At 35.2% G+C, this 60,948-nt stretch overlaps 4 protein-coding genes and 1 non-coding gene across 5 annotated transcripts; 2 read left to right on the top strand and 3 right to left on the bottom strand.

Moving 5' to 3' along the window:
• Nucleotides 1-202: 202 nt before the first annotated feature.
• On the bottom strand, nt 203-9,122 carry LOC140013553 (uncharacterized). The gene is made up of 5 exons (XM_072062868.1): nt 8,691-9,122; nt 1,291-1,732; nt 687-912; nt 253-568; nt 203-211 (listed from the first exon to the last, which is right to left on the bottom strand). The coding sequence occupies exons 1-5, from the start codon at nt 9,120-9,122 to the stop codon at nt 203-205; spliced, it is 1,425 nt and encodes a 474-aa protein (XP_071918969.1).
• Nucleotides 9,123-14,513: 5,391 nt separating this feature from the next.
• LOC140013221 (isoleucine N-monooxygenase 1-like) lies at nt 14,514-16,603 on the top strand. The gene is made up of 2 exons (XM_072062390.1): nt 14,514-15,512; nt 15,980-16,603. The coding sequence occupies exons 1-2, from the start codon at nt 14,514-14,516 to the stop codon at nt 16,601-16,603; spliced, it is 1,623 nt and encodes a 540-aa protein (XP_071918491.1).
• Nucleotides 16,604-21,604: 5,001 nt separating this feature from the next.
• LOC140013954 (small nucleolar RNA R71) lies at nt 21,605-21,711 on the bottom strand. Its single transcript, XR_011820806.1, has one exon. It is a non-coding gene; the product is annotated as a small nucleolar RNA R71 (small nucleolar RNA).
• A 21,822-nt stretch (nt 21,712-43,533) lies between these two features.
• Nucleotides 43,534-45,737, top strand: LOC140013162 (tryptophan N-monooxygenase CYP79A68-like). Its single transcript, XM_072062261.1, has 2 exons — nt 43,534-44,529; nt 44,975-45,737. Exons 1-2 carry the CDS (start codon nt 43,534-43,536, stop codon nt 45,596-45,598), a joined length of 1,620 nt encoding a protein of 539 aa, XP_071918362.1. The 3' UTR covers nt 45,599-45,737.
• A 4,840-nt stretch (nt 45,738-50,577) lies between these two features.
• On the bottom strand, nt 50,578-59,641 carry LOC140013552 (uncharacterized). Its single transcript, XM_072062867.1, has 5 exons — nt 59,066-59,641; nt 51,666-52,107; nt 51,062-51,287; nt 50,628-50,943; nt 50,578-50,586 (listed from the first exon to the last, which is right to left on the bottom strand). The coding sequence occupies exons 1-5, from the start codon at nt 59,639-59,641 to the stop codon at nt 50,578-50,580; spliced, it is 1,569 nt and encodes a 522-aa protein (XP_071918968.1).
• Nucleotides 59,642-60,948: the final 1,307 nt, after the last annotated feature.

Genomic DNA, 60,948 nt, shown 5'->3' with positions numbered 1-60,948 from the left:
GCAGGTTAGGCTGTGTCAGAATCCTCCACAGCATCTTAGCCAACATGGCACTGTTGAAATCCTGCAAATCTCTGAAACCTAAACCCTCTTTCCCTTTAACTGCAGCCAACTTCCCCATTCCACCCAGTGAGTCTTCCTCCTCCCTTCACTCTCCCCCCACCAAAATCTTGCCATTTCTCTACACATTTCTTGACATAAGCTCTTAGGCAACCTACAATAGTTCATAGCATATGCAGGCATAGCTACTATTACAGACTTCAACAGGACCTCCTTCCCAGCTTGGCTCAACAATTTTTCTTTCCAGCCTTTAAGTTTCTCTAACACCTTGACCTTAATATAGTTGAAAACCTGTCTTTTGGATTTGCCAATAACCATAGGTAGCCCCAGATGCCTGCTCTGATCCACATGTTTCATCCCCCCCAATAAGCCTAAAATCGCTGCCTTCTTACTCTCATCTGTATTCTTACTAAAGAATACAGAAGATTTATCAGTATTGATCTTCTGCCTAGATGCTATTTCATAAATCTCCAAGATTCTCATCACCTGTCTTGCCTCTTTCAAACTGGCTCTACAAAATAAGAGAGTGTCATATGCAAAAAAATAAGTGTGAAATAGCAGGGCTATCTTTGGCAATCTTTAAGCTTGACAAGCAATGATTGTTAACTGCCTGCTTTAACAGGCAGGACAGTCCTTCAGACACAAGCACAAATAGGTATGGGGATAATGGATCCCCTTGCCTAATTCCTCTAGATGGCCTAACCATACCCTTTTTTTCACCGTTTACATTAAAAGAGTACACAACAGATGACATGCATTTAAAAATCCAGTTTATCCAAAGTTGGCAAAATCCCATTTTCTCCAGCATTTTGACCACAAAAGGCCATTCTACGCTGTCATAGGCTTTCACCATATCTAGTTTCAGAGCCATAAACTCATTAGATCCTGTTCTTCTTTGTTTTAAACAATGAATACTTTCATGCGCAATTACAATATTATCAATTATTTGCCTGCCAGGAATAAAAGCTGACTGATTACTACTAATGCAATGCTTAAGGAAAGGTTTTAACCTATTCACAAGAACCTTAGAAATGATTCTATATACTACATTGCAAAGGCTAATAGGTCTATATTGGGACATAGAAATGGGAGAGCCAACTTTAGGGATCAAAGTGATGATAGTCTTATTAATAGCTTTCAGTAAATGACTAGAATAAAAGAAGCTAGAGATGGCAGCTATCAGATCTGTTTTAATGATATCCCAAAAATGCTAAAAAAAGAAAGGTGTCATACCATCAGATCCAGGGGCTTTATTGGGATGTAAAGAAAACATTGCTTTCCTGACTTCCATCTCAGAGACTGGTCTGGTGAGCTTGTTGTTCATCTGTCCTGTGATCACCTGGGGAATGCCATTGAGTATTGCATCAAATTGCCTTGGATTAGTAGAAGTGAAAAGTTTCCTAAAATACCCATTGATCTCCCCTTCAACCTCTCCCTCAGACTTGCACCAAGTACCATCCTCTCTTTGCAGGGTAGATATATTGTTCCTCCTCCTTCTCCCCGCAACCACAGTATGAAAATACTTGGTGTTTCTATCTCTCTCTTTCAACCATTGCACTCTAGCCTTTTGCCCCCAGTAAGCTTCCTCCTTCTTGTAAGCCTCAGTAAGCTGTCTCTTAAGAGCACTCAATCTCCCTTTTTTATCTGCCTGCTGTCTGTAAGGCTCAAAGACAACCTAAGAGGGGGGTGAATTAGGTTGATTAAAAATACTTTATTGAGTTTATGCACTTTTTCTTTAATAAAAATTTACCTTATTGTCTAGTAGTGATCAGCCAAGTTAATTTAAAGAAGAGGGCAATGTTGATCAGAAATAAGAGTGTATATAAGCAATGAGAATTTTATTAAACAAAAAGAATAAGATGGAGTATCAAACCGATTGTCTACCAAGCTTTTCTCAAACTTGAAAACCAACCACAAAGATGAGCACCTTCTCTTTGATGAAAAATAATCAATTCAATGTACAATGGAGGGATCACTTCCTCCTTGCCCCAAGCCTCACTTAGTCAAACTAAGAAGTTTTACTATCACTCAAATAACCCTCAACAAAGCTACACTATTGAAAATTTCAAACACAAGAGAAGTGCTTACAAGAATTTCACACTACTTGGAGAACAAATCTTGCTTAGGAGACTATTTTCTAGCTAAAATATCTCTTGAGATCTTGTAAACAAAGTGTGCTTGAGTCCCTCCCTGGTTCAGAATTGTTTGTATTTAAAGGGGACCAAAAATGGGATTCATTTATGCTTCCAACGGATAGAAGGCAGATGAAGAGTCAGCTAGCCGTTGGGGCTGTCGGACGTCCGACAGCTTGTTCATCGTCCGAACACATCGTCCGAAAATCAGCCAAGTTGTTGTTCGGATGTCTAAAGGGATTTTATCGTCCGACAGCTTCTGCGTCCGAACGCCGTCAGAGAGTCATCAAAACTTTGTGAAATTTTCCGGACGTCCGACGTGATCGATGTGCGTCTGAAAAGTGCGTCCGATCCTCCCGAACGTTCGATGCTTCCTCATGAGTGTCTGACAGAGTTTCCTCTTTGATGTTCTTCATCCTTTCGGACGTCCGACATGAGTGCCCTGTTTTTGTTTCTTTTTTTGTTTGATTTTCTTTCCTTGACACCTTTGTACCTGATTCTCTAAAAAGCAAAATACTCATATTTGAAGAGAATTAGATAAATATTTCAAAGTGCTTTGTGATCATCAAAATCAAGAATAACATTCTCCCCCTTTTTTATGATGATAAAACAATGGTTTGAAATGAAATTTGATTATTACAAATAGGCTCCCCCTTTCTCAATTGACAAAAGCTCCCCCTTACTTAGTCAATCGAAGAACCAAAATTGAAAAACTCCCTCTCACTTGGCTACTTCACAGATTTATTCAATCATCCAAAAACAGTTAAGCAACCGACACACATATCCAAATTCATATCTTCATATCTCTCCCCCTTTTTGTTATCACAAAAGTCAAAAGGTAAAGAGACATTACACGAACTAGTAACATGAAAAAGAACTAAACATTCATAACAAAACATCACAAACATTACAAACATATCCAGTTTTGAACAAGATCGCGAATAAAGTGGTGCTTTATATCTATATGTTTTGTCCTAGAATGCTGAATTAGATTTTTTATCAAATTGATAGCACTAGTATTATCACAGAATATAGGAATGCAGTCATATAACAATCCAAAATCATTCAAGATATGCTTCATCCATAAAAGTTGAGCACAACATGCACTAGCGGCAATATATTCCGCTTCGGTTGTAGACAAAGAGATTGTATTTTATTTTTTGCTAAGCCAAGAAACTAAACAATTACCAAGAAAGTGACAAGTTCCACTAGTACTTTTTCTGTTCACACGACAACCACCAAAATCTGCATCAGAATATCCATATAGAGCAAATTCACAAGATCTAGCATACCAAAGACCATAGTCTAATGTACCTTTCAAATACCTAAAAATCCTTTTAACAGCGTTCAAATGTGATTCTTTTAGACAAGATTGAAATCTAGCACACAATCAAACAGCAAACATAATATCGGGTTTACTTGCGGTTAAATAGAGTAGGTTTTCAATCATACCTCTATAGTACTTTTATCCACATGTTTACCTTCTTCATCTTTGTCAAGTTTTGTAGAAGTGCACATTGGAGTTCCAACTTGCTTTGAGTCCTTCATGCCAAATCTTTTCAGCAATTCCTTGGTGTATTTTGCTTGATTTATAAAAATTCCCTCCAAGGCTTGATGTATTTGAAGTCCAAGGAAGAAATTTAATTCTCCCATCATACTCATTTCAAATTCACTTTACTTAATGGTGGAAAAATCCTTGCATAGATACTCATTAGTAGTATAAAAAATAATATCATCTACATATATTTGCACAATAAGAAGATCATTTAACACATGCTTAGTAAAAAGTGTGGTGTCCACAATTCCTCTTTTGAAACCATTTTCAATCAAGAAATCACTCAATCTTTCATACCAAGCTCTTGGAGCTTGTTTTAGTCCATATAATGCTTTTGAGAGTTTAAACATATGACTTGAAAATTTTGTATTTTTAAAATCGGGTGGTTGATCCACATATACTTCATGATCAATAAAACAATTTAAGAAGGCACTTTTAACATCCATTTGAAACAATTTGAAACCTTTGAAGCAAGCAAAAGCAAGAAGCATTCTAATCGATTCTAATCTGGCTACGGGAGCAAATGTTTCATCAAAATCAATTCTTTCTTCTTGTGCATATCCTTTAGCAACTAATCTAGCTTTATTTCTTACAACTACACCTTTATCATCCAACTTATTTCTGAATATCCACTTCGTGCCAATGATAGGTTGATTTTTAGGTCTATCAACTAGTGTTTAAACCTTATTTCTCTCAAATTGATTAAGTTTCTCTTGTATTGCCAAAATTCAGTTTTCATCATTTAAAGTATCATTGATATTTTTAGATTCAAAAAGAGAGACTAAAGCAAAATTATCTATCAATTTCTTAGATGAGGAACGAGTCTTTACCTTCTCGGATGGATCACCAATTATAATCTCTCTTGGATGATTTTGGCTAAATTTCCAAGCTTTGGAAAGGTCTTTGAATGAATCATCATTCTTGTCTTCATCTTTCTTTTCTTGATCTTCATGAACTTCATCCTCCATTTCCTTTGCTTCCGATTTAGAGTTTCCTTCATCACCAATTGTTAGCTTTTTCATTCCTTCACGAACACCTACATCATCATCCTCACACGAACTTTTGGAATTATCATCATTAGTTTCATCAAATGTTATGTGTATAGCTTCTTCTATCACAAGAGTTCTTCTATTAAAGACTCTATATCCTCTTTTGTTCTCATAATACCCCAAAAATATTCCTTCATCAGATTTTTTTTCAAACTTACCAAGATGTTCCTTTAAATTCAAAATAAAATATTTACAACCAAAAACTTTGAAATATCCAACCGTAGGTTTCTTATCAAAAATTAGTTCATAAGATGTTTTATTCAAAATAGGTCTTAAGAAAATTCTATTCATCACATAACATGCGGTGTTTACCGTTTCAACCCAAAGATATTTTGGCAAATTACATTCACTCAACATAGTTCTAGCAGCCTCTTGGAGTGTCCTATTTTTCCTTTCTACAACACCATTTTACTGTGGAGTCCTTGCAATAGAAAACTCATGTGTTATGCCATTATGATCACAAAATTCTGAAAAATCACAAAACTTGAATTCCGTCCCATTATCACTTCTAATCCTAACAATTTTTAAACCAAGCAGATTTTGCACTTTAGCAAACAATGAAGTAAAATTTTTAAAAGCATCATCTTTATGAGCAAGGAATATCACCAAAGTATAGAATAATCATCAACAATCACAAAACAATATCTCTTACCTCCCAAGTTAGTAATTTGAGTAGGACCAAATAAATCAAGATGCAAGAGTTCCAAAGGTTTAGAAATTGATACACACTTCTTTGGTTTAAAGGAAATTTTTGTTTGCTTCCCAAATTGACATGCATCACAAATTTTGTCCTTTTCAAAACTGATTTTTAGCAAGTCTCTAACCAACTCCTTTTTCGAAATTTCCTTTAGTAATTCCATGTTAAAATGACAAAGTCTCCTATGCCACAACCAAGGATCTTCATTTGAAGTTTTAAGATATTGGAAGCTAGATGAATCAAGTTTATCAAGAACAACAATATAAATATCGTTAAACCTCTTACCTTTGAATACAACATTATATTTAGAGTCAAGCACAATGCATCCCTGCTTTTTGAACAACACATTCAAGTTTTTATCACATAATTGACTAACACTAAGCAAGTTATAACCTAAGTTATCAACTAAGAGCACATTATGAACAAAAGTTTCACCATCCTTACCAACATCACCTATTCCAATTGTCTTAGCTTTCACGTCATCACCAAATGTCACATTTTCACTTGATTTTGATTTTAACTTTATGAACAACGAAGGATCACCGGTCATATGCCTTGAACAGCCACTGTCAATGAACCATTTGGACTTATTTGAGCTTTTTCCCTCATTATCTCCAATAGCCATGAAGGCCATTTGAGCTGATTCTTCTTTTTCTTCAATTTCGCCTTCGGAGTTACATTCATTCCATGTAATTTGGAAGTTGTTGAATCTTGGCTTTCGATCAGCTTTTTCATTTTTCTTTTTCTTCAGGGAGCATTCGTTTGCGTAGTGTCCAGACTGTCCACATTCATAGCATTTATCCAATTGTTTCTTGTTGAATTCTTGTTTTCCTTTGTTCCTTGCGTTTGAAGACTGATTCTGGAATTGATTGTTAGGTCCTCCCCTTCTAAACTTCCTTTTATTCAAGATTCTCTTGAAACTTTTTGTGATGAGAGCAAGATCGTTGTCATCACCATCCGAGTCTTCATCATTCAATTGAGCTGGATCATTTTCACCTTGAGCTACCTTTAGAGCAATGTTTCTCTTTGCTCTCGCGTCCTCTTCCTCCTGCACTTTAGTTTTCAACTTCAACTCATAGGAGATTAGTGAGTTAATGAGAGATTCAATAGGCACAGAATTCAAATCCTTAGCCTCCTCTATTGCAGTCACTTTACTTTCCCATTCTTTGCCCAATGCATTGAGAATTTTCCTGTTTTTCTCTCCCAAGGTGTACTCTTTGCCCAACACCTCGAGATCTTTGATCAAGTCATTGAACCTGCAATACATTTTGTCAATATTCTCAAGGGGTTCTATTTTAAATGATTCATACTTTGTGACCAAGATAGACTTTTTCTATTCTCTCACGTTGTCATTATCCTCATGAATTTCTCTTAACTTATCCCACATTTCTTTGGCAGATTTACATCCTTTTACTCTAATTGATTCATTTGAGTTTAAGGTACCATAAAGAACATTCATGGATTTGGCATTCAATGTGAGATTGGTTCTATTTTGAGCATTCAAATCAGCTCTTGTTTTTGGCCAAAACAAACCTGTATCTGCATCAAGAACGTTAGCATCATGCGGTCCTTCATTCACAATAAACCATAGCTCAATATCAATGAATTGCAAAAAGATAATCATTCTTTCTTTCCAACTAACATAATTGGAACCAGTAAACATGGGAGGTCTAGTGACAGATTGCCCCTCAACAAACATGGCATGATTGGTTGTCATCTTTACTCCAAGCCGCTTGAGCTTAATCTCTAAGAGACCAAACTCTGATACTAATTGTAAGGCCCAAAGACAACCTAAGAGGGGGGTGAATTAGGTTGATTAAAAATACTTTATTGAGTTTATGTACTTTTTCTTTAATAAAAATTTACCTTCTTGTCTAGTAGTGATCAGCCAAGTTAATTTAAAGAAGAGAGCAATGTTGATCAGAAATAAGAGTGTATATAAGTAATGAGAATTTTATTAAACAAAAAGAATAAGATGGAGTATCAAAGCGATTGTCTGCCAAGCTTTCCTCAAACTTGAATACCAACTACAAAGATGAGCACCTTCTCTTTGATGAAAAATAATCAACTTAATGTACAATGGAGGGATCACTTCCGTCTTGCCCCAAGCCTCACTTAGTCAAGTTAAGAAGTTTTACTATCACTCAGATAACCCTTAACAAATCTACACTATTGAAAATTTCAAACACAAGAGAAGTGCTTACAAGAATTTCATACTACTTGGAGAACAAATCTTGTTTAGGAGACTATTTTCTAACTAAAATATCTATTGAGATCTTGTAAACAAAGTGTGTTTGAGTCCTTCCCTGGTTTAGAATCGTTTGTATTTAAAGGGGACCAAAAATGGGTTTCATTTATGCTTCCAACGGATAGAAAGCAGATGAAGAGTCAGCTAGCCGTTGGGACTATCGGACGTCCGACAGCTTGTTCATCGTCCAAACACATCGTCCGAAAATCAGCCAAGTTGTTGTTCGGACGTCCAATGGGATTTTATCATCCGACAACTTCTGCGTCCGAACGTCGTCAGAGAGTCATCAAAACTTTGCGAAATTTTTCGGACGTCCGACGCGATCGATGTGCGTCCGAAGCGTGCGTCCGATTCTCCCGAACGTCCGATGCTTTCTCATGAGCGTCCGACAGAGTTTCCTCTTTGATGTTCTTCATCCTTTCGGACGTCCGACATGAGTGCTCTGTTTTTGCTTCTTCTTTTGGTTGATTTTCTTTTCTTGACACCTTTGTACCTGATTCTCTAAAAAGCAAAACACTCATATTTGAATAGAATTAGTTAAACATTTCAAAATTCTTTGTGATCATCAAAATCAAGAATAACACTGTCCTATATGAACCTCTGCTATTTCCTTCTTGATCCTGCTGATCTATGTTTTAGCATTGGCTTTACACTGCTTGTTCCATTGTAGCAAAGCCATTCTACACTCTTTAATTCTCTATTTTAACCTGAACCCCCTGGACCCCATCTGTTGTTTATCTCAAGCTGTTGAGATAATATTCTTTACTTCCCTATGCTGCACCCAATTCTTATCAAAGTAGAATCTCTTTTTCCATTTCTTATTCTTTGGCTCAGTATCCAGTAACAACATACAATGGTCAGAGGCCTCATTTTGAATGTGCACACACTTAGCTCTACCATGATCTCTACTCTAGTCCCTACTACACAGGATCCTATCAAATCTTTCCCTAACCTCACCCTCCTCATCCCAATTGTTACACCAAGTCCAGGGAATCCCTTCAAATTCAATATCTATCAGTTGATTATTATTGACAAAATTCCTAAAGATTCTAAAACTTCTATCACTCCTCTGCTTCCCTTCCCATTTTTCCCCACTGGACAGCAGATCATTCATGTCACTAGCTAAAATCCAATTCCTACCCCATATATTAGTTCTATGTTCTATGGTTTTCCACTGTTGCTCTCTGAGCTGATCACTACTACTAGCATATATCCCAACAAACCACCAATCCTCCTCAGTACCCTTCCCTTCCACATTCAATTCTATTGTAAAATCAATGAAAAGAACTCTTTTAACTACTAAGTCCTTCCTCCATATTATAGCCAGACCTCCAGCTCTACCTATAGGGTCAACAACAAACAGACTATCATATCTCAGTCTCATCCTAATTTTATTCATAACAAATTTTTTGTTTTTAGTTTCAGCTAAAAAGACTAACTTAGGGGAGTGGAGTCTCACAACCTCCTCAAGTTGAGAAACTGTCAAGGGGCTCCCAGCACCTCGACAGTTCCACACCACAGCTCTCATTGAGGGCTGGGAGCCCCATTAAGGTTGGGCTCCACCATCTTCAGAAAACACTCCCTGTCAACCTCCCCTTCCATCCCCTTCAATTTTTTCTGATCTCCTCCCATTGGCTCCTCACAGTTCTCTTTTCCAAGAGCATCACCCTGCTTCCTCTTACCAGACTCCTCTATCTCCATACCAGAATTTTTCTCTCCCAATGGCACTCTCCTCCCAACTTCCTGAACCAATCTTCTCCACCCCCTACTACCCTTGTATTTCCCAGAAGGCTTACTCTTACCCATGCTTCCAGCTGCCTGACTTTTTCCCTTCTCTCTCCCCCTACCCCTACCCAACTTTTCCTCTTCTTGACCCCCATCAAGCCACATGTTATCATCCTCCACCTTCTCAGTCTGGTCTAGACTCCCCTCCCCAAAACTCTGTTCCCCTTTCTTTTCTATCTTGGGTCCAGCTATCTCCCCACCCAAGCTTAGTTGGGTTTCAGCCCCCTTAGTCTTCTCAGCTAGCCCTACCTCCTCTTTACTACCACTACTTATTATATTGCCAGTATTTCCTACACCCTCCTTCCCATTCCAGCTGGTTTCACTACCCCCCCATGGCAAGAGTAGATTATTACCCTCATTCTCCTTGCCAAAATCCCTCTGAGACTCCCCAGCCCTCTCTCCATAATTTGAATAGCTTTTATTCTGATTTTTTGGGCTTCTAGAATTACTAGCTCGCATCCAAGCTCCAAATTGTGTTTCTTTGTCTAGGTAGTTTCCTTTAATCCTACAATTTTTCTCATTATGTCCCAATAGTCCACAACAATAACAGAAATCAGGACACTTCTCATACCTAAACTCAATCCATTTCGTATTACCATTCATCCTAACCGTAGTTCCCCTCAATAGTGGTTTCTCAATATCAACTTTCACTAAAATCTTAATATGTTTCCCTTCTTTTCCCCCGCCATTAGGAAGAATAACCTCTTTAACTGAGTCAAAAACTCCTCCAATCTTACGACCTATCTCTTTAGTTATCCAATGGATTGGAAGGTTCCAGATCTGCACCCAAATCCAAGTTTTACTAAAAGCCATACCATCTATCTCTATTCCCTCCCTCCACGGAATCACAACCAATGGTGAATTATCATAAACCCATGGCCTCCCATTCAGAACTCTGTCCATATCATTTTGGTTCATGAAAAGAAATTGAAACAGATTCACACCAATTTCTACCACCTTCACATTCTTAGCAAAAATTCATATATTACTGGTAAAACTCTTAATACCAGCGATATTTGCCACCTTCTCACCAATCACTTTGCCAATGATGTTCATTCTGCATTCCGCCACTCCCTGGAGAATATCATCCCCCTCAATTTGAATTCCTACCTCCTCCTTCTCCGAGAGATCAAATTTCCTTATTACTTCCTCAAGCTCCTCAGCCATTGCTGCAATACTCAGGAACTCCTCACTGATGACCACAGGATGATAAGCTACTGCACACCAGTTCCAAGAGGAAATCTGGAGAGCACAAAGAGAGCAGTTAACAGCCAAGTTTAGCAGATTATGAAAAGGAATACTACCGCTAGATCCTAACAACAAAGACAGCAGCAAGGAACACAGCTGGAATAACGATGAAAGTAAGGAAAACAACTAAAAAAAACTATGAATCTGGATCTAACACCAGCTCTATTAAGATTGGGTAGCTAGCTCTATTCATCAGTTGAACAGATCCAGCTGACCAAATCTTCACGAAGAAAGTACACAAAAGATGCAGACCAAATCCTAATTCTATGTGTTAACTTCAGAAATGCATTCATTGTTTATCAAAGCTAGACGATCAAATGAATCTATGGCTCAGAATGTGGGGAAAACGAAATGTAAAAGTACGGGAAATTGAACTTGAAGGCGGCAAAGTTCAAACCACCCACTAGGGGAGAGATCTCTACTAGAGAGAGAAAGGAACTCTCATAGAGGGAGAAAAAAATGTGAAATGGAGATTCACTTCGAAAATTTTCTAAAAAGTTGGATAACTAAAGTTCTCCTTTTATTTGACATGAACCATATGTAGTTTAAAGGTGAGCTAATTATATTTCAGTTCTATTTTATTAAGTTACAAATTAAATGGGTTTGCTTAATCTCCTTTATTTATTACAAAAAATGTAGTCTATTTGGGTTTTATCAGTGGATCTAAAAAAAATGATATAGATCTAAGAACTGGCATAGACATCTAATTTTTGCATTTGTTTTTTTATGTATATAGCAATAAAAAGAATGGTTTTCCTTACACTCAATGTCTAGATTAATTAAGTGAAAAAATAGATCTGAAAATGGATATGGGTATAATAATTTATGTATTAGTTTTTTAAGTGTATGGTTCATAGATTATGTTTTAAGTTAAGTTCATTTTCATATTTTCTTTTAACGTGGACAGGGCATTTTATTTTTCTTCCTAATCATTTTAATTTGTATAAGTTAGGTTAAAAGAGGTACTAAAGTTATGCTGATTTGATATAAATCATATTTTCTTCAATTGTGAGCCATTCATATATTGCTTTCATTCTATTTGGCAACTGATTGAATGGCTTTTTTTAATGTCCTTTGTTCATTTTTAAAAGTATGACCCATTTGGATTTAATTGGTGAATCTTTCCTCGTTTGCTTTTCAAAATTTTCAATTTTAAGCAGTCTGTTAGGTTATTGAATCAACTCATTTTAGATAAATTGTAAGAAGTAGTGAATGCTAAGTATTTAGTATCCATTTAAAATGGTTATAGAGATTTATTGTACATAAAATAATTCAAATTTATAAGAAAAATGATGGAGGGTAGGAAAGATTTGCCAAAAGTGAAAACACCTCTTAGAATAGCTGCATTGGATCACCCTCCCGTAAAGGGTAGCATTTGGTTAGAAGTCTCCTATCATTTGAATATGTGATTCGTGAATGAATTAGAAGTTATCCTCCTACTCTTAATATGGAAGCCATTGTATGGTTTGCTTATGCATGACTTATTAGTGAACCTTTCTGTGCGAGCACTAAACTAGTACATATTTCTCAAAATGCAGGTTGATTAAGATGGCTTGCCCTGAATTTGATTTTACTCTTCCGCTGTTCGTATTATCAACCCAACATTATATGTGAATACAACAAATCTACGACCATCAGTATAGAAATATAAAATAACATCAAACTAAATATCTCGAATTTATCTTAAAATTCTCTTGGATGCTTGCAAGTAGGATGGGTGTAGAAACTCTACGAATATGCTAATCAAACAAATTTTCATAAGTGATGCCAGGCATTCTAAAATTCTGTTGGGAAAAGGGTATCGGTACAGGCACACAATATCAGAGTTAGTTCAGGACAAATTTCTCTTTCCTCACGTACCAGTTAAAATAGAAATAAATCAAATCACCAAATAATAATACTAATAGTGATAATAAAAAAACAAGAAAAATAAAGGCACAGGACACCAAGATTTTTACGTGGAAAGCCCAAATTGGGAAAAATCACGGGACCTAATCCAGTTAAAATCTCCACTATCACAATAATGGGAATACACAGGTCTATTCGAAAATATTCGGATGATAATAATATTACTACTACCAACTAAGCAAAACTGCTACAAAATCACCCCAAAAAATTACAACTGTCAAAAAAGTGGGTTTGAAAAGATATTACCAAATGAAGAAGAAATTCAAAATGTAAACCGGTAGATAAGTAAAGCCTCACGAAAGGATATCGCATGGATAAAATTTTGTTTCAATTAGATTTCGAATCACCCTCCAATCAATCCAGACCTTGAAATTTTTCGCTCCCTATCTTATTTACTCTTTCTCTCTCTTCGTCTTTCTCTCAACAAGGAAGAACATGACGGCTGACACTTTTTCTCACAGGAAGACCAATTGCTTCTTGCGGCTGCTACTCCTTTTTGGTTTTTGTCCAAGTCAAATTTTGACGTAAACCTAAAAGTATTTGGTTTTGTGGTTTGGCCCACAAATAGGCTGGCCACAAATCCAACAAATTCGAATATCGAACACTTCCTTAACAAACATTGTCTTGTCTTTCTCATTACATATTGTCTTGCATTATTCAACTATAATAGCTACGATTTTCCGTTTACTCTGAAGCACCAATGATGAGGAGCGTGAACCAGGATGAACAACTGAAAGACATCCTCTGCGTGCAACAACTTTCTTCATTTTCTTATTGTACTATATTCTGCGTAACCAATTAAAATTTGTTTTCATCCTAAGTAAGATCCAAAGGATAAAATTTTTAAAACAATTTTTTTTTCAGTCTTTAAGATAAAGAACTTATCATAGTAATGATATCTTAAAAGCATTTCTTGTCGAACAAATTGAAATGATTGAAAATTTTCTATTTGAAGGTACGACAATTTACTTTAACCAAAAGAGTGCCTTTTTAACTAAATTAGATTTTAATTATATACTAATACACAGACAATAAACAAAAAATAAATGGAAAAACAGAAAATTTCTAATTTTAATATAACTTAGTGTAACCAATTCTACACATATTCTGATTGCAATAACTAGAGATGGTAAATTTCAATATGAAGAGTTTCTTAGGAAATTTTACGAAATTCCTTTTATTATATCGTGTCTTTCCTTTCTATTAAAATATAACAATCCTACAACAAAATGTAGGGTGGATTTCAGAATATCACCTAATAAATAAAGTTTTTCTCTAAGAGTTAAGCTTGGAACTACTACAAGTTGTCATGTATTTGTAAAATAATCTGTTTGGCAATTGATTTCTTCAGACCATTTTGCTCTGAGAATAAGATTTTTACAATTGTTGCAAGGAAATAGCATGATCTAAAACTTGGTATAATGTACGTTTCTCCTATTTCAGCACAAACACCCTCGAAAAGAAATTAGGTATTGCTTTTAAAATAGATATATATATATATATATATCCAAAAAAAAAACTAAGGCTAATCTTTACAAACCACAAAAAAAGAAAATGTGCATTTTTGAACAAGACTCTACACAATTTTAGGGGATTAGTCTATCCAAAAAGTTGGAATAACCCTAAGTGGAAAAAAAAAAAATAATGGTATCCAAAAGTCCGTGGGAGCTACTCAAAATCATAGATACCTAATGCTACCAACAAATTTCTCCTATAAAAGCTCGCATAATTGCACTCTTTACAAACCATCAACGGGAATTGCAGACACTCAATACCTCTCACATATACCAAAAGCTCAAAGCAATTCTTAAGAACTTTCATACGGTCTCAAGTCATGAATTACACTTCCAGTCTTCGTGTTGATTCAAGCTTGGGATTTACCTCAATGTCATGGATCCCATATTTCTCAGGATTCACGGCTTTGGTTTTGTTGGTGATCTTTAAGATGGACAAATGGTTAACTATTTGTCTAAAGAATAACAAAACTCGTCGATTCCCTCTCCCTCCTGGCCCAAAACCCTTGCCTTTCATTGGTTGCATTTTCCAAATGCTGAGAAACAGACCAACAAATCGATGGATATGTAAATTCATGGATGATTTGAATACCGAAATCGCATGTATCCGCATTTTCGGTGTTCATGTCATTCCAGTCACTTCTCCTGAGCTCGCTCGCCAGTTCTGTAAGAAACAAGACTCGATTTTCTCCAGCAGACCTGTTTGTATGTCTGCAGAGCTTTGTAGTGGAGGATTCTTGACAACCGGCCTTTCACCTTTGGGCGATCAATACAAGAAAATGAAGAGGATGGTCGTTTCCAGTGTGCTCTCACCTGCTAAACACCAATGGCTTCATAGCAAGCGAGCAGAGGAAGCAGATCATTTGGTTAATTACGTTTACAATCAGTGCAAGGACAATGCCACCGGTGGGCTAGTGGACATAAGATTGGTTACGCAACACTACTGCGGAAATGTGATTAGAAAGATGATTTTCAACAAGAGATTCTTCGGGAAAGGAATGGAAGATGGAGGACCAGGTGCTGAGGAAGTTGAACATATCAATGCACTCTTCAAAATCCTTGCTTATTTGTATGCATTCAGCTTATCAGATTACATGCCCTGGGTGAAGATTTTTGATTTTGATGGCCACCGAAAGATTCTTACTGAGGCCGTTGCATGTGTACGAAAGCACCAAGATCCCGAAATTGAAAAAAGGATTAAAATGTGGGAGAGTGGCTTGAAAAATGAGGAAGAAGACCTTCTTGATGTCCTAATCAGGCTCAAAGATAGCAACGGCAGACCCCTCTTAACAACTGAGGAGATGAGAGCACAAATTACTGTAAGGAATCCTCTATCCTGCTGCATGGTTACATAAACAATTTCTTAAACAAATGGGGTAAATCAAACTTTAGCTCCTTATCAGCTAGTGCCCTTTCACATAAGTACAAAATCAATCGTAGGGGCCACACTCCAAAACTTAAAATCTTGCTTGCAGACTCAATGCTGTGAAACATTCAGGTAAACCATGCCCACATCAAATGACGTACAAAAGGTGACATAAGACGACATCATCTTGTTCGCTCACGTTTTAATGATGTGGTTTATGTGTGCTCAAGCCCATCAGCCACGCTCTGACCATATATGTTGATTAGCAGAAATTAGAAAAGGATGGAATCTCAATAAGCCCTAATCACCAACAAAATGCAACTTGCAATATGGTGTTGTTCGGTCAGAGTCGATTATTGGACTTGGAAAAGAAGGATTATTAGTTTCACTTTTAACTTTACTATGATGCATGCTCGACAGGAATTAATGTTTGCAACAGTCGATAATCCATCAAATGCTGTGGAGTGGGCATTAGCAGAGATGCTAAATCAACCTGAAATGCTTCAAAAAGCCACAGAAGAGCTAGACGCCGTGGTTGGAAAGGATAGACTTGTTCAAGAATCTGACCTTCCGAGGCTGAAATATGTGAAGGCCTGCGTAAGAGAGTCCTTTCGGCTGCATCCATTAGCACCCTTTAATGTTCCTCATGTATCTACTCAGGACACCGTCGTTGGTGGCTACTTCATCCCGAAAGGTAGCCATGTTATCCTCAGCCGTCCAGGACTTGGCCGTAATCCTCGAATCTGGGAGGATCCGCTGAAGTACAAGCCTGAGCGCCACATGAAGGACATGGAGGATGCTAGAATGGATCTCAACGATCCAGAATTAAATATGTTTTCCTTCAGCACCGGAAGGCGTGGATGTCCAGGAGTCCTTTTGGGTTCCACACTCACTGTGATGTTGCTGGCCAGACTTCTTCAATGCTTTAGCTGGAAGATTCCATCAGGTCATTCGCAAATCGATTTAGCAGAGTGCGAGGATGCTGGCTTCCTTGCCAAACCTCTCGTTGCAGTTGCTGAACCACGATTCCCACAATTCAACTAGGATGATACCTTTTCATGATTTACCTTCTTATGTATCATCCTCTCGTGTCTACTCTCCCTATCCTGTTATTAGTGTCATCTTTTCACTTTTACGGTTCCTAATGAACTTCTACTAAGTGTAGCCAATTCTGCACAAATTCTTGATTGACTTGTGATAAGATATAAAATCCAAAGGGAAAATTGTCCAAAACGTCCCTCACATTTTGTAAAATAACTTTTTTCGTCCCTCACTTTTAAAAGTGTAATTTTATATCCCTTACATATTCACATCGGACAAATTTAGTCCCTAACTAGGTTTCCGATCATTTTTTGGCCGGAATCCATCATGTGCAAGGCACATGATCATTTTTTAAGGGTAAATTATATTTTACATAATCTCATCTATAGTCCTCCACATTTTATAAAATAAATTTTTTCGTCCCTCACATTTTATCAAATGATTTTTTTCATCCCTCACATTTCACAAAATGAATTTCTTCATCCCTCACATTTCACAAAATAAATTTTTCATTTCTCACTAATTATGTGTGTGACTACATTTTTTTTAAACACACATATATGTCTATTTGATTTTGCTTAATAATAATAGTATAAATACATGTATGTAATTGGGCTCAACTTGTGGGCTATTTTCTTTTTTTGTATGATTATGACTAATATTTACCAATAGAATCTTAATTTGCATATTCTTATTGTATTTTGATCGAAAATAGCTTTATTGGCTAACTTGACAATGAATGCAAGATTATTTACTAGCTAATATCAGATGAAATCAAATGATCACGTATAATATATGGCATTCGTATTGTTAAGTGAAATCAAATAAACACATACATATATTTATACTATTCAGATTATTAAACAAAATCAAATAGACATATACTTGTGTTTAAATAAAATGTATTCACACACATTTGTTTTAGGGTTTCCCTCACATACATAATTAGTGAGGGATGAAAATATTCATTTTTTGAAATGTGAGGGATGGAGAAATTCATTTTGTGAAATGTGAGGGATGAAAAAATCATTTTATAAAATGTGAGGGACGAAAAAATTTGTTTTATAAAATGTGGAGGACTATAGATCAGATTATGTAAAATATAATTTGACAAATTTACCCTTAAAAAATGATCACGTGCAAGGCACGTGATGGATTCCGACCAAAAAATAATCGGAAACCTAGTTAGGGACTAAATTTTACCGATGTGAATATGTAAGGGACATAAAATTGCACTTTTAAAAGTAAGGGATGAAAAAAGTTATTTTACAAAATGTGAGGGACGTTTTGGACGATTTTCCCAAATCCAAATATTCGTAATCGAGGTTTCGGAATTAAGTTTTTGTCGATTAGTTTAGCTCAGAACTATTACAAGTTGTTATGTATTTCTAAAATAGTCTGGTTGGCATATCGATTCCTTCAGGCCATTTTGCTCTGAAAATAAGATTTTACCATTGTTACAAGGAAATAATATGCTCGAAAACTTGTTATAAAATACGTTTCTCCTTTTTCAGCACAAACATCCTTGAAAAGAAATTAGTTACTGCTTTTAAAATAAATATATATCCGACAAGTTATCTGGTACCAAAAACATGTGCATAAATGTCCTTCCCCCCAAATGTAGGCCCTTTCTTGGTCCATATATCCGATTGCTTGGTTCAATGCACCCACTTAAAGTGAGCCATAAAGACAATACACCTTTATCTGTGACCTTGCGAGGCTTAATAATTAATTTTGCTGTACTACTTTCTATGTTGTGGACAACCATCAAAATTCGGTTAACTGGTGAATTTCAATCACCACTTTTTAATATAGTCCGAAAAACATCAATTACGATACTGTGTAATAAGTTGTTTAAAACTGCAATAATCAAACCGTGTGGGGTACTGTATATATAATTGCCATGCATATATGCCTCTATTAATATAGTAAATCAAGTGTAAGTAAAATATTGTAATTGGTTGTTATCAAAGACTCTTTGTAACAGCCCTTCAAGAAAGCAAGGGAATAATTCATGTTGAAAATAGTTTTTAAACTAACATTAGGCAAGTAGTTCATTTGGCAAGTGTTTATGTCACATGTAATATAACATAATCTAGTACTAGTCATCTAGAAGGTAAGTAATATCTTTGGATGTGCATTTTGATGACTCTTCCTTTGTAAGGAGATAGTGTGAGATATTACAAGTTCTCTGTTTATGTTAATTAATTAATTAGGATTAATTTTAGGGTCTGTCTAACAGGTGCCCTGTGGGTACTCAACTTCATTAAGACATATTTTAGATGTCATATTTTTGGAAATGTAAAATTAATTAGAGAAAGAAAAGAAATATAACGAAAGGTAGGTAAGATTAAATAAGAAAAGTATATAAATGTAAGGTAGGGTAATAATTGTTAGTATGCACATCCATTAGAAAATCCCTTAATTTTATATACATTATAATAATGTATAGTAGTGGTACCGATAAATGTGCATATTCTCAATTTAGTTGAATTTAATCTTTCATTTTGGCACATGTAATATGCATCCATGCTTGTTGGTGTAGACACTATTAGATATTCAAGATTAATCCCATTAACAATTACATTACCAGTATTCATTGAATTGATAGATACAAATTAGTATAGAATATGAAACTTATATTAGTAATTAGTGATAAGAGAATATTTAACGTATATTTTGTACAAGTTTGGCACGAACTTTTGGTATGTTTTGAGAAGATTAAAGTCATATTTGAAATCTTTTGGTGATAATTGTTTAAATATTGTTTAAGTGTTCAAAACTTGATAAATGAGTGGATTAATGCATTAATTTTATGAAATTGTGAAGGATATTGATATATGAAATTCATGCACCAGATGAAGGAAATGTAAGGATCGTCCAGAGAATAAAGTACAAAAGAAACTAGGAGCAAAAATGAAGAAAAAGGAAAGAAGTGAAAATCTGGAAATTGACAAGTACGGATCCGAGCTCGGATCCGAGTAAACAAAGGGCGATCCGAACCCTCGTTTGTACTTCTGGAGCAATGGATCTGAGGTAAGGCGATCTGAGCTCGGATTTATATAGAAAGGCCTTGGATCCTCCATGATCCGAGCTCGGAACTTTCTCCACCCCTCGGATCCGAGATTCGGATTTGCCTCTCTCTACTGCAAGTGACACAACCGTTTTTCCTCACTTTTCACACAACTTTCCAGCTATTTTGGGTGAGAGAATTCGGTAGCACATGCTTCTGCAATAAAAGAGAAGACAAAATGAGTTATTAACAAGTCAAAACAATATTTCTTTTGACTTTCTTTACAAAATTTGAGTTGTTGGAATCATGAAGGAGAAGAAAGTGCCTTTCTACCACTTTTTATGCAGAAAATGAAGGAGAAGCCAGAGGAGGACCATACGTAGCTAGTTTTTCTTCTTACATGTTTCTCTCTAGCTAGAGGTTCTTGGGGAAGCACTTGGAGATTTCACTTGTAATCATCTTGCACAAAACATAGCAGAAATTTGAGGGTTTCACCATTACTTGGCTAAGTCTTCCTTTATCTTTCTTGTACTTGTAATTTATGATGTTTTGCATTGATAAACTTATGAGTTTGATTGTTATATCATTCATGGGCAACTAAACTTCTTTATCTAGGGAGTAGATGAAACTTATAGTTAAATGATATGAATTGAATGTGATTTATATTTGTTGTATCTTGTATTGACTTGTCTATTTGTGTAGTTGTAATTACTTGTTATTGTTTGATCACCAATAGCATACTTATAGTTGTTATTATTCAATGAGAATTGGTAGTAACAATGGAAACGCATGAGTAGAACTTAAGTTGTATGTTCATGAAAATAGAGGTACATTTAAGTGGATTACTTAGCATTTCATGAAGAAAAACAGAGTAGAACTAGTATTTCACCATGAAGATAGGAAAAGCTGAACTACTTTAGGCCATTTTACCATGAGAATGAGATTTGGTAATATTGGAAATGAATCCCTAGTTTAACAAGAATAATAACAAGAGGTAAATTTATTCATTTGTGTCGTTTATGCCATAAGTGGAATCTATATCCCTAGATTTAAGTCTTTAGTAAAGAAATCTCCATTTATATCTTTCAATTTATTAATCCAAATTTGTAGACAATAGCATTATAATCTTCTTGTTCAAATTTATCGTAAATGTAAATAATAGAGAAAATAAGAGCCTAGTACTTGTTTAAATTGCTCCTTGTGGGATCGACCTGATATTTGCCCAAAACTATTAAGTGATCTGTATACTTGCAGTTCAACAAGTAAAATTCGGAAATAAACTTGCATTGATATAAAAATCCTGTCAAGTTTTTGGCGCCGTTGCCGGGGAGCGGCAATATTAGGGTCTAATCATCTCTATTAATTTAGATATTTTCATTATTTTTATTCAAGTTGTTTATAGTTGATTTTAACAATTAAAACTGTAAAATTTCTCTTGTTTTTATTTATAGTGTATGCACCGATCAAAACGAGAAATTGCACCTTTCGATCCTGAAATTGAGAGGACACTTTGGAGACAAAGGAGGCATATACCACATCAAGAGGAACAAGAGATTTGGCAGCCGATAGAAGAAATCTTGATAGGGTTATCATTTGAGAAAGAAATGACAAAAAATTAACCAAATAGGTGAATTTTACGAGATTTTGCTTTACCGGGTACACAAGGATCTCAAATTAGCATCGCAAGGCCAACGATAAATGCTAATAATTTTGAAATTAAACCATCACTAATTCAAATGGTACAACAATCTCAATATGGAGGTAATGCTACCGAAAATCCAAATTCTCATTTGTCAACATTTCTTGAAATTTGTGCTACAATTAAGTTTAATGGTGTTAGTGATGATGTAATTAAATTTCGATTATTTCCATTTTCACTAAGGGACAAGGCCAAGGTTTGGCTACAATCTCATCCTCCGAATACTTTTACTACTTGAGCTGAATTAACTAAGGCTTTTCTCAATACATTCTTTCCACCTGGAAAAACTGCTAGACTAAGAATAGATATAACTAGTTTCTCTCAACAGAAAGGAGAGACATTGTACGAAACTTGGGAGCGCTATAAGGAATTGCAACGAAAATGTCCTCATCATGGTTTACCAGATTGGCTAGTGGTCCAAACATTTTACAATGGTCTCACCTATCTAACAAAGACGCATGTAGATGCGGCAGTGGGAGGAGCATTGATGGGAAAGACAGCCGAGGAAACTCAACAATTGATTGAAAAAATGGCTGCTAACAACTACCAATGGGCCAACGAACGAGGTAATACGAGGAGAACCGCAAGTATGCTGGAAGTAGATACCTTGAATATGTTAACTGCAAAGATAGATAATGTGGTTAGGATATTTAATAGGTATATTGGTTCTAACTCTAATCAAGGAGTAGTTGTTGCATGTTGTACTACTTGCGGCGGAGATCATGATGATTCTATGTGTTCTAGCAGCGAACATGTTCAATATTTCAACAATAACAACTGTCCACCCCAAAATAATCCATACTCTAATACCTACAATCCAGGATGGCGTAATCATCCGAATTTTGGATAGAATGATCAAGATAACCAAGAAAGATTAATTAATCCACCGGATTTTCAACCGAAGCAACCACTTCCGGAGTCTAAACCAGCTTGGAAATTGGCAATTGAGAAGCTGGCAAATGTATCAAATGATAAAATTGCAAAATTAGTCAGTGCCACTACTCAACGGTTTGAGAGAATTGAGGGAAGGATGGACCAGCTCACCAATATGTACAGGAATGTTGAAATCCAATTGGGACAAATAGCTAATGCGGTCAACAATCGCAACCAAGGGGACTTACCTGGTAAGACTGAGGTGAATCCAAGGGAATATGTGAAGGTCATAACCCTCCGTAGTAGTAAGGAAGTGGGGGAGAAACTTGTAACTGAAAGTGAAAGAGAATTTGAAAGAAGAGAATATAAGCAATTGAGTGAATTAGGAGAAGATGGCAAGAAAATCAAAGGGAAAGAAAAGATGAAAGAAAATGAACCACAAATTGGAGATACAACATCAATTCCTCCACCGGTGTCATTTCCACAAAGATTGAAGCATTCGAGAAATGACAAAGAATTTGAGAAGTTTGTCAATATTTTCAAATAATTACATATTAACATTTCTTTTGTTGATGCTATTTTACAGATTCCTTCATACACAAAGTTTCTCAAGGAGATAATGACTAAGAAAAGGAAGTTAGTAGATAGTGAGACAATTGCATTAACGGAAGAATGTAGTGCCATTATACAAAACAAATTGCCACCAAAATTGAAAGATCCAGGGAGTTTCACAATTCCTTGCATTATTGGCTGTAGAATTCTCTAAAGCACTTTGTGACCTTGGTGCTAGTGTTTCATTGATCCCTTTAACTGTGGTTAGGCAATTGAGGTTGAAAGATTTAAAGCGTACTAACATTTTTCTTTCAATTGGCTGACAGGTCTTTTAGACATTCAATGAGTATATTGGAGAATGTACTCATTAAACTACAGAAATTCATTATTCATGTTAATTTTGTTGTTTTAGATATGGAGGAAGATGTCAATGTACCTATTATACTTGGTAGACCATTTCTAACCACTGCAAGTACAATAATAGATGTTGAACGTGGTAAGTTCAAGTTTCAAATTGGTGAAGAGGAAGTGGAGTTTGATTTGAATAAAGTGAAAAAGTATCCCTCTTTTACTGACCATGTTTATTCTGTTGACATATGTGATGAATTGGCGTTAGAGATAAGTCAAGTTAATCTTGATGATGATTTCCTTGAACTTTGTCTTAATGGTGTAGACTTACAAGAGGAACAAGTTAAAAAAATGACTCAATTTTTGCAGGCACAGGTTCCTTACAAAAGGAGCAATGCATATGAGGAGTTAGGGATGAGCAAAGAGTTACCTCCACCATCGTGTGAGCAAGCTCCACAGCTTGAGGTTAAACCACTGCCTAAACACTTCAAATATGCATTTCTTGGAGAAAAAGAAACATTGTCGGTGATTGTAAATTCTGCACTAGATGAGGAATAACTAGGCAAGCTCTTATGTGTTTTGAGGAAGCATTTAAAGACTATAGGATGGATGATTTCTGATATCAAGGAAATCAGTCAAACTATTTATATACACCGAATTTTGTTAAAAGAAAATTCTAAGCCGGTGGTTGAAATTCAAAGGAGGTTAAATTCAAACATGAAAGAAGTGGTAAGAATAGAGATTCTTAAATGGCTGGATGTAGATATAATTTTTTTTAATTTTTTATAGTGTTTGGATTTCTCCTATTCATGTAGTGCCAAAGAAAAGGGGGATAACCATAGTACATGGTAAAAATGATGAAATGATTCCCTCTAGAGTTGTGATTGGGTGACGAGTTTGTATAGGTTATAGAAAACTGAATACAGCCACTAGAAAGAATCATTTCCCTCTTCCTTTTCTTGATCAAATGGTAGAAAAATTGGCTGGATATGAATTTTATTGTTTCTTGGATGATTTTTCAGGATACAATCAAATAATCATTTCACCGAAAGATCAAGAGAAGACCACATTCACTTATCCTTACGGCACTTTTGCATTTAAAAAAATGCTTTTTGGACTGTGCAATGCACCGGTCACCTTCTAACATTGCATGATAGCAATTTTCTCTGATTTTAATGAGAAAATCATGGAAATCTTCATGGATGACTTTTCTGTATTTGGATCCACTTATGATCATTGTCTTAACAATTTAAATCTAATTTTGCAGAGATGTGAAGAAACAAACATTGTACTCAATTGAAAAAAATGTCATTTCATGGTTTGTGAGGGTATTGTTCTAGGTCAAAAATTTCTTCACAAGGTATTGATGTAGATCAAGCTAAAATAGAGGTTATAGAGAGAATGCCTCCACCTACCAATGTGAAAGGCATTCGGAACTTTCTTGGACACGTGGGATTATATCGGTGGTTTATTAAAAATTTCTCCAAAATTGCTAAACCTTTATGTGAGTTGCTTGCAAAAGATGTTTTTTTTCACTTTAATGATGAGTGCTTAATTGCTTTCAATAGGTTGAAAAAGTAACTTGTCTCCGTACCTATAATAGAATCACCGGATTGGAGCTTACCATTCAAATTGATGTGTAATGCGAGTGATTTTGCAGTTGGAGCTGTTCTTGGGCAAAAACATGATAAGCGACTTCATGTCATTTATTATGCAAGTAAAAAGCTAAATGAACCCCAAGTCAACTATGCAACAACAGAGAAGGAGTTGCTAACAGTGATATTTGCATTGAATAAGTTTAGATCGTATTTAGTAGAATCTAAAGTTATCATTTATACCGACCCATACAGCACTCAAATATCTCTTAAATAAAAAAGATGCAAAATCTCGACTAATTCGATGGATTTTATTATTGCAGGAATTTGATTTGGAGATCAAAGATGAAAAAGAACTTAGTCGCTAATTATCTTTCTAGACTGGAGAACATGCCTCAAGAAGACCATTCATCCATTAAAGAAGAATTTTCAGATGAGTTTTTAATGGCAATTTATAAGTCACCATGGTATGCTGATCTAGTTAACTTTGTAGTTAGTGGAGTGATACCAAGTGATTTGAATTCTCACCAAAGAAAAATGTTCTTAAATGATGCTAAATATTATTTTTGGAACGAACCGTTCTTTTACAAACATTGAGCAAATGGAATAATTAGAAAATGTGTTCCGGAAGAAGAGGTACATAGTATTTTAATGCATTATCATACTCTTGAAACGAGAGGTCATTTTAGTACAACTAAAACAGTAGCAAAGGTATGGCAATCAGGATTTTATTGGTCTACTATGTACCAAGATGCTAGAAATTGGGTTAAAAATTGTGATCAATACCAAGAACTGGCAATATCTCAAGGAAGAATGAAATGCCTCTGACTACATATTTGGAAGTTGAGCTATTTGATGTTTGATACATTGATTTTATGGGATCATTTCCTAACTCATATAATAATAAGTACATCCTTTTAGCAATTGATTATGTCTCTAAATGGGTGAAGGCCATTTCTTCACAAACTAATGATGCTAAAGGTGTGCTTAAATTTCTTAAACAGAACATATTTTATAGGTTTGGAGTTCCAAAGGCAATAATAAGCGATGAAGGTAAGCATTTTTGCAACAAAACTATTGACACTTTGGTACTTAAATATGGATGCAGGCATAAAAAGTCACTTCCCTATCATCCTTAAGCCAATGGTCAAACGGAGTTGGCCAACCCGAAAATCAAAATCATTTTGGAGAAAACTATCAACCGATCGAGAAAGGATTGGTCAAACAAGCATGAAGATGCTTTGTAGGCGTATAGAACGGCATTTACAACGCCGTTGGGAATGTCTTCATATAAGCTTGTTTATGGGAAAGCGTGTCATTTACCTGTAGAAATAGAACATAGAGCTTATTGGGCTATTAAGGCTATTAATTTTGATTTTAAATCTGCAGGTGAAAAGAGAATGTTCGAGTTGAATGAATTGGAAGAATTGCGATTGATCTCGTATAAGAATGCTAAGATTTACAAAGAAAAAGTAAAATTCTGACATGACAAACATATTCTTCCTAAGCATTTTGAAGAAGGGCAAAAGGTGTTATTGTTTAATTCAAGACTTAAATTATTCCAGGAAAATCTTAAGTCTCGATGGTCCGGACCATTTGAAATAGTTCGCACATTTCCTTATGGGGCAGTGGAAATAAAAGGAGAAAATGGTGTCCCATTCAAAGTGAATGGTCAAAGATTGAAGCCCTATTTGGCCAGAGAAAAGGTTCCTAAAGGAGTGATTTACTTCTTAGGAAACACAATGGAGAGTTAAACAAACTATAGGAGAGTCGAGCTGAACGACTATAAATAAAGCGCTTGTTGGGAGGCAACCCAATAATAATATTATAGTTGTGTGTTTTATGTGTTTCTTAAATTTTGGTATGATTTAACTGACTAATTATATATATTTCATTTGTTTGTAGGAGGTACCGAAGTTCCAACATCCATCTTGGAGGTGCATTTGAAGAACAAGTGTAAAAAGGGAGGTTTTCTTACCAAATTGTGCTTTAAGTGTTTAGAATTCTCATTCATATATGTAATGTGCATTTCAAGTATATTCAAGTGAATTTCGGTGATAACATGTTTATAAAATGCTCATGGACTCATTTGTTGTGTATTTCATGCTCAAAGGTGCCATTTTGGTGTAAAAATACAAAAATGATCAAAGAATCTCACCCCTCGATTTGCAATGTAGATATGTTTGATGTGTTTTAAGAGATTGAATATTGTGTTTATGGTATATTACACTTGCCTGGGAGGTTGAATTTGATACAAATTTTGTCCTTTGTGTAATTTGAAATTGGCCGAAAAATGGAGGAAAAGTCTAAAAAATTGCAGTTTCTGCAATTAGTGCAGAAATGTGCTGATCTGAGCTCGGATCCGACAAAATCCAGATAGATCCGACCTCGGATCAATTGAGGATCAAAAGTGAAAATAGGGGATCCGAGCTCGGATCCAACAAAACCCAGTTGGATCCGAGGGCTCGACTGATCATCTAGAAGGCCCAATCCAAGCCCATCGGATCCGAGCCCTGATCAAATCGATCCGAGCTTGGATTGGTTCGCGATAAGAAAGAAATCGAGGGCTCAGTTTCTCATTTTTCCAGCTCTCCCTTTCCTATTCTGCCGAAACCCTAGCCCCTATTCACCAATCTTCCTTTTCATCCAATAATCATTCAATTTTTCACCATAAAAACATTCCCCAACCTATTGTGATCATAAACCCTCAACAATTCCGTTTTAAAAACATCAATTTGGAGGGTTTTGATCTTCCAAACTGAAATTCGGGCTGCATTGAAATTTCGCAATTTGTGGTCAAAATTGGGGTTGTTTCTTCATCATCTTTGCATCATTATCATCCTCCACCATCACTTTACACATTTGAGGTAACAATTTACAATTTTCTTTGACATTTTATAATTCCTAATTTTACATTTTTCGAGTTTTTTGAGCATATTTTGATAATTGTTTATTTGTTGAAATGTCTTGTTATAATTGTGGTACATTGTGTTAAAATAAGTTGTTGCAACTATTTTCTTGCTTAGTATTGAGAGAATTGTGGCTTTGGTAATATTTTTGAATAATTTTTCTTCTCAATTATGAGGTTAAAGCACATTGTACTTTTTGGTCTAAAATTCCTTGTTTCTCTGGATTAGTTTGAATTGTTTTTAAAAAATGGAGATTACTTTTATGCTAATTAAAGGACAACATATGATTATTTGTCTAAATTGGTATGAATTCCTTGGGTAACAATGCTAAATGGTTGATGTTGAACATAATATTAGCATAAGCGTTGAAATGTTACTTTAGGTGGTTTTCCAAGATTGATTGTGTATCCAATAACTTTGCAAACATATTGTATTTCTAGTTTTTACCTTTTTCTTGCTTATTGTTTGAAATTTCAAGAGATGGAGTGGTGAGTGGATTTTTTTTTTGAGCCATGTGATATGATTTTGGATTGAAATTCATATCATACACGTGCATTTGTGTTTGAAATAATTTAAGTAGGACCTTTGATTGTATTTGGATATATGTTGGCAAGGAGTTTAGTCCTTGTTCAAGGGGAAATTCTGCCGAAATTTTTCCAAATTACTTTTTAACATTGTGGGTTGTGTATTTTCAAGAGATTTAGAATTCTTCTAATGTGCGTTTGATCTTGTTTCTTTGATATAGGTACCATGGTTCGCACAAGACGATCTCATATTCGCACTCCTTTGCTGAATTCGAGCAAGGAACGCACTCTGTCACCTGAGGAGTCACCAATTGAGGAATCTCCCTCACCTAAGTCGCCACCTCGCTCCAGGCGTAAGACAGCGTCCACTAGCCGTGACGAGCCACCTCCGGATTATGATACCACGCGATTCATTTCGCTTGAAAACCAACAGTGGTATGAAGCCGAATTGGACAAGGAGATCATAATTGAGAAATATCTGGCACCCGAGGTGGACGATCATTACAAGATGCCCACAGCATTCAAGCGACTTGGATAGGAGAATATACTGAAGTTGCCACGGCATTACTACTCAGACTTGGTGCGGGAGTTTTACGCTAATGTGGAAAATACGCAGAGCCACAACGCCAATTTGATTGTCTCTTGGGTCCGAGGGCAGAGGGTGTCCATCCATAGGGAGACCATTACACAGCATATCAAGTTCAAAGATGAGGGAGTGGACTTAAAGCTGACCAAGGAATTCAAAGCCCATGATCCATGACAAGTGGGAGAAACTGTGGCACGTCTTAAGGGTCAGTACCGTGAGCGAGGCAATTCGAAAAAGCTCACCGTATATGCCGATTCTTTCGATCCTAGGTACCACTTGATATTCTATCTTTTTGCCTTTAATGTGGTGCCAAAGAAGAGTGGAAAAAGGGAGCTCCGAAACAGCGATTTTTATTTCTTGGACAAGATGATGCATGGTGTGGATCAGCAGCTCACTGGTATCCCTCTTGCCAGTATTATTATCAACTACATGCGGACCACAGCCCGCATGAAAGCCAATGAAACCTGTTTTGGGTTCCCTCGCCTTCTTTCCATCCTATTTGAGAAGCTCAAGGTGTCTCTTAGAGCTGAACGAGCTATTGTCACTAAAGCTGCCGATGAAGTCAATGTTTCGTTACTCAGGTCCTTGGGTATCCCTACAGACTTTGGAGCCTCTTTGGTTTGCAACGTTGGAGAAGTGTCGACCTCAGCTCAGCCCCCACCTTACACTCAGCAGGAACCGGTTGTTCAAGAAATGGAGGCACAACAGGATCTACCTCCTCTTATTCCACGACTACCTCTTCCACTGCGCTCCAAGTGGCAAGAAGTCCTTAATGCCATATGTTGCATGGAGACGAGGGTAATGGAGCTAATCGATTAGACGGAGCGGCTGATGACGGAGCGATTAGACAGACATGATCATCGTCTTCGGGTGATTGAGGATTATTTTAGCATCCGCCGATCACCTGCTCCGACGCCTCATTATGAGGAGGGGCATATTGGTACATCATATGGTCCTCATGGACTTGAGGACGCCGTAGACCCTCGTTCCAAGCAGCCATGAAGATCCTTAGTTGATTACATCTTTTGTTTCTTTATTTTTCTTTTATTGTGTTCGGTTTAAATCTTATAGTTTTCATTTGGATTATCTTGTGCTACTTATGTTTCTTCGTACCCTTTGTTTCATTTTTGGGCAGAATTTGGATGTTCGTGAGGATTAGCAGCTTCAAATTGCATCACCACTTCTTTTGAGGGGAGTACTAGTTTCTTTTACCTTCCTCTACAATGAGAACATTGTCAATTTTAAGAGTAGAAGAGGGATTACTTTGTCTTATGGGTGATTGTGTCTTGAAGTGCATAATTTTAATTGTTCATGACTTAGAAATGTTGGAATCATATTTGGAAATACTGTCATGAGGTTAATTTTCTTGAAATTGAGGTTGTTGGCAGGGAGTTTTGTCCATTTATATGGGGAAACTTTATCAAAAATTTTTCAAAATATTTTTCAATATTTCATTGCAATTTTTTTCAAAATAATGGCCAAAATGTTCAATCTTAAGTGCCTAATTTTTCAATTTTACCATTTATTTTATTATTAATTTTCCCTATTATCTGACTTGATTTGAATTAATTGTTAGATTCTACTCACTTTTAATATTTTGCATTTATTTCAGGGAGTACAACGAAAATATCATAACAAGTGCCAATTTAACAGTCATTAGGAAGGAGTTCAAGTAGCAGGCGTCCAGGGGTATTTTTGGAATATCAAGATGCGACCCTCTCTGGTAATTTGCAGAAAACAACATAAAAGAAGGAAAAGGAATGCAGGGCTAGAAGGGGGCTTCTTCCTCTCCAGAAGGAGAGCCACCGCACAGGAGACTACTTGGAAGCTTTAGTTTTTGACTTTTCTTTGGTAGCTTTTCCTTCTCGTATGGCAGGACCTTTAGTTTAGCTTTCCTTTTGACTCTTCCCTTTGGGTCTTATGTGGTTGCCTCCTACGTGAGTCAGGGCCATGGAAGACTAAATCATCCTCTGTAACTTTACTTCTCTTTATTCCTTGAACCAAATTGAAGTTTCCTAAATTTCTAGACTATGGCTGCGACTGATGCTTCGATCTTGCATGGGTTTTCCTCATCAATAATGAGGTAAACCCCTTTTTCTAGTCAAGGAGCAACGGATGCTTTGACTCGTCTAAAATTGTGAGATCGATTTAATTTTACCTTTTTCTTTTATTTATTGGTATTCGCATATTCCCTGGTTACATTGCTTATGATTGTTTAGTTAATTGATTGTCTTGGATCCGGATAATTAGTTAATTTGATAATCTATTGTCAATTGGGACGTTAAATCCGTAATTGTTTAATTGTGTCAAAATAGTGATAACTGGCATGATTGGGTTTGTGTCAGGGGAATACGCGGGCTAACCTAAAATAACTCTGGTAGTGTGTTATTTGGTTAGAATAGGCCTCCTCTAATATGTAAGGCAATTGGGGAATTAAATCTTATGGGCGTACCTAAGGTTATTTCTCAATTGGAGTAGTGGTTAACGGGCGTACTTTAATCACCGACACAGTAAGGAGGCATTGACTGTCATCGCTTGTTTGGCAGTTATAACCTATTTATTAATAAATAATTGGAATTACTTGTGCATCGATTATCAATTAGGTGAACCATTGCTGAAGTTATTCCTTGGCTAGATCATTAGTTATCATTCATTTGATTTTAGTAATTTGTTATTTAATTTTTAGTAGCTTCTTAGATTTTATTTGATTTCTATGGTTGTCATCTTTTGCACAAAAACACCCCCTTGTCACTGTGAATTTGAAAAGAAACAATTACTCCCAATCCCTGTGGATTCGACCCTACGCACCACTATCTACAGAAATTACTTTTAGTTTGAACAGGTTTTATTATTGCACAGGCTGACAACCTGTCATTTAGTCCTCATTTGACTTGAAATTAGTTATTATGCAATTAGAATTTTTACATTTTAGAAAGTATATTCGGTTAAATGAGGAAAATTATGCTTAAAATTTTGCATATTTAATGATATTTCTCATTTTTACTTAATTTTATAAGTAAGTGATTGATATAGTCAAAACAAAACCAGATTCATCCTTTAATTATGCTTAGAGGGATATTTGATTGTAAAAATATGTATATATATAAGTAAATAAATAAATAAATATATTATTATTCTACTCCAATAATTCACATACTAAGTAGTCGGGGGTTGGCAATTACAAATGTCGCCATTCGCGTAAAAAGGTATTGAAATTAAGAGTATATTTAGCAATTTGAATAAGTGAAATGTTGAGTAACCGGGAATCTTCACCTAAAAGTGTCGATTTTCGCGTAAAAAGGCATTATCACTATTTAAGTAAAAGTATAAATAAATCCATCTTAGTTATGAAAATTTTGATGGATATATGATGAGAAAGACCATAAATTGACTATGTGAATTGCTTATTGATGATATTAGGTTAGAATGAGAGATTGAGTTGAATTTGTTGAAATTAAGGTATAATTATCTTTCTTTAATTTGATATTATGAGTATTTAGTGTAACTTGAGAAATTGCATAATGATTGGTTTCTAAGTTTTAAGAAATTAAATTTGACAAAAGTACGTATATTGTTTTATCTCTTGAATCATTGTAGTAAGTTATGTGTGAAATTACTTGAGGACAAGCAATGATTCAAGTATGGAGGAATTTGATAAGAAAATATTTAACGTATATTTTGTACAAGTTTGGCATGAACTTTTGGTATTTTTTGAGAAGATTAAAGTCATATTTGAACTCTTTTGATGATAATTGCTTAAATATTGTTTAAGTGTTCAAAACTTGATAAATGAGTGGATCAATGCGTTAATTTTGTAAAATTGTGAAGGATATTGATATATGAAATTTATGCACAAGATGAAGGAAATGTAAGGATCGTCCAGAGGATAAAGTACAAAAGAAACTAGGAGTAAAAATGAAGAAAAAGGAAAGAAGTGAAAATCTGGAAATTGACAAGCACGGATCCAAGCTCGGATCCGAGTAAACAAAGGGCGATCCAAGCCTCATCTATACTTCTGGAGCAATGGATCCAAGGTAAGGTAATCCGAGCTCGGATTTATATAGAAAGGCCTCAGTCCTCCATGATCTGAGCTCAGAACTTTCTTCACCCCTCGGATCCTAGGCTCGGATCTATCTTTCTCTACTGCAAGTGGCACAGCCGTTTTTCCTCACTTTTCACACAACTTTCCAGCAATCTTGGGTGAGAGAATTCGGTGGCACATGCTTCTGCAACAAAAAGGAAGACAAAATGAGTTATTGACAAGTCAAAACAACATTTCTTTTGACTTTCTTTACAAAATCTGAGTTGTTGGAATCATGAAGGAGAAGAAAGTGCCTTTCTACCACATTTTATGCAGAAAAGGAATGAGAAGCCAGGGGAGGACCATCCGTAGCTAGTTTTTTTCTTACATATTTCTCTCTAGCTAGAGGTTCTTGAGAAAGCACTTGAAGATTTCACTTGTAATCATCTTGTACAAGACATATCAGAAATTTGAGGGCTTTACCATTATTTGGCTAAGCTTTCTTTTATCTTTCTTGTACTTGTACTTTATTATGTTTTGCATTAATAAACTTGTGAGTTTGATTGTTATATCATTCATGAGCAGCTAAACTTCTTTATCTAGGGAGTAGATGAAATTTATGGCTAAATGATATGAATTGAATGCGATTTACATTTGTTGTATCTTGTATTGACTTGTCTATTTGTGTAGTTGTAATTACTTGTTATTGTTTGATCACCAATGGCATGTTTATAGTTGTTATTATTCAATGAGAATTGGTAGTAACAATGAAAACACATGAGTAGAGCTTAAGTTGTATGTTCATGAAAATAGAGGTACACTTAAGTGGATTACTTAGCATTTCATGAAGAAAAACATAATAGAATTAGTATTTCACCATGAAGATAGGAAAAACTGAACTAGTTTAGGCCATTTTATCATGAGAATGAGATTTGGTAATATTAGAAATGAATCCCTGATTTAACAAGAATAATAACAAGAGGTAAATCTATTCATTTGTGTTGTTTATGCCATAAGTGGAATCTATATCTCTAGATTTAAGTTTTTAGTAAAGAAATCTCCATTTGTATCTTTCAATTTATTAATCCACATTTGTAGACAATAGCATTATAATTTTCTTGCTCAGATTTCTCGTAAGTCTAAATAATAGAGAAAATAAGAGCCTAGTACTTGTTTAAATTGTTCTTTGTGGAATCGACCTGATATTTGCCCAAAATTACGAAATGACCTGTATACTTACAGTCTAATAGGTAAAATTAAAAAAAAAAACTTATATTGATATTGCCAGTTGACTGGATTCCTTAACGAACATAGTCTTGTTCTATTTGGGGTTACAATAATCAAATAGTCTTTATTGTTCATCTATAATGGCACTGAGTTTGCGTATATTCGGAACCGTGACTGAGGAGCACGTGGACTAGGATCAACAACTGAAAGACATGTTCTGCAAGCAACAACTTTTCTTCATTTTCTCGTCATATTAGATATATTCTGTGTCTGCAAAGGACAATTGACGGAAAATAAGCAATGGCTAACGATGTCTCATCTTTCCACCTATTCTCCTATACTCGTTGTTCAATGTACATGCCCAATTAATTTGAACCACAAAATTGTACACCTGTCGTTCTCAAGTAGTTGAAACATGTTTTTCATCAGGTACTTGATGTTTTCAGTTAGGGATAATTGCAGAAACTTCCCCTGAGGTTTCTGACATTTGCACTGACCTCCCCTGTGATTTGAAAAATTACATAGACCTCCCCTGAGGTTACTAATCCTTTGCAAATTCAGTCCAAACGATTAAAATATTATTTTAGGGAGTGAAATTAGAATTTTTTACCAAAATTGTCCTTTGTATTATATGTCCAATGAATGACAAAGTACTACAAATCAATTAATCATTAATAAACTTTAAGGAGTATAGTTTATAGGCAAATACGCATTACCTATTTAAAGTACCAACTCTTTATGGGTATTTTACTTTCAAACATTTAATTTAATACACATATTTAGGCTCAAATACAGATTTGTATTTACTTTCAAATATTTAATTTTTGTTAAATACAAAAACTACCAATCTCTGTTCCATAAAAATATTAATATAACACTTTTTTAATTTTAGTTACAAACATTTATGTATTTAACATAAATTAAATGATTTAGAATAAAATGCCCATTAAGAGCCAATACTTTACTCATGTAATGGATGATAGCCATAAAGATTTAATACTTTATGGGTCATTTTTAAAAAAATATTTTATTTATATTAAATAAATAACCTACCGATTTTCTTTTTGCAAGAATATTACTGTAACACTTTTTGAATTTTATTTACAAACATTGATATATTTATCATAAATTAAATGTTTGAAAGTAAAATACCCGTAAAAAGCCAGTAATTTAAATGAGTAATGCGTGTTTACCCATAAAGAATCGGTAACTATTTAAAGTACCGGTTCTTTACGGGTATTTTACTTTCAAACATTTAATTTAATACAAATATTTATGCTCAAATACAGATTTGTATTTACTTTCAAATATTTAATTTTTGTTAAATACAAAACCCACCAATCTTTCTTTTGTAAAAATATTAATATAACACTTTTTCAATTTTAGTTATAAATATTTATGTATTTAATATAAATTAAATGATTCACAATAAAATACACATAAAAAGCGAATACTTTACTTATGTAATGGATGAAAATCATAAAAAATTAATACTTTATGGGTCATTTCTTTTTTTTAAAAAAATTTAATTTATATTAAATAAATAACCTACCGATTTCCTTTTTGCAAGAATATTACTATAACACTTTTTGAATTTTACTTACAAATATTGATATATTTATCATAAATTAAATGTTCGAAAGTAAAATACCCGTAAAGAGCCGGTACTTTAAATAAGTAATGCGTATTTGCCTATAAACTATACTCCTTAGAGTTTATTAATTGTTAATTGATTTGTAGTACTTTGTCATTCATTGGACATGTAGTACAAAGGACAAATTTGGTAAAACTTTTAATGTCACTCCCTAACAACAATATTTTAATAGTTTGGACTGAATTTGCAAAGAATTAGTAACCTCAGGGGAGATTAGTATAATTTTTTAAACCACAGGGGAGGTTAGTGCAAATATTAGAAATCTCAGGGGAGGTTTCTGCAATTATCCCTTTCAGTTAACATGTTGGGTTTCTAATCTCCACATATAGACTCCCAATCATGTTTGAAGTTCGGCCTTTTTCAATATCGGGATATTTGTGGTAGTCACTTTCAGGTTTATTGTTTGGTTGTTAGGGGGGTCATTAATATGAACTTCCAATTAAAATTGGCTTGAGATTGGGGCCCTGAGGTGGCAAATGTCTGGAACAGAACAGGTTTGACCCTAATGACTTTCTCATGATTTAGTTACCTCTCCTGCAAATGTTAAAAGCAGCGTGTTAGGACAGGAGATTATTTGAAATATTTTTAAAAAAAGGGTATACCATTTATTTAAAATATGATATATGTAAAAAAATAGAGGACCTGTTTGGTAAATAAATTTTTGATTAAGTTTGTCATTCGCAAGTTTTTAACAACTCTAACTAGAGTAATAAGTTTTTAACAACTCTAACTAGAGTAATCTTATAAAACTTTTCAAAATTTCTAAACTATATATTTCAAAATATTTTAAAATTTACACACTTTAAAAAAATTTTCTACATTTTTTATAGTAAGTTACAGTAAAGTTTTAGACAAACAACAAAAAAAACTCATTTGTCAAACAAGGCCAGACATTGAAAAGATAAATATGTTGTTAAAAATGCATTTACGATGCAATAAAATAAAATTTTTGCAAATAAGAAGTTGCTTAAACACACTGGCTTGCAAGTTCCAATGCTCGAACTTGACATTCTTGCTCAGAAGTCCAAAGAACTAAGACGGATGACTGATTATGGTAACAATTGCTGAACAGGAATTAGAAATTATTCCAATTTATTTAGAAAATGTTACTAATTTCATTAGAAATTATGTAATGTAAAAATGGTTTAATAATTTTTTGCTAAACATAAACACTACATACAAAAAGGAAAAGATATTTGATTTTGTTTTACTTTGACTAGAAAAACTTGTAGTAGTAATAACAAAATAGTGATAGGGGTGCAAATTTCGAATCATTAACGTACACTTGATTACAGTATTTTTTTAGTTAATCAAACTAATACTTGCCATAAAGAAGTAAGATTTAATCATTCATGAATTGACAATTTTAGCAGTTTATATTCCATTCACCTATAAAAAAATTATGATTATTATAAAATGACATTTTCTAATAACATACATACTATTTGCCAATTAAAAATAAGTTTGATAAAAAAAAATATGCATACAAATCCATAATGCAAATGATGCAAAATATATTTGAAACTCACGAAACTTGTAAATTTACTATAATTTTCAATGATTATGCCACATTAATACAACTTTAACTTTTATACTTGTGACCTACAACATAAATTTATTAAAACACATAACATTTATAAACCATACATACATTTATTAAAATGCTTAAAACACATAACATTTATAAATTTTACATACAATCATGTATTATACATTTATGTTACCAGATTACTAATTATAATACTAAGTTTCAATCATTAATAAAAAATATTAGCATTATTTTAAATAAACTTCCTAATACTTGTTCAATATAAGTTTCTTTAAGTAAAATAGTAAATTTATGCCACAAATTAGTAAGTTTTGACGATTAACCAAATTTACTATTCTATCAACAAGATTTATTATTCATTTATAAAAACTTACTATTACTTGAACTAAACTTACTCTTCAAAAAGTAAGTTTCGAATATAGAGTAGTAATTTATTCAAAAAAAAAGTAACTTTCATTTTTATTTCGATTTGCTTTTTGAGACATAAAAGTTACTAATTTATGGGGTTAACTTACTATTTTTAATGTCAAACTTACTAACCAAATTTTTAGGCATTATCTCATTTAGGTGACCGGTCCAACAGGTAATCAAATGGTTGTTAAAAGTGTTTTTACCTATCATATTAAGTAAAAATAGATTCGTTATCATAACTGTCGTTACTTCAGACTTTTCCAAGACGCTATTCATCAACACAAAGAAAAGACAGAACCTTACAAAAAAAAAATTAAAAAGAACAGAGAAAAGAAAGGCAAAAGCAGAGAGATTTGTCCTCACAATGTGTAAACATACATTGCACTAGAAGTGAAAAACTATTGGAGAAGAAGAAAGAACAAATTCCTTTTATCGAAGTTGCTAATGAGCAAAATAGACTGGAGGTGGTAGTGATGAAATTGTAAAATGCAAAATTACTCAACATATATTTTGCAGGGGGGTTTAAGTCTTTTTGTTAATATTCAGCCCACCAAATGAATGGCAATTGAATAATTTGCCAAAAATTCCAAGATGAAGGTAATATATTTTACTGCTACAATTCATAATTCCAGGTGCAGGTTACAAGTTGGTGATAACTCAAGAGTGCATTTTGCAACTAACCCAATTTTTTTTAAAGGAAGATGGGCAACCCACTTGTCGGGTCATCTGATGTCCAATTTGCCGATTATTTGACGAACTCCCTTTCAAATTACATCCATTTTCCTAAATCAGACACCATCTTCATCACTTGCCTTAAATGGAAACCTTGTATTCATCAAGGACACCGTCTTCATCATACGGATTATGAAGAAGGCAAGATAGGCAGAACAGAATCCAACACCATAAGTGGAAAGTGGTGGTCCTTTGAAGGGATCTAATTTGTACTAGTTAGCGTAATTAACCAGACCGGGATGCAGGTATATGTAACTTTAAAGATTACAGAATCCATCTCCCATTACCCAACTACCATTCTTCTTCAATAATTGGATTGTTACCACATAATTACTAGTTTTTTTTTCTATTGGATGAAAATCAAGATTCATTAACGTGATTATTGGAAATCGTTCAGTACAACTACGACCATCATATTAATGATCCTCGTAACAGCCAATCAAAAAATCTGAAAGTGACTTCCACAAATAACTGGGAGTCTATAAGTGGAGATTAGAAACCCAATATGTTAACTGAAAACATCAAGTACCTGATGACAAACATGCTTCGACACTATTACTACTTGAGAACGACAGGTATACAATTTTCTGGTTCAAATTAATTGGCCATGTACACTGAACGAGGGATTTTGAAAAGATAAAAATGTTGTTAAAAATGCGTTTACGAGATGCAATAAAATAATTTTTTGCAGATAAGAAGTTACTCAAACACACTCGCTTGTAAGTTCCAATGTTCGAACTTGACATCTTGCTCAGAAGTCCAAAGAACTAAGATGGATTACTGATCATGGTAACAATTGCTGAGCAGGGATTTCTTTTTCCCCAAGACGGATTTGGAGGCAGTACTAAACCATATTTGATAGTTTCAACACTCTGAATTAGTACCTATAAACTTCAAAAAGAGTGAATATACTTGCATGACTGTCGTGATTAGTTCTTCATATAATCATAAGCGTGATGACTGATGAAATCCAAGTCATGGGTAATCATCCTGTAGTGTTACTCCTGACCGAGTAAACAAGACTCCGACGAAACGTTGACAAAACCATCGTTGTTCAATGTACACGGCCAATTCTTGTGAACCACACAATTTGTAGTTCGAAAATGGCAACGGTCGAAACATGTTTTTCTTCTTCTTAAATTTTTTTTTTCACTTCTACAAGGATTAGGCGAATTTGGACTCATCCCCCTTCGATCGAGCCAACCTTGCACCTGTCTTAATATGGGGCGGACCATTCATCGCTTGTCTATTCATGTGGTTATGTTCAATAGTTTTCTCGTATCAATGTGGGGTTCAAAACGATTGCCACTAGGAGAATGACTTTATTTTGATTTCTTGTTGAATAAACGAATCCAATAATTCTTCAACTTTTATGAATATCTTCTTTGGTCATTCAACTTTTAAAAGTATCTATTAGATCCCTTAACAGATATATTTTAGTTCTGAATTGACCCTCCAAAGGTGTCAAAATGGGTGAAATAGATGGATTTGAACGTGTTATAATTGAATAATGGGTATAAATGAGTTGTAATTGGATCAATCCATTTAATAAATGGGTATGAGTATACTTAATTACCTATTTATGAATCACTTAAAATTCTACTTTTTTCTTTTATTTTTTCATGTTGTTTGACAAAAAATAATAGTATTTTATTATTATTAGATTAACAAGAAATTCAAATTTATTTGTCTAACACTTTTAAAAGTTGAGTTTACATGTATAATTATTTTAAATGGGTGGGTCGAATTGATCCACTACCCATCAATTAAATGGATTTAATGGGTACCTATTTAGACCTATTCAAAATTAATAGATAGGCTTGAACGGATTATTCGTGGGTTGGTTTGAACTGGTCAACGTAATTGGGTTGTAGTTAAACCTTTACTCCAAACCAAATGTAAATATGATATTTTTTGTTTTGCCTCTTGATATTTGTTTTAAAAAGCAAAACATAACAGCCTTTTTAATAGTTTTGATTAATTATTAATTGTTGACTAATTTGACTGACAAAAAATTATAATACAATTTTTATAACGATTTACATAAACAAAAAAAGAATTTATTTTTCAACCAACAATCTCAATACAAACATTTTGTATCATCATCATCATTGTTATTCGATTGAAAGCCTAATAAAACTAAAATAATACATACAAAATAAACATTAATCTTATAGGAATACGAAATGATTTTAAGGAAAATAAATAGAGCAGAAATTTTTTTGTTTTTATCAATTTAATATTTTTGTGTAATCAATATATAATCAGACCACTAAAGAGGGCAAATTTGATTATTTCATACATTTAGGAAAGAGCAAACTAACATTAAGCAAAATCTTAGTGAGAAAAAATGAAAATTATCTTATTTGGATTTCACCTTAGAGACATATCAAATTCAAATTAGAAGTTTAAAAATACTAATAGACACTTTTATTTTTATTTTATTTTTTCAACTTTTGCATTTTTTTTTCTAAAAAGGTCATTTCGTTGATGTATTAAAATCCCACCAATTGTTTTAAACTAGACACATCCCATATGCAAAAAGGACAAATTAATAGACACTTTTAAATTAGGGTTAATTACATTTACCTCCCTTAAGGTTTGACCAAATAACAAATCAATCCATGAGATTTGACCAATAACAGATTCCTCTCCCATGCTAACTTCTGTTATTTATATAAAACGGAAATAGCCAAAAGTCTGAATAACCATTGGGTTAATTACATTTACCTCCCAAGAGATTAGGCCAAACTACCAAATTTACCTTGAGGTTTGGCTAAACAACATTGACCTCCCTTGCTAGTAACACCATCTAAACTCCATCCGCGAAGGCCATGAAATGACAAACATACCTCTTTTACTTGAAAAAGTTAAATTGAAATTCAATTTTAAATTGATATGCAAAAAATTTTCAACAAATATGAGAAACAACAGATATGTGAAATCTAGAAAACTTTGAAGAAAGGAAAACTTCTAAATCCATGTGAAAAGTCTATAAATAAAAGAAAACCAAATGTGAAGCAAACAGAATTATCAAAGAAACTTTAAAAAATTCCTTCAATAATAAGAAAAAAAAAGAAAATAAATTCGTAAATGGTAGGAAGGAAATTAAAGACTCATAAAACAAGAAAGAAAATACAAAAGGTAAAAGATTTGCTCGCAAATTTATCCTTCTGCAAGTGGTGACTACCAAAATCCAATCCTCTCCCTTGTCTTAGCTATCTCCCACTTAACTAAGATGTACAGTAAATGCATTATACTCCCCTAGTTTGTTATTTCTCTTAAGCCACCTTCTCCAAACAAGTAAACAAATGTCTACAAATACATCCAGTTGAATTTGCAACTCATGAAATTTAAGAGAAAAGATCTAAAATGTGAGGGATTCAGCAAAAGATGAGTGGAACAATTTCATATTGAAGATCTTTTGTTGGGTATTAAAATAGCAACATCTGACACATTTAAAAGACTTATTTGATATTTGTTGAAGTATTTTCATTGCATCTGATGAAATGAAATGGTTTGCTAGTTGTGGTTATGGAGTTACAGTAGGCCTTATTTGAATACTATTTTGTTCATATTTTGAAATTTTCAAGTAAAAACCTTATTATAGACAAATCCAAAGAGCGGTGGGAGAACCAATGGGAATTCTAGAAAGTTGGATTGATTATAAAGACGAAGAATCTGATGCCCAAAGCATGCATTTTGCAGCAAGGTTGGTGCAGATTGATAGCTGGGAAAATGGAAGGGATGATGGGTATTCCTGAACTTTCATTGCATAAATCTGTTAGAATTTAGCAGTCAACGTCACCTGACTAACGGCAGGGACCCTTTTGTTATGGTATTGCAAGATCAAAGGATTATTTTGTAATTTGGTCAAATCTCAGGGATCGATTCGTTATTTGGTCAAACCTCGGGGAGGTAATTGTAATTAACCCTTTAAATTAATCAAAATGTCTTGTTTTAAAAAAAGGGTACCTTAACAAAAGTTATCTTTTTTTTTTGGGTTAAATTAACATATTGTCTTTGTTATTCTCATTTATTTATTTATTTTTTCTAGCACGGGAGGGGTGGGTACTATACTAGCTTCGACTTTGCACATGTTCTGAAGCATGAATGAATAGCATCTGCATTCTGGACTAAGGATTAATAACAGTAGACATCGTCTGCAGGCAATAATGTGCACAACTAAAATTATTGGCCTTTCTTTCTCATTTTGTGGACAGTTGACCGGGAGAGAACTTCATTTCGCCCGGCCAGCAGGTGGGCGGCGTGCTTATCTTGTGTGACAACCCTGCAGAGAAAGCCGCGCTTTCGTGTAACATGCTATGGTCTCAACTCTCAACGCTGTACGAGATAGTGATGAGTTTCATGCGCTCAAAACCCGGCCCGCGTTAGAGCGGAAGATTGGGACAGGCTCAATAATGCATCACATCTAAAACGTGCCAGAAGTGGTGCTAAGTTTGCAAGCAACTAAAAAGAATAAATCACAATGGATCTTCTGTTTTACATCCTGTGTCATTCTTTATGTAGTTGGGATTCTCTATGTCATTACTCGATATCAAATTTAGTGCCAATTCCACTTATTATGTGATGATAGAAGAAATTTAAATAAATAACACATGACAAATTAAATAAACAGGACATTTAACATAAATATAGATGACACTGAATTGCCACCGAAAAAGTGGTATTGAGGATCCGTGTGATCTAAAACGTGCCAGAAGTGGTGCTAAGTTTCCTTTATAGTAAAATCTAACAACTGAATAGTAAAGTTTCAAAGTGTTTCTTTAGTGTCGAACCCAGGATTTTTTTTTTTGGGATTTAAGAGGTAGAGAAGGACAAAGAGGCAACAGAACCCAAGACTTTTAAATCTTGAAACATTAATTTTAACCGTTAAACTAAGTCGTCCTCGGCATTAGACTATGAACTTAATTTACACGTGGTATGTATTGTTCATATTTGGTGCTGCTGCACGTTTGTTGAGTTGAAAGAGATGCTACATGGGCAAATAAGTACTGTTCCTAATATCTAAGTTCCTTGTGACACTTGAACGGGGACAGTGCTGCAATGTCATAAACATTTGGCGGCCAGCAACAAGGTTCTCCTATAAAAAGCTCGCATGATCGAACTCTTTACAAACCATCAACAAGAATTGCATTTGCCTACACTCCTCCTTAGCCTGTGTAACAAGAATAAACGAACCTACGCAGCCTGATAACCTTTTCATACGGTCTCAAGTCATGAATTACACTTCCGGGCTTCGTGTTGATTCAGGCTTGGGATTTATCTCAATCTCATGGATCCCATTTTTCTCAGGATTCATGGCTTTGGTGTTGTTGGTGATCTTTATGATGGACAAATGGTTAACTATTTGTCTAAAGAACAACAAACCTCGATTACCTCTCCCTCCTGGCCCAAAATGCTTGCCTTTCTTTGGCTGCATTTTCCAAATGCTGAGAAACAGACCAACAAATCGATGGATATGCAAAGTCATGGATGATTTGAATACCGAAATCGCATGTATCCGCATTTTCGGTGTTCATATCATTCCTGTCACTTCTCCTGAACTCGCTCGCGAATTCCTCAAGAAACAAGACACGATTTTCTCCAGCAGACCTGTTTCCATGTCTGCAGAACTTTGTAGTGAAGGATTCTTGACGACAATCCGTTCACCTTTGGGCGATCAATACAAGAAAATGAAGAGGATGGTCGTTTCCAGTGTGCTCTCACCTGCTAAACACCAATGGCTTCACAGCAAGCGAGCAGAGGAAGCAGATCATTTGGTTAATTATGTTTACAGCCAGTGCAAGGGCAATGCCACCGGTGGGCTAGTGGACATAAGATTGGTTACGCAACACTACTGCGGAAATGTGACTAGAAAAATGATTTCCAACAAGCGATTCTTCGGGAAAGGAATGGAAGATGGAGGACCAGGTGCTGAGGAAGTTGAACATATCAATGCACTATTCAAAATGCTTGCTCATTTGTATGCATTCAGCGTATCTGATTACATGCCCTGGATGAAGATTTTTGATTTTGATGGCTACGGAAAGATTCTTACTGAGGCCATTGCATGCGTACGAAAGCACCAAGATCCTGAAATTGAAAAAAGGATTAAAATGTGGAAGAGTGGCGTGAAAAAGGAGGAAGAAGACCTTCTTGATGTCCTAATCAGGCTCAAAGATAGCAACGGCAGACCCCTCTTAACAACTGAGGAGATTAGAGCACAAATTACTGTAAGGAATCCTCTATCCTGCTGCATGGTTACATAAAAAATTTCTTAAACAAATGGAGTAAATCAAACTTTAGCACCTTATCAGCTAGTGCCTTTTCACATAAGTACAAAATCAATCGTAGGGACCATACTCCAAAACTTAAAATCTTGCATGCAGACTCAAAGCTGTGGAAACATTCAGGTAAATCATGTCCACATCAAATGCCGTACAAAAGGTGCCTTAAGACGACATCATCAGCCACGCTCTGACAATATTAAAAAATAATTTGCCCAAATTTGTTGATTAGAAGAACTCAGAAAAGGATGGAATCTCAATGAGCCTTAATCACCACCAAAATGAAACTTGAAATATGGTGTTGTTGTACGGTCAGTTGGTTACTGAATTTGGTTAAAAAGGATTAGTATCAGTTTTCACTTTTAACTTTACTATGATGCATGCTCGACAGGAATTAATGTTTGCGACAGTCGATAATCCATCAAATGCTGTGGAGTGGGCATTAGCAGAGATGCCAAATCAACCTGAAATGCTTCAAAAAGCCACAGAAGAGCTAGACGCCGTGGTTGGAAAGGATAGGCTTGTTCAAGAGTCTGACCTTCCGAGGCTGAAATATGTGAAGGCCTGCGTAAGAGAGTCCTTGCGGCTCCATCCATTAGCACCCTTTAATGTTCCTCATGTATCCACTCAGGACACCGTCGTTGGTGGCTACTTCATCCCGAAGGGTAGCCATGTTATCGTCAGCCGTCCAGGACTTAGCCGTAATCCTCGAATCTGGGAGGATCCGCTTAAGTACAAGCCCGAGCGACACATGAAGGACATGGATGATGCTAGAATGGATCTCAACGATCCAGAATTAAATATGTTTTCCTTCAGCACCGGAAGGCGTGGATGTCCAGGAGTCCTTTTGGGTTCCACGCTCACTGTGATGTTGCTGGCCAGACTTCTTCAATGCTTTAGCTGGAAGATTCCATCAGGTCATTCGCAAATCGACTTAGCAGAGTGCGAGGATGCTGGCTTCCTTGCCAAACCTCTCGTTGCAGTTGCTGAACCACGATTCCCACAACTCAACTAGGATGATACCTTTTCATGATATACCTTCTTATGTATCATCTTCTCGTGTCTACTCTCCCTATCCTGTTATTAGTGTCATCTTTTCACTTTTGTGATGTTGCAAAATAAGCGTCACATCTAAAATCATTAAATGCTTTCCTTTTTTCCTATTTAAAGATGCAACTTTTGCGGTTCCTAATGAACTTCTACTAAGTGTAGCCAATTCTGCACAAATTCTTGCTTGACTTGTGATGTGAAATCCAAATATTCGTAATCGAGGTTTCTGAATTAAGTTTTTGTCGAATAGTTTAGCTCGGAACTACTACAAGTAGTTATGTATTTCTAAAATAGTCTGGTTGGCATATCGATTCCTTCAGGCCATTTTGCTCTGAAAATAAGATTTTACCATTGTTACAAGGAAATAATGGATGTTGCTAAGGTATGTTCAGAGTCAGAGAAGAGGTGTGGAAAGTTGCTGCGGTATAATTGTGGCTACAAATGGTAGGAAAAGTGTGTTGGATAGATACGTGTAAATGTCTTTTGTGACCTAGAACCTGAAGACTTGTTGGACATTGAAATTAAGTGGAAAAGAGATAGGAAAAGTTGATGGGATTCCAAAGTGTAAAGGTGAAACGTGAAGTGCCTAAAATAAACAACTGTCAAAGTGAGAGGGTCGTAAGTGAAAGTAAGGGCAGCAAAAAAGGTTATATGCAAAAAAAAAATAAAATTTCATAGTATATTTAAAGTGCCTAAAACATATAACATTTATAAATGATACGTACAATTATGTATCATACATTTACATTACGAGTAATTACTAACTATAATACTAAGCTTCAATTATTAATAAAATATCTTAGCATTATTTCAAATAAACTTCCTAATACTATTTCATATAAGTTTCTTTGAGTAAAATAGTAAATTTATGCCACAAACTAGTAAGTTTTGATGATTAACCAAATTTACTATTCTATCAACAATATTTACTATTAATCTATAAAAACTTACCATTACTTGAACTAAACTTACTCTTCAAAAACTAAGTTTCAGATATAGATTAGTAATTTACTTCAAAAAAAAATGTAAGTTCCATATTTATTCAAATTCATATTATAAATTTGAATTATTTTTAAATTTGTGAAAGGTTAGAAAGTTTGGATGACAGAAACAACAAATCTTTCGAGTTATATATAGAATTACACTTATTTATACATCACAATTTCCATACATTGACACCTATGAATATAATACAATGGTACACAATTTTCATATATTAATGCCTATGAATTTAATAAAATGGTAAAATCTTAATAAATTTATTTTTTGGGTCACAAGTATAAAAATTAAAGTTTTATTAACATAGCATAATTTTTGAAAATTATAGTAAAATTACCCATATGTTAAGTTCTGTGACTTTCAAACTTACTTTGTATCATTTACATTATGGATTTGTATCCATATGTTTTCTATCAAACTCTTTTTTTATTGGCAAATGGTAGGTAAATTATTATAAAATGTCATTTTATAATAATCATAATTTTTTATTGATGAATTTTATGTAAACTGTTCAAATTATGAATTCACAAATGACTAAATCTGACTATTTTATGGCATATATTAGTCTAAATGACTAAAAAATTACTGTAATTATATGCACGTTGATTGTTGAATTGAAATTTCCTTTATTACTAGTACAAGTTCTTCTAATCAAAGCAAAATAAAGTCAAATATATTTTCCTTTTGTATGCAGTAGTTATGCTTAATAGAAAATTATTAAACCTTTTTTACGATACATAATTTCTCCTAAAATTAGTAACATTTTTCAATTAATTTATCTGTGAGCTTTATCTGTGACAATACACCTTTATCTGTGAGCTTCCGAGGGTTAACAATTAATTTTGCTGTACTAATTTCTATGTTTTGGACAACCATCAAAATTCGGTTAACTGGTGAATTTCAATCACCGCTTTTTAATATAGTCTGAAAAACATCAATTACGATACTGTGTCATAAGTTGTTTAAAACTGCGATAATCAAACCGTGTGGGGTACTGTATAATTGCCATGCATATATGCCTATATTAATATACTAAATCAAGTGTAAGTAAAATATTGTAATTGGTTGTTATCAAAGACTCTTTGTAGCAGCCCTTCGAGAAAGCAAGGGAATAGTTCATGTTGAAAATAGTTTTTAAACCAACATTAGGCAAGTAGTTCATTTGGCAAGTGTTTATGTCACATGTAATATAACATAATCTAGTACTAGTCATCCAGAAGGTAATTAGTGATATCTTTGGATGTGCATTTTGATGATTCTTCCTTTGTAAGCAGAAAGTTAGAGATATAACAATTTCTTCGTTTCTGTTAATTAATTAATTAAGATTAATTTTAGGATCTATCTAATGGGTGCCCGTTAAACTATATCTCAGATGTCATATTTTTTAGACATGTAAAATTAATTAGGGAAAGAAAATATATACAAGCAAGGGTAGGAAGATTAAATAAGGAAAGCATATAAATACAATACAGGATAATAATTGTTAGTATGCACAGCCATTAAAAAATCCCTTAATTTTATATACATTATGATAATGTATATATTAGTGGCATGGATAAATGTGCATAATCTCAATTTAGTTGAATTTAAACTTTCATTTTGACACATGTAATATGCATCCATGCTTGTTGGCGCATAGATACAAATAGACTGTTAGATATACAAGATTAATCCCATTAATCTTTAGATATACATAGACTGTTAGATATACAAGATTAATCCCATTAACAATTACATTACATAGTACACATTGCATTAATAGATACAAATATGAAACTTATATTAGTAATTAGTATAGACAAACTCAAAGGTGTTGCCGGTTGACTGGATTCCTTAACGAACATTGTCTTGTTTTATTTGGGGTTACGATAATCAAATAGTCTTTGTTGTTCAACTATAATAGCTTTGAGTTTGCGCACATTCGGAAGCGTGACTCAGGAGCCTGTTGACTAGATCAACAACTAAAAGACATCTTCGGCAAGCAACAAGTTTTCTTCATTTTCTTGTTGTATTATATATATATATATATATATTCTGTATCTCTAAACTGTATATTTTTATTTATCTATTAATTTTGTATGTGTATAGCTTACAGGTTATATTTCAATTTCAGTTCATTATCACCATTTCTTTTAGCACGGAAATGACATTTATTTTCTCTTCATAATTATTCAAATTTATAAAAGTTGGATAACTTTTTTTTTTTTTTCCAATCGATAACAAATTTCATTAATCAAAGTAAGGATTACATTGTTTGAGCAACTGCTCTTACATCAATTGTGGCTAAGCTAGTAAGCCAGATTGGAAAGGACTCCTTCCAACTAATTTCCTCAGACAAGCTAATGGCAAATTTTGCCAGCTTATGAGACACATTATTACCACCTCTTGTAGCAAAAGAGAAGTAACAATCCTTAAGCCTTGACATAACTCCAGTACATCATACAAGATGGTCCCTACAACTGGGTGATCCCCATTCCTATCCTTGAGCAGATCCACCATTTGTTTACAAACAGATTGGATTTCCACTTTGTTCCACCCATACTATTTAGCCTTGATGACAGCTTTCCTGATGGCTAAGGCCTCCTCCACTGCTGGGATGCCATTCCTTCGTTCACCTCCTGCCCAAGCTCCTACTACCGTGCCATCCTCTTTCCTGGCCACAACTCCCCAACCTATTCTACCTTCTTTAACCTCCAAGGCTGCATCAGTATTTAGTTTGACAACCCCCTGTGGGGGTGGAACCCATTTACTACTCTCATCCACCTGTGTTTTCCTTTGTTCCGCAACCATTCCCCCCCCATTTCTCACTTCTTGATACTCAGACCACTCATTAACAGCTTTACTGACTATTCTTCCTGGACAGTTCCTTTCCTCATTAAACTGCACTTGGTTTCTGGATTTCCATATCTGCCATAGGATATTTACTATTAAAGCAATGTGGCTCTGTCCTCCTATTCTGTTCTGCACCTCCATCAGGCTATTCCACCAATGCCAGAAACTGTGCCTGTACTCCTTTAGACCATCCCAATCAATTGGAGCTGCCTTCCATATAAGCTTTGCATGACTACAAAAGAAAAACAAGTGCTCCAATGTTTCTGTCATCTCCCCACAACACCTGCACCTATCCTCTCCTATACCTATCCTACTCCTGATCACCTTATTGACTGGCAGGACCCCATGCAAACACTTCCAGAGAAAGTGTTTTAGTTTGTATTTTATGTCTAAGTTCCATAGCAGCTTCCATACATTAGAGTGACATGCATTTCTGCTATTACTGGCTTCTTGTTGTTCCTTCCTCCTCCATTCCCTTCTCATATCTCTAGCCAGCATATACCCAGTCTTAACTGAATACTGTCTAGATTTAGTCCATGGCCACACCAGCTTATCCTTCCCTTCACATAGGCTGATAGGGATTACTTCAATCTTCTTGCAATCCTCCTTACTGAGCATAGATTCCATCACTGCTATGTTCCACTTTCCATCCTGGATCAGTTCATGAACTTTCTGGACAGGACAATCTGCTGGCTATGGAGAGGCCACCATACCTGACCCTTCATCTGGTAACCACCTATCCTTCCAGATATCCACTGTTCTACCATCCCCCACCCTCCTCCTAGCTCCTATCTCCAGTATCTCCCTTGCACTCAAAAGGCTCTTCCATATCCAAGAGTCTCTTGCCCTAACCTGTGTCTGCCAAATGGATTCCCCTTTAAAACATTTCCCCCTCAACACCTTACTCATCAGCAGGTTAGGCTGTGTCAGAATCCTCCACAGCATCTTAGCCAACATGGCACTGTTGAAATCCTGCAAATCTCTGAAACCTAAACCCTCTTTCCCTTTAACTGCAGCCAACTTCCCCATTCCACCCAGTGAGTCTTCCTCCTCCCTTCACTCTCCCCCCACCAAAATCTTGCCATTTCTCTACACATTTCTTGACATAAGCTCTTAGGCAACCTACAATAGTTCATAGCATATGCAGGCATAGCTACTATTACAGACTTCAACAGGACCTCCTTCCCAGCTTGGCTCAACAATTTTTCTTTCCAGCCTTTAAGTTTCTCTAACACCTTGACCTTAATATAGTTGAAAACCTGTCTTTTGGATTTGCCAATAACCATAGGTAGCCCCAGATGCCTGCTCTGATCCACATGTTTCATCCCCCCCAATAAGCCTAAAATCGCTGCCTTCTTACTCTCATCTGTATTCTTACTAAAGAATACAGAAGATTTATCAGTATTGATCTTCTGCCTAGATGCTATTTCATAAATCTCCAAGATTCTCATCACCTGTCTTGCCTCTTTCAAACTGGCTCTACAAAATAAGAGAGTGTCATATGCAAAAAAATAAGTGTGAAATAGCAGGGCTATCTTTGGCAATCTTTAAGCTTGACAAGCAATGATTGTTAACTGCCTGCTTTAACAGGCAGGACAGTCCTTCAGACACAAGCACAAATAGGTATGGGGATAATGGATCCCCTTGCCTAATTCCTCTAGATGGCCTAACCATACCCTTTTTTTCACCGTTTACATTAAAAGAGTACACAACAGATGACATGCATTTAAAAATCCAGTTTATCCAAAGTTGGCAAAATCCCATTTTCTCCAGCATTTTGACCACAAAAGGCCATTCTACGCTGTCATAGGCTTTCACCATATCTAGTTTCAGAGCCATAAACTCATTAGATCCTGTTCTTCTTTGTTTTAAACAATGAATACTTTCATGCGCAATTACAATATTATCAATTATTTGCCTGCCAGGAATAAAAGCTGACTGATTACTACTAATGCAATGCTTAAGGAAAGGTTTTAACCTATTCACAAGAACCTTAGAAATGATTCTATATACTACATTGCAAAGGCTAATAGGTCTATATTGGGACATAGAAATGGGAGAGCCAACTTTAGGGATCAAAGTGATGATAGTCTTATTAATAGCTTTCAGTAAATGACTAGAATAAAAGAAGCTAGAGATGGCAGCTATCAGATCTGTTTTAATGATATCCCAAAAATGCTAAAAAAAGAAAGGTGTCATACCATCAGATCCAGGGGCTTTATTGGGATGTAAAGAAAACATTGCTTTCCTGACTTCCATCTCAGAGACTGGTCTGGTGAGCTTGTTGTTCATCTGTCCTGTGATCACCTGGGGAATGCCATTGAGTATTGCATCAAATTGCCTTGGATTAGTAGAAGTGAAAAGTTTCCTAAAATACCCATTGATCTCCCCTTCAACCTCTCCCTCAGACTTGCACCAAGTACCATCCTCTCTTTGCAGGGTAGATATATTGTTCCTCCTCCTTCTCCCCGCAACCACAGTATGAAAATACTTGGTGTTTCTATCTCTCTCTTTCAACCATTGCACTCTAGCCTTTTGCCCCCAGTAAGCTTCCTCCTTCTTGTAAGCCTCAGTAAGCTGTCTCTTAAGAGCACTCAATCTCCCTTTTTTATCTGCCTGCTGTCTGTAAGGCTCAAAGACAACCTAAGAGGGGGGTGAATTAGGTTGATTAAAAATACTTTATTGAGTTTATGCACTTTTTCTTTAATAAAAATTTACCTTATTGTCTAGTAGTGATCAGCCAAGTTAATTTAAAGAAGAGGGCAATGTTGATCAGAAATAAGAGTGTATATAAGCAATGAGAATTTTATTAAACAAAAAGAATAAGATGGAGTATCAAACCGATTGTCTACCAAGCTTTTCTCAAACTTGAAAACCAACCACAAAGATGAGCACCTTCTCTTTGATGAAAAATAATCAATTCAATGTACAATGGAGGGATCACTTCCTCCTTGCCCCAAGCCTCACTTAGTCAAACTAAGAAGTTTTACTATCACTCAAATAACCCTCAACAAAGCTACACTATTGAAAATTTCAAACACAAGAGAAGTGCTTACAAGAATTTCACACTACTTGGAGAACAAATCTTGCTTAGGAGACTATTTTCTAGCTAAAATATCTCTTGAGATCTTGTAAACAAAGTGTGCTTGAGTCCCTCCCTGGTTCAGAATTGTTTGTATTTAAAGGGGACCAAAAATGGGATTCATTTATGCTTCCAACGGATAGAAGGCAGATGAAGAGTCAGCTAGCCGTTGGGGCTGTCGGACGTCCGACAGCTTGTTCATCGTCCGAACACATCGTCCGAAAATCAGCCAAGTTGTTGTTCGGATGTCTAAAGGGATTTTATCGTCCGACAGCTTCTGCGTCCGAACGCCGTCAGAGAGTCATCAAAACTTTGTGAAATTTTCCGGACGTCCGACGTGATCGATGTGCGTCTGAAAAGTGCGTCCGATCCTCCCGAACGTTCGATGCTTCCTCATGAGTGTCTGACAGAGTTTCCTCTTTGATGTTCTTCATCCTTTCGGACGTCCGACATGAGTGCCCTGTTTTTGTTTCTTTTTTTGTTTGATTTTCTTTCCTTGACACCTTTGTACCTGATTCTCTAAAAAGCAAAATACTCATATTTGAAGAGAATTAGATAAATATTTCAAAGTGCTTTGTGATCATCAAAATCAAGAATAACATTCTCCCCCTTTTTTATGATGATAAAACAATGGTTTGAAATGAAATTTGATTATTACAAATAGGCTCCCCCTTTCTCAATTGACAAAAGCTCCCCCTTACTTAGTCAATCGAAGAACCAAAATTGAAAAACTCCCTCTCACTTGGCTACTTCACAGATTTATTCAATCATCCAAAAACAGTTAAGCAACCGACACACATATCCAAATTCATATCTTCATATCTCTCCCCCTTTTTGTTATCACAAAAGTCAAAAGGTAAAGAGACATTACACGAACTAGTAACATGAAAAAGAACTAAACATTCATAACAAAACATCACAAACATTACAAACATATCCAGTTTTGAACAAGATCGCGAATAAAGTGGTGCTTTATATCTATATGTTTTGTCCTAGAATGCTGAATTAGATTTTTTATCAAATTGATAGCACTAGTATTATCACAGAATATAGGAATGCAGTCATATAACAATCCAAAATCATTCAAGATATGCTTCATCCATAAAAGTTGAGCACAACATGCACTAGCGGCAATATATTCCGCTTCGGTTGTAGACAAAGAGATTGTATTTTATTTTTTGCTAAGCCAAGAAACTAAACAATTACCAAGAAAGTGACAAGTTCCACTAGTACTTTTTCTGTTCACACGACAACCACCAAAATCTGCATCAGAATATCCATATAGAGCAAATTCACAAGATCTAGCATACCAAAGACCATAGTCTAATGTACCTTTCAAATACCTAAAAATCCTTTTAACAGCGTTCAAATGTGATTCTTTTAGACAAGATTGAAATCTAGCACACAATCAAACAGCAAACATAATATCGGGTTTACTTGCGGTTAAATAGAGTAGGTTTTCAATCATACCTCTATAGTACTTTTATCCACATGTTTACCTTCTTCATCTTTGTCAAGTTTTGTAGAAGTGCACATTGGAGTTCCAACTTGCTTTGAGTCCTTCATGCCAAATCTTTTCAGCAATTCCTTGGTGTATTTTGCTTGATTTATAAAAATTCCCTCCAAGGCTTGATGTATTTGAAGTCCAAGGAAGAAATTTAATTCTCCCATCATACTCATTTCAAATTCACTTTACTTAATGGTGGAAAAATCCTTGCATAGATACTCATTAGTAGTATAAAAAATAATATCATCTACATATATTTGCACAATAAGAAGATCATTTAACACATGCTTAGTAAAAAGTGTGGTGTCCACAATTCCTCTTTTGAAACCATTTTCAATCAAGAAATCACTCAATCTTTCATACCAAGCTCTTGGAGCTTGTTTTAGTCCATATAATGCTTTTGAGAGTTTAAACATATGACTTGAAAATTTTGTATTTTTAAAATCGGGTGGTTGATCCACATATACTTCATGATCAATAAAACAATTTAAGAAGGCACTTTTAACATCCATTTGAAACAATTTGAAACCTTTGAAGCAAGCAAAAGCAAGAAGCATTCTAATCGATTCTAATCTGGCTACGGGAGCAAATGTTTCATCAAAATCAATTCTTTCTTCTTGTGCATATCCTTTAGCAACTAATCTAGCTTTATTTCTTACAACTACACCTTTATCATCCAACTTATTTCTGAATATCCACTTCGTGCCAATGATAGGTTGATTTTTAGGTCTATCAACTAGTGTTTAAACCTTATTTCTCTCAAATTGATTAAGTTTCTCTTGTATTGCCAAAATTCAGTTTTCATCATTTAAAGTATCATTGATATTTTTAGATTCAAAAAGAGAGACTAAAGCAAAATTATCTATCAATTTCTTAGATGAGGAACGAGTCTTTACCTTCTCGGATGGATCACCAATTATAATCTCTCTTGGATGATTTTGGCTAAATTTCCAAGCTTTGGAAAGGTCTTTGAATGAATCATCATTCTTGTCTTCATCTTTCTTTTCTTGATCTTCATGAACTTCATCCTCCATTTCCTTTGCTTCCGATTTAGAGTTTCCTTCATCACCAATTGTTAGCTTTTTCATTCCTTCACGAACACCTACATCATCATCCTCACACGAACTTTTGGAATTATCATCATTAGTTTCATCAAATGTTATGTGTATAGCTTCTTCTATCACAAGAGTTCTTCTATTAAAGACTCTATATCCTCTTTTGTTCTCATAATACCCCAAAAATATTCCTTCATCAGATTTTTTTTCAAACTTACCAAGATGTTCCTTTAAATTCAAAATAAAATATTTACAACCAAAAACTTTGAAATATCCAACCGTAGGTTTCTTATCAAAAATTAGTTCATAAGATGTTTTATTCAAAATAGGTCTTAAGAAAATTCTATTCATCACATAACATGCGGTGTTTACCGTTTCAACCCAAAGATATTTTGGCAAATTACATTCACTCAACATAGTTCTAGCAGCCTCTTGGAGTGTCCTATTTTTCCTTTCTACAACACCATTTTACTGTGGAGTCCTTGCAATAGAAAACTCATGTGTTATGCCATTATGATCACAAAATTCTGAAAAATCACAAAACTTGAATTCCGTCCCATTATCACTTCTAATCCTAACAATTTTTAAACCAAGCAGATTTTGCACTTTAGCAAACAATGAAGTAAAATTTTTAAAAGCATCATCTTTATGAGCAAGGAATATCACCAAAGTATAGAATAATCATCAACAATCACAAAACAATATCTCTTACCTCCCAAGTTAGTAATTTGAGTAGGACCAAATAAATCAAGATGCAAGAGTTCCAAAGGTTTAGAAATTGATACACACTTCTTTGGTTTAAAGGAAATTTTTGTTTGCTTCCCAAATTGACATGCATCACAAATTTTGTCCTTTTCAAAACTGATTTTTAGCAAGTCTCTAACCAACTCCTTTTTCGAAATTTCCTTTAGTAATTCCATGTTAAAATGACAAAGTCTCCTATGCCACAACCAAGGATCTTCATTTGAAGTTTTAAGATATTGGAAGCTAGATGAATCAAGTTTATCAAGAACAACAATATAAATATCGTTAAACCTCTTACCTTTGAATACAACATTATATTTAGAGTCAAGCACAATGCATCCCTGCTTTTTGAACAACACATTCAAGTTTTTATCACATAATTGACTAACACTAAGCAAGTTATAACCTAAGTTATCAACTAAGAGCACATTATGAACAAAAGTTTCACCATCCTTACCAACATCACCTATTCCAATTGTCTTAGCTTTCACGTCATCACCAAATGTCACATTTTCACTTGATTTTGATTTTAACTTTATGAACAACGAAGGATCACCGGTCATATGCCTTGAACAGCCACTGTCAATGAACCATTTGGACTTATTTGAGCTTTTTCCCTCATTATCTCCAATAGCCATGAAGGCCATTTGAGCTGATTCTTCTTTTTCTTCAATTTCGCCTTCGGAGTTACATTCATTCCATGTAATTTGGAAGTTGTTGAATCTTGGCTTTCGATCAGCTTTTTCATTTTTCTTTTTCTTCAGGGAGCATTCGTTTGCGTAGTGTCCAGACTGTCCACATTCATAGCATTTATCCAATTGTTTCTTGTTGAATTCTTGTTTTCCTTTGTTCCTTGCGTTTGAAGACTGATTCTGGAATTGATTGTTAGGTCCTCCCCTTCTAAACTTCCTTTTATTCAAGATTCTCTTGAAACTTTTTGTGATGAGAGCAAGATCGTTGTCATCACCATCCGAGTCTTCATCATTCAATTGAGCTGGATCATTTTCACCTTGAGCTACCTTTAGAGCAATGTTTCTCTTTGCTCTCGCGTCCTCTTCCTCCTGCACTTTAGTTTTCAACTTCAACTCATAGGAGATTAGTGAGTTAATGAGAGATTCAATAGGCACAGAATTCAAATCCTTAGCCTCCTCTATTGCAGTCACTTTACTTTCCCATTCTTTGCCCAATGCATTGAGAATTTTCCTGTTTTTCTCTCCCAAGGTGTACTCTTTGCCCAACACCTCGAGATCTTTGATCAAGTCATTGAACCTGCAATACATTTTGTCAATATTCTCAAGGGGTTCTATTTTAAATGATTCATACTTTGTGACCAAGATAGACTTTTTCTATTCTCTCACGTTGTCATTATCCTCATGAATTTCTCTTAACTTATCCCACATTTCTTTGGCAGATTTACATCCTTTTACTCTAATTGATTCATTTGAGTTTAAGGTACCATAAAGAACATTCATGGATTTGGCATTCAATGTGAGATTGGTTCTATTTTGAGCATTCAAATCAGCTCTTGTTTTTGGCCAAAACAAACCTGTATCTGCATCAAGAACGTTAGCATCATGCGGTCCTTCATTCACAATAAACCATAGCTCAATATCAATGAATTGCAAAAAGATAATCATTCTTTCTTTCCAACTAACATAATTGGAACCAGTAAACATGGGAGGTCTAGTGACAGATTGCCCCTCAACAAACATGGCATGATTGGTTGTCATCTTTACTCCAAGCCGCTTGAGCTTAATCTCTAAGAGACCAAACTCTGATACTAATTGTAAGGCCCAAAGACAACCTAAGAGGGGGGTGAATTAGGTTGATTAAAAATACTTTATTGAGTTTATGTACTTTTTCTTTAATAAAAATTTACCTTCTTGTCTAGTAGTGATCAGCCAAGTTAATTTAAAGAAGAGAGCAATGTTGATCAGAAATAAGAGTGTATATAAGTAATGAGAATTTTATTAAACAAAAAGAATAAGATGGAGTATCAAAGCGATTGTCTGCCAAGCTTTCCTCAAACTTGAATACCAACTACAAAGATGAGCACCTTCTCTTTGATGAAAAATAATCAACTTAATGTACAATGGAGGGATCACTTCCGTCTTGCCCCAAGCCTCACTTAGTCAAGTTAAGAAGTTTTACTATCACTCAGATAACCCTTAACAAATCTACACTATTGAAAATTTCAAACACAAGAGAAGTGCTTACAAGAATTTCATACTACTTGGAGAACAAATCTTGTTTAGGAGACTATTTTCTAACTAAAATATCTATTGAGATCTTGTAAACAAAGTGTGTTTGAGTCCTTCCCTGGTTTAGAATCGTTTGTATTTAAAGGGGACCAAAAATGGGTTTCATTTATGCTTCCAACGGATAGAAAGCAGATGAAGAGTCAGCTAGCCGTTGGGACTATCGGACGTCCGACAGCTTGTTCATCGTCCAAACACATCGTCCGAAAATCAGCCAAGTTGTTGTTCGGACGTCCAATGGGATTTTATCATCCGACAACTTCTGCGTCCGAACGTCGTCAGAGAGTCATCAAAACTTTGCGAAATTTTTCGGACGTCCGACGCGATCGATGTGCGTCCGAAGCGTGCGTCCGATTCTCCCGAACGTCCGATGCTTTCTCATGAGCGTCCGACAGAGTTTCCTCTTTGATGTTCTTCATCCTTTCGGACGTCCGACATGAGTGCTCTGTTTTTGCTTCTTCTTTTGGTTGATTTTCTTTTCTTGACACCTTTGTACCTGATTCTCTAAAAAGCAAAACACTCATATTTGAATAGAATTAGTTAAACATTTCAAAATTCTTTGTGATCATCAAAATCAAGAATAACACTGTCCTATATGAACCTCTGCTATTTCCTTCTTGATCCTGCTGATCTATGTTTTAGCATTGGCTTTACACTGCTTGTTCCATTGTAGCAAAGCCATTCTACACTCTTTAATTCTCTATTTTAACCTGAACCCCCTGGACCCCATCTGTTGTTTATCTCAAGCTGTTGAGATAATATTCTTTACTTCCCTATGCTGCACCCAATTCTTATCAAAGTAGAATCTCTTTTTCCATTTCTTATTCTTTGGCTCAGTATCCAGTAACAACATACAATGGTCAGAGGCCTCATTTTGAATGTGCACACACTTAGCTCTACCATGATCTCTACTCTAGTCCCTACTACACAGGATCCTATCAAATCTTTCCCTAACCTCACCCTCCTCATCCCAATTGTTACACCAAGTCCAGGGAATCCCTTCAAATTCAATATCTATCAGTTGATTATTATTGACAAAATTCCTAAAGATTCTAAAACTTCTATCACTCCTCTGCTTCCCTTCCCATTTTTCCCCACTGGACAGCAGATCATTCATGTCACTAGCTAAAATCCAATTCCTACCCCATATATTAGTTCTATGTTCTATGGTTTTCCACTGTTGCTCTCTGAGCTGATCACTACTACTAGCATATATCCCAACAAACCACCAATCCTCCTCAGTACCCTTCCCTTCCACATTCAATTCTATTGTAAAATCAATGAAAAGAACTCTTTTAACTACTAAGTCCTTCCTCCATATTATAGCCAGACCTCCAGCTCTACCTATAGGGTCAACAACAAACAGACTATCATATCTCAGTCTCATCCTAATTTTATTCATAACAAATTTTTTGTTTTTAGTTTCAGCTAAAAAGACTAACTTAGGGGAGTGGAGTCTCACAACCTCCTCAAGTTGAGAAACTGTCAAGGGGCTCCCAGCACCTCGACAGTTCCACACCACAGCTCTCATTGAGGGCTGGGAGCCCCATTAAGGTTGGGCTCCACCATCTTCAGAAAACACTCCCTGTCAACCTCCCCTTCCATCCCCTTCAATTTTTTCTGATCTCCTCCCATTGGCTCCTCACAGTTCTCTTTTCCAAGAGCATCACCCTGCTTCCTCTTACCAGACTCCTCTATCTCCATACCAGAATTTTTCTCTCCCAATGGCACTCTCCTCCCAACTTCCTGAACCAATCTTCTCCACCCCCTACTACCCTTGTATTTCCCAGAAGGCTTACTCTTACCCATGCTTCCAGCTGCCTGACTTTTTCCCTTCTCTCTCCCCCTACCCCTACCCAACTTTTCCTCTTCTTGACCCCCATCAAGCCACATGTTATCATCCTCCACCTTCTCAGTCTGGTCTAGACTCCCCTCCCCAAAACTCTGTTCCCCTTTCTTTTCTATCTTGGGTCCAGCTATCTCCCCACCCAAGCTTAGTTGGGTTTCAGCCCCCTTAGTCTTCTCAGCTAGCCCTACCTCCTCTTTACTACCACTACTTATTATATTGCCAGTATTTCCTACACCCTCCTTCCCATTCCAGCTGGTTTCACTACCCCCCCATGGCAAGAGTAGATTATTACCCTCATTCTCCTTGCCAAAATCCCTCTGAGACTCCCCAGCCCTCTCTCCATAATTTGAATAGCTTTTATTCTGATTTTTTGGGCTTCTAGAATTACTAGCTCGCATCCAAGCTCCAAATTGTGTTTCTTTGTCTAGGTAGTTTCCTTTAATCCTACAATTTTTCTCATTATGTCCCAATAGTCCACAACAATAACAGAAATCAGGACACTTCTCATACCTAAACTCAATCCATTTCGTATTACCATTCATCCTAACCGTAGTTCCCCTCAATAGTGGTTTCTCAATATCAACTTTCACTAAAATCTTAATATGTTTCCCTTCTTTTCCCCCGCCATTAGGAAGAATAACCTCTTTAACTGAGTCAAAAACTCCTCCAATCTTACGACCTATCTCTTTAGTTATCCAATGGATTGGAAGGTTCCAGATCTGCACCCAAATCCAAGTTTTACTAAAAGCCATACCATCTATCTCTATTCCCTCCCTCCACGGAATCACAACCAATGGTGAATTATCATAAACCCATGGCCTCCCATTCAGAACTCTGTCCATATCATTTTGGTTCATGAAAAGAAATTGAAACAGATTCACACCAATTTCTACCACCTTCACATTCTTAGCAAAAATTCATATATTACTGGTAAAACTCTTAATACCAGCGATATTTGCCACCTTCTCACCAATCACTTTGCCAATGAT

Source organism: Coffea arabica, chromosome 8c (genome assembly GCF_036785885.1).
Source record: "Coffea arabica cultivar ET-39 chromosome 8c, Coffea Arabica ET-39 HiFi, whole genome shotgun sequence".
NCBI classification, from domain to species: Eukaryota; Viridiplantae; Streptophyta; class Magnoliopsida; order Gentianales; family Rubiaceae; genus Coffea; species Coffea arabica.
The sequence above is the reverse complement of the archived record's forward strand: the minus strand, read 5'-3'. Positions and strand labels throughout refer to the sequence as shown.

Bases quoted from the DNA above. Each gene is read 5' to 3' on its own strand.
- LOC140013553 (XM_072062868.1), bottom strand. From the start codon at position 9,122: ATGAGACTGAGATATGATAGTCTGTTTGTTGTTGACCCTATAGGTAGA. The intron at 913-1,290 runs GTATGACACCTT...CTCTGAAACTAG, and splicing joins TAAAGCCCCTGGATCTGATG to ATATGGTGAAAGCCTATGAC. The intron at 569-686 runs GTCCTGCCTGTT...CTTATTTTGTAG, and splicing joins GTGCTTGTGTCTGAAGGACT to AGCCAGTTTGAAAGAGGCAA.
- LOC140013552 (XM_072062867.1), bottom strand. From the start codon at position 59,641: ATGAGAGCTGTGGTGTGGAACTGTCGAGGTGCTGGGAGCCCCTTGACA. The intron at 52,108-59,065 runs GTTAGGGAAAGA...CCCCCCTCTTAG, and splicing joins ATTGGGATGAGGAGGGTGAG to GTTGTCTTTGAGCCTTACAG. The intron at 51,288-51,665 runs GTATGACACCTT...CTCTGAAACTAG, and splicing joins TAAAGCCCCTGGATCTGATG to ATATGGTGAAAGCCTATGAC.
- LOC140013162 (XM_072062261.1), top strand. From the start codon at position 43,534: ATGAATTACACTTCCGGGCTTCGTGTTGATTCAGGCTTGGGATTTATC. The intron at 44,530-44,974 runs GTAAGGAATCCT...CATGCTCGACAG, and splicing joins AGATTAGAGCACAAATTACT to GAATTAATGTTTGCGACAGT.
- LOC140013221 (XM_072062390.1), top strand. From the start codon at position 14,514: ATGAATTACACTTCCAGTCTTCGTGTTGATTCAAGCTTGGGATTTACC. The intron at 15,513-15,979 runs GTAAGGAATCCT...CATGCTCGACAG, and splicing joins AGATGAGAGCACAAATTACT to GAATTAATGTTTGCAACAGT.